The sequence below is a fragment of the Pyrus communis genome, chromosome 2, assembly GCF_041283825.1.
Source record: "Pyrus communis isolate YQ-2024b chromosome 2, ASM4128382v1, whole genome shotgun sequence".
Lineage (NCBI taxonomy): Eukaryota > Viridiplantae > Streptophyta > Magnoliopsida > Rosales > Rosaceae > Pyrus > Pyrus communis.
In genome coordinates, this window is record NC_142566.1 from 7,193,034 (window position 1) to 7,258,237 (window position 65,204).

At 38.1% G+C, this 65,204-nt stretch overlaps 4 protein-coding genes across 4 annotated transcripts; 3 read left to right on the forward strand and 1 right to left on the reverse strand.

Moving 5' to 3' along the window:
• Positions 1 to 16,756: 16,756 nt before the first annotated feature.
• LOC137746730 (NAD-dependent malic enzyme, mitochondrial) lies at positions 16,757 to 30,116 on the forward strand. The gene is made up of 19 exons (XM_068486732.2): positions 16,757 to 17,277; positions 17,840 to 17,936; positions 18,844 to 18,962; positions 19,147 to 19,314; positions 20,162 to 20,290; positions 21,038 to 21,098; positions 21,975 to 22,078; positions 22,199 to 22,282; positions 24,461 to 24,567; positions 25,060 to 25,171; positions 25,714 to 25,827; positions 26,272 to 26,337; positions 26,883 to 26,955; positions 27,060 to 27,146; positions 28,127 to 28,181; positions 28,280 to 28,351; positions 29,138 to 29,200; positions 29,326 to 29,440; positions 29,771 to 30,116. The coding sequence occupies exons 1-19, from the start codon at positions 17,086 to 17,088 to the stop codon at positions 29,843 to 29,845; spliced, it is 1,893 nt and encodes a 630-aa protein (XP_068342833.2). The 5' UTR covers positions 16,757 to 17,085; the 3' UTR covers positions 29,846 to 30,116.
• Positions 30,117 to 30,836: 720 nt separating this feature from the next.
• Positions 30,837 to 34,523, reverse strand: LOC137746729 (26S proteasome regulatory subunit 8 homolog A). Its single transcript, XM_068486731.2, has 9 exons — positions 34,222 to 34,523; positions 33,361 to 33,458; positions 32,998 to 33,222; positions 32,804 to 32,866; positions 32,533 to 32,696; positions 31,942 to 32,098; positions 31,739 to 31,837; positions 31,292 to 31,402; positions 30,837 to 31,194 (listed from the first exon to the last, which is right to left on the reverse strand). Exons 1-9 carry the CDS (start codon positions 34,415 to 34,417, stop codon positions 31,054 to 31,056), a joined length of 1,254 nt encoding a protein of 417 aa, XP_068342832.1. The 5' UTR covers positions 34,418 to 34,523; the 3' UTR covers positions 30,837 to 31,053.
• A 5,886-nt stretch (positions 34,524 to 40,409) lies between these two features.
• On the forward strand, positions 40,410 to 47,789 carry LOC137746728 (phragmoplastin DRP1E). Its single transcript, XM_068486730.2, has 15 exons — positions 40,410 to 41,037; positions 42,021 to 42,084; positions 42,204 to 42,311; positions 42,830 to 42,931; positions 43,661 to 43,711; positions 43,800 to 43,861; positions 44,355 to 44,445; positions 44,547 to 44,611; positions 44,925 to 45,119; positions 45,212 to 45,331; positions 45,419 to 45,489; positions 46,083 to 46,308; positions 46,432 to 46,482; positions 46,568 to 46,978; positions 47,442 to 47,789. The coding sequence occupies exons 1-15, from the start codon at positions 40,909 to 40,911 to the stop codon at positions 47,568 to 47,570; spliced, it is 1,875 nt and encodes a 624-aa protein (XP_068342831.2). The 5' UTR covers positions 40,410 to 40,908; the 3' UTR covers positions 47,571 to 47,789.
• An 8,207-nt stretch (positions 47,790 to 55,996) lies between these two features.
• LOC137747683 (2-deoxyglucose-6-phosphatase) lies at positions 55,997 to 59,667 on the forward strand. The gene is made up of 5 exons (XM_068487839.2): positions 55,997 to 56,182; positions 58,183 to 58,297; positions 58,382 to 58,536; positions 58,924 to 59,185; positions 59,286 to 59,667. The coding sequence occupies exons 1-5, from the start codon at positions 56,139 to 56,141 to the stop codon at positions 59,511 to 59,513; spliced, it is 804 nt and encodes a 267-aa protein (XP_068343940.1). The 5' UTR covers positions 55,997 to 56,138; the 3' UTR covers positions 59,514 to 59,667.
• The last annotated feature ends 5,537 nt before the right edge of the window (positions 59,668 to 65,204 follow it).

Consider the following 65,204-nt stretch of genomic DNA (forward strand, 5'->3'; position numbering starts at 1 on the left):
TTAAAGTGCGTGAAGCATAATAAATAACATGTGGCTGTTTATTTTTCCTTTGACCCAAAACAGCCCCAAGTGCATAATCCGATGCATCACACATCAATTCAAAGGGAATGGACCAATCCGGGGGAGTTATGATGGGTGCCGTGGTGAGTAAGTCTTTTAGATGCTTGAATGCCTTCTCACACGCCTCGTTGAACTCAAAAGACACATCCTTTTGGAGTAGGCGGCATAGGGGTTGTGCAATCTTGGAAAAGTCCTTGATAAATCGTCGATAGAATCCTGCATGGCCAAGAAAAGAACGGACCCCTCTAACCGACGCAGGAGAGGGTAAGTGACGTACAAGATCTATTTTAGACTTATCAACTTCAATTCCTTTTTCAGAGATGATATGACCCAAAACTATACCTTGTTTAACCATAAAATGACATTTTTCCCAATTCAAAACAAGGTTAGTTTCCATGCATCTTTTCAAGATTAAAGTGAGATTATGCAAACAAGCATCAAATGAGTCTCCAAACACACTAAAATCGTCCATAAATACTTCAATTATCTTTTCAACATAATCAGAGAAGATACTTACCATGCATCGTTGGAAAGTGGCCGGTGCATTGCATAAACCAAATGGCATACGACGATATGCAAAAGTACCAAATGGACAAGTAAAGGTGGTCTTTTCTTGATCATCCGGCGTTATGACAATTTGATTATAACCCGAATAACCATCAAGAAAGCAATAAAAAGAATGACCGGCTAACCTTTCAAGCATTTGATCAATGAATGGCAAAGGGAAGTGATCTTTCCTTGTTGCGGCATTTAGCTTTCTATAGTCAATGCACACCCTCCAACCGGTTTGAATGCGTGTAGGCACAAGTTCATCTTCTTCATTCTTCACCACAGTCACTCCGGATTTCTTTGGCACAACTTGAACCGGTGAAACCCAACGGCTATCCGAGATAGGATAGATCACCCCACAATCTAGAAGCTTGATAATCTCCTTTTTCACAACTTCCATCATTGGAGGGTTGAGCCGGCGTTGAGCCTCTCTGGTTGGTTTAGCCCCCTCCTCTAAAAGTATGCGATGCATGCAAGTTGTAGGACTAATACCCTTTATGTCGGCCAAGGTCCATCCTATGGCCGTCTTGTGTTCTTTCAACACCCGAATCAATTTCTCCTCCTCCATTGCTGTGAGGGATAAGGAAACTATGACAGGCAACGTCTCATTGTCTCCCAAATAGACATACTTCAAATGATCCGGCAATGGTTTAAGCTCAAGAATGGGTGCCTGAATCACTGAAGGTAACAACTTGTTAGTCGAAACAGGAATTGGACTCGGTTTTGGAGGCTTACCAAAGTGTTGTGGCAATGACTCAAGTGCAGCAACCATCTCGGCCTCATCTTCACTTCTAGGCACGGCAAAACCAAATTTTTGCCCAATTCCTTGTGCAATTGTTGTTTCAAGTGTATCCCTCTCCAAAGAATCGAGAAATTCCTGCGCCAAATCATCAATTATATCAATAGAAAAGCAAGAATGATCGTCCTTAGGAAATTTAATACTTTCAGAAAGATTGAAATCAATGACTTCCCCATCAAATTCCATCGTTAAAGTTCCTTTAAACACATCTATCTTGGTGCGGGCTGTTTTCATGAAGGGCCTCCCTAATAGAATCGGTAATGGGGTGGAATGGGGTGAATCCTCCATGTCAAGCACGTAGAAATCCGCTGGAAAAATCAAGTTATCAACCTGTACCAAAACATCTTCCAAAACACCCTTTGGATATGCATTAGAACGATCGGCTAATTGAATTATCACACCATCATTTTTAAGCTCACCTAAGTTCATAGATGCATAAATAGAGTATGGCATAACATTAATCGAAGCCCCTAAGTCTAACATGCATTGTTCAAACTTAGTATTACCAATAACGCACGGAATTGTAAAACTACCCGGATCTTTGCATTTAGGGGGTAATTTCCTTTGCAACACAGCAGAGACATTTTCACTTACCTGGACCACCTCCTTGTTTGAAATCCTCTTCCTCGTTGTGCAAAGCTCTTTTAAGAACTTGGCATACTTAGGGACTTGCTTGATTGCATCAAGGAGCGGAATGTTAACTTGAACTTTCCTAAAGGTTTCCAAAATGTCCTTTTCACTCTCCTCCTTCTTTGATTGCCTAAACCTGCTAGGAAAGGGCACGTTTAGTGGAATAGAACTTGACAAAGTCGAATTTGGACTTACCTTAGGCATATTGGACGGTTTTGGCACAATAGGGGGCTGCGGCAAAGATTCTTTCACCCTTGCCGTGGCCTTTATTCCTTGTTCCTCCTCTTCTTGCAGCAACACGTCATCTTCTTGGCTTGTTTTGGACGTGCTTGGGGTGGTTTCGACCTCCTTACCACTTCTCAACATGATTGCCTTGGCAGATTCGAATCCTCCCCTTGGATTGACAATGGTTGAGCTAGGGAGCTTGCCTTTGTCTCGGAATTGTCCTACAAATTCCGCAATCTGCCCAATTTGTTTCTCCAAGTGATCCACCCTTTTGTCTTGGTTTTGCATGGCTTTGGTTTGATCCTCTTGCCCCTGAGACAAATTGGTAAGTAATTTAAGAAGTGTTTCATTTCCCAACGACGTACCTTGATTGTTTTGGGCAGGTTGTGCTTGGTTTGGATTGGGGCCGAATGGCTTGGTGTAGAACCCCGGGGGTTGTTGTCTAAAGCCTCCTTGTTGTTGAGGTTGTTGAGGTTCCCTCCACTTGAAGTTTGGATGGTCTCTCCAACCCGGATTGTATGTGTTGGAATATGGATCATTCCTTGGTTGATTGTGGCTCGGAAATCCAATGGCATTTGCACTCTCCCATCCCCCATTCTCAATCAATTGAGGGCATTTTTCCGAAGGGTGTCCTTGGATAGAACATACACCACATACAATCGGTCCTTGTATCTTCATTCCTTCGGCCATCTGAGACACAATAGAAGTAAGATTAGCTATCTGAGATTGAATATCGGATTGAGAACTTACCTCATTCAAGTGTTGCCGTGGGGGGTCCCTTTGCCCAAGTCCTTCATATTGTTGTGCATTTAGAGCACGGTTTGCAATTAGGGTCTTGGCCGACATAGGAGTTTTGTCCACCAATGCACCTCCCGCCGAAGCATCGAGCATTTGCCTTTCAATGGGAAGAAGGCCCTCATAGAAATATTGAAGGAGAAGCTCCTCCTTCATTTGATGTTGAGGACATGATGCAACAAGGGCTTTAAAACGCTCGTAGTATGCCGGAAAAGATTCTCCTTGACTTTGTTGGATTCCGCTAATTTTCTTCCTCAAGAGGATGACTCTTGAAGTAGGGAAGAACTTCTCCAAGAACGCTCTCTTCATGCTCTCCCAAGAAGTAACGGTCCCGGGTGCCAATTCATAAAGCCAATCCTTAGCTTTTTCCACAAGAGAGAATGGAAAAGCTTTCATCATTAGAATGTTCCCATCGACATTTATGGGTGTCATGCTCGAACAAACAACCTCGAACTCCTTGAGATGCTTGTTGGGATCTTCCATGGAAAGCCCATGGTATTTCGGAATGTGGTGCAACAAGCTTGACTTCAACTCGAATTCATCGGTCTTGCCTTGGGCAGCCGCGGGGTATTGAATGCATAATGGTGCGGCATTGGCCAACCCCGAGGCCGAAAGCTCTTTAATGGTCCGATTGTCCGCTGCCATAACTTCTTCTTCCACACTTTCAAACTCAGATTCGGCCTCTGAACTTGAACTAGGTTCACTAGGTTCACTAGGTTCGGGATGCCTCCTCTTTCTTCTCAAATCACGTTCAAAATCGTCGTTAAAGTCCAAGATATGTGCATGCACAGTTTGAGAACTCCGCGTCATGCACTAGTACCTAAACCAAGAAAACAAAACAAAATAAGAAAACTAGGTAAATTACACTAAAAACATACGGCAAAAACACAAGGGATTAGCAATTTTGCTAATCCCCGGCAACGGCGCCAAAATTTGATGCGAAAATAGTTAAACACACAAATTAAACCCTATGGATGACAATTGTAGTAAATGAGCAAATAGGGATCGTTCTAGACCGGGGATTAACTAGGGATGCTAATCAATGTGAAATTGACTCAAAAACGTAAGAACACAATATAAAACACTTACTAGACTCAAAGAATGCAAAACTAAACTTTAAAACACTAAAACAAACCAAAAGACTCAAACATCACCCAAAACACTCAAAACTGCCTTAAAAACACTTTCTGGGCAGTTTTGGACACTTTGGTGAATTTGGACGAATTTGTGTAACAAATTGAATCAAAACACTTAAAAACACAAACTAAGACACTTTCTAACTAAGTTGGACACTAAAGTAAAGGGGGATTAAGGTTTTGACGAAATTAAATTAAATAAAACAAGTTAATAAACTAGGCAGATTGTATAAACGGATTTGAGAAACAAGATGATGGATGGATTAGTTAGAGGTCCATTCTCCACACATGACACATTTATATATGAATTGATTCTCCAATTGCTTTTCATTATCTATGATGCTCAACACCCCAAGTTAACCGTGATGCACTAATTAACTCTCAAATTTTCCTTATGTTATTGAATTGGATGATGCATGCGACAATTCAAATCATTCTCCAATGGTTCTCAACATGAATGCATAGAAGAGATACAATGAGAGATCATTATGCTCTATGAGAAATATAAGTGTTGACGAGGCAATTGTAACTATGAATGCATGATACTTTTGCCGAGAATTCAATTAACGCGGTTGTGACTAGCAACCTTCACTACTCATGTTTATAAACTTGTGACGATTAGGTGAAACTCGTTTATAAACTAGCATCGAGTTTATGCATGAAGACTAAGTATGCATCCCTAATCAACATACAAAAACAAGTTTTTAATAAACATGATAATTGAATTACAATCACAACTTAACAAATCACAATTGGAAGAAATCAATTCATATTTCAAACATGTTCATGGCTTCAAACTTTCCCCTAACTAATTAGGGGTTTAGCCACTCATGATTACAACAAACTTAGAGAGTAATAACAAAGTAAACATTGAAAACAAGAATCGAAGTACACCTAAAAATTCCAACAACTCAATCTTGAATTGTATGAACGTTTAGGCCTCTTCTCCTCTAGTTGCTGCGGCACAAGGGGTTTTGGTGAGTTTTGGGGGTTATGGATGATGTAGAATGATGTGTTTAGGGTAGGGATGGATGTAGGGGAAGGCAAGGAGTGTTTTTGGGCAGAAAATATGAAGAATGGTGGAGTATGGCTGTGTTAGAGAGAGGGAATGAATTTCTGGCGTGAATGAATGTGAATATGAGATGGTTTTCTGAATATGGAAGAGTGAGTGATTTGTGGCTGCAATGGGTGCTTATTTATAGGTGAAAAAGAGGGAATATGACAGCTAGGAACTTGGTGGAAAGCTGAAAATGCATGTGCAATGTTTTGGGAGAAAATGGGAGTGCATGTGGCTGCAATGGATTAAAGGGTGAATGCATGTGCAATGATGAAGTGGGATGGCTGAAATTGTAAGGGGAATGCATGTGGGTGAATGTGTGGCTGCATGGTTGAATGATTAAAGGGTGCATGTGGCTGAATTGGTGGTGCAAAGAGAATGAATAATGAAATGGGAAAGCATGTGCAAGGTTTTGGTGTGAATGATTGAATGTGCATGTGGCTGATATGGATTAGGAATCCTTCAATTTCGTCCATTCCTTTTGCTCCAAACATAAGCTATCCATTCCAAGTCCAATTTTGCTCCAAAATGCTCCAAAATGCATCTTTTTGCTTCCTTAGCCATATGAACCTAAAAACACACGAAAATGGCTTAAACTACTAAAACAACTATGAATTAACAATATAAATGCACGAAAACAAGCTAAGTAAGTCGCCTAAATATGCTCCTATCAATGACCCGGAAGAACGTGCGACCTTGCAAAGATATTTGTTTACAGAATTTGAGATAAATGACCTTGGATCCTTGAAATATTTTTTGGGGATTGAGGTATCGAGAAGCAGTTTGGGAATTAAGTATATTATTGATTTGTTGCATGACACCGGCATGTCAACTTGTCAACCATTTGCTACACCATTAGAGGAAGGATTAAAGCTTAGTGTTGATCCTAATTAAGTATCAGTTGACAAAAGGAGATACCAAAGGTTAGTAGGTCGTTTAATGTACTTGGCACACACAAGACCCAACCTTGCTTATGCCTTAAGTGTAGTAAATCAATACATGCATGATCCCGGAGAACAACATATGAATGTAGTGATGAGAATTTTGAGATATTTCAAAGGAAGTCCCAGCAAAGGAATTTTGTTTAAAAGGAATAATCATCTTAGAGTTAAAGGTTATACTGATGCAGATTGGGCAGGTTCGGTTGATGATAGGCGCTCAACATCAGGTTACTTTACATTCGTTAGGGGTAACTTGGTTACATGGAGAAGTAAGAAACAGAATGTGGTTGCCCGTTCCAGTGCAGAAGCTAAATATAGAGGTATGGCTTTAGGGATTTGTGAAATTATGTGGCTTAGGCTCCTGCTTCGCGATTTGGGTGTACTACATGATAAGCTCATGAAATTATTTTGTGATAATAAAGTTGCCCGTGACATTGCACATAATCTGGTACAACATGATAGAACAAAGCACGTTGAAGTTGATCGGTTCTTCATCAAAGAAAAATTAGAAGAAAAAATAATTGAGCTACCGACAATAAGAACAGAGGATCAATTGGTAGATATCATCACGAAAGCTGTTTCAAGTCATAAGTTTTCATGTTTCCTAATTGATATCAATTCCGTGTAATCTCCTGTAATCTCGTGTAATTAGTTTTCTTCCTATTACATTAGGGTTGTACACCTTGTATAAATACCTCTCATTGAGAAAAATAAAATTATTATTCAAAGCATTCTTTTCTATTAGTAAAAACATTATTTATTTTTTTACTAAATATCCTTTAATACAATTAGGTGGCATTAGCCCCTACTACACTTCTCCAAGAACTCTTTTTTAGGATTTTGGCATGCCCGTATAAACAAATTTGGGATACTTGCCCCAAAAACCAAAGGAGGCGGAAGACTACTTTCTCACTATGGCAACAACTAGAATCATAGCCTGTACAAAGATAACATTGCTGGCAGACAAAAGTCTTCTCAAAATCAATATTAAGAGTGAGTATAAATTTCCTTCGATGGTAATATTTCCATCATGAAGAAGTTTGGAGGAGACCGAATTACATACGGAGATTTCTCTCTCAAGTGACTACCCTACAAGCTATTGAAGAAGAATACTCCCTGACACACCCCAACCCAGAATGTCCACTGGGACTCTGAATCAAGTTGTGATGGCCGATACCTGGAAGGTGAAAAAACCGTAAAGTGTAGTGATGTGGAACTTATGAATAAATTTAAACCTAAAGATGCCTAAATACAAGAGTGCGTTGTGAGCTCAGCTACTAAAACCTGGAGGGGTGAAAAATAAGGATGAGTGGGTTTGAAAATAAAATTTTATAAAAAAACTTTTCTGAAAACATTGTAACCCCTCGCCGTAAAACAAGTATAGTTTCCAAAATATACTTACTACGTATAGTATAAAAATATTTACCGTAGCCTGCAAAATCTCAAGAATTCATTACAACACAATATCTCAGCAGTAATATAAGTAAAATCAGGTGTTCAATCAATCTATACTAGCACACAAGTTGGAGTCGCCTAATGCGACATGTACGACTGAATTGATGCTCATCAATCTATACTAGCACACGAGTTGGAGTCGCTTAATGCGACCTGTATGACAGGACTAGGTGTAATAATATATGCTCTAGTGTTACAATCACGTGAAGACTAGAGCTATTCGCTGTCACATACGAGTCGGAATTGCCTATTGCAATCTGTATGACAAGACTAGCACCTACTTGGATTCAAGGCGAGCGTGCGGTGCTGATGTGAACAACACATGAAAAACTAGCCTGGCCCTGGGTTGAGCACTAACACCTAGGTGTAGCAATGATAAGTAGACTATATGAATGTAAGCATGCCATCTGAATCTATCAAGTTGAATCATGAGTTGATTATTTAAGTACTTGACATGAAATAGGCTAATTAATGTGACCAGAACATTGTATTAGGGAATGATCGTATTACATTGTAATTACTTCGGAATATGTTCTCTTTAATAGTACATTGACTAGAGAACCATGACATGTGACTAGGTATTTTTCAAAGTCTATGAGATCCTCAAAGACAATCATTGTTGTCTTCATAAAGAGGTGGATTAAAAGATGAGTTTTAAATTTGGTTGTGGGACCATGATCTTCTAGGACCATGACATATGGCACCTAATGTAGCAAGAAGAACTAGAATGTCTGTAGCCGATGAGGCATATCTTGACAGCCTTAGTCTAACGAGCTAGGCTTAACCCCTTGAAAGATATTACTTGTCTCTCAAGTAGGAAACCCTAATTAAAGTCGCATTAGGATATCTTAGGGATTAGGTAATATAATCATAATCTCAGGAAGATTGGATATCTTATCCTAAATTCTCTCATAGATAGTCTCTCGATTTAATTAGGATTACTTTTCTTACGAGTACTCTCAAGATTACGGTAAATATCCTAGCCTAGTAAATATGTAGCGAAGTCTTTTATGATCAAAGAGGTTATTGGGATTTCTTAATCAATCAAAATTGAAGATACATTTCTCTCATATTCTCTTTACGCCTAACAGATGCTTATCTTGCATATACGCTACCGTCTATCTGTAGACACATCCATGAAGAACTCATCTCCTTAATCCCATTTCATAGGCTATTCATTAAGGATGGTTCACGATATATTGCACATCACACCATTCTTTTTTAAAACTACACATGTGGTTTGATTATTCTTCCCAGATATATATCGGCAGCCTGAACGGGATGTAACTACACAGCCCAATCAACCACATTCTCCCCTCGTCGGGGATCATAGGTAGTTTCGACTGGATTTCGCCTTCGTCCACATGTGTGCAAATTTGGTTCCAACCTCGGCAAAAGAATTAGAAGATTCTAATTCATCTCTCAACCTCATCAATGAGTACCTAAAAGATCACATATCTTATTCTAGGTTTAAGATAATGGAAATAATTAAATCGATTAATTAGTATTATCATATGACAAGCTTGCGACAATTTTAAGGAAAAAAAATGTTACTTTACACATGCTCGAACTAAAATAGCCATACCAATAATACTATGCACGTCATTTGTTGAATAAATGTTGCCAAAATTTATTTCAACTTACTTTCACGTATAAGAAATATATTAAATTAATTTACAAACATGTATATTGTTGGTATATAAGTAGCATGTATCCCTGCAACACAATTTTAATATGCTAGTTACACAATATTAGTAGTAATATTGAGAAATTACATAAGAGAACCAGTTATATCTCCTGCAGTCAAAAGTAGCTAGGTGAAGCAATATTCGAATTCTTATGTCCCTTTCCTACTAGCAATAATTAGGTTGCAGTCAAAGTTGTTTCTGAATATTTAGTTACTTATTTCAGTACGAAAACTTGTTAATACTACCAAAATAAAGAATTGAAGAACAAATAGTCAAAATTAGTCTCTTTCAAAAGCTAGTTAAAGAGCACCGTTCATCATGTGAGAGGCGCTACCGTTGCTTGACAATGGACACCCCAAAATACCTCTCACGTTGGTCTTTAGCATGTGCTTTCCCCCCTTTTTTGTACAGTAAGATGATGATTTTATCTACGTTGGCTACACATCAGTCATCCTTTAATGGTTTGCTTTAAGTCGGTATTTTAGATTTTTTTCTTTTGTTTGAGAAAGGTGGAAAAGCCAGGGGCTTCCATTTTCTTCCAGATTCCTGTACACGTTGGTCATCATGGGACGAGTGTCACTTTACTTGCCTCTTCTTCTACTTTTGCTTCTCTTTTGTTTTCTTTCTCATAAAACTCATCATGCTCTCCTGTTCTCTTTTAGAGAATTAAACCATCTATGCCGTTCTTGCTCAAAAACCTCGACCCATTGTATTTCCATTGGCATTTCAGGTTTGCATGCACAAATTTATTTCGTATTTGAACAAAATTTTAAACCAAGAAAGTGTTGGGACTGACAATCTCACTTTGAATTAGCATGTTCTATAGCTCCGTTTGATTTGGATCAAGAATTCAATTGGATTTCTGGTGTGGGATTTGTTTGATTGTTTTTTCTTGAATTATTCTGCTCAAAATTAGTTGTGTTTTGGAAATTCTATGAACATAATTGACATAGATTTGTGAATTTTTGTGGGTTCAGCTAGGATCCCTTTTTTGAATTATGGAAGGGTTCACCTACTCCTTTTTTTTTTCTTTTTTTTTTCTTTTTCTTGTTCTTTCTTTAATTTGATAGTTAAAGGGACTTGGTGCACCAAATAAGTGGGTGAGGCTTCCTATGCACTTTTGCATGATGGAAAATATTTGCATATGAGGTGTGTTACTCATATCCTTAATTTGGTTGTCAATGATGATATAAAATTGTTGAATATGGAAATACAAAGCACTCATAATGTGGTTTAGGTATGTATGATCTTTCCCTTAAAGGTTGGAGAACTTTAAAAGGTGGATGTCCCTACGAGGTGAAATTCCACATTTTTATGTTGGAATCGACTTTGAAGTTAAAGAAGGCTTTTGATAGATTGAAAGTAAATGATTGTCATTATCTGTCATACTTTGTTGAAGACAATCATGGTAATATAAGGGATGGGCCACCTTTGCTGGATGATTGAAGTGAGGTAGAGATATTTGCAACCTTTTTGAGACTTTTTTATGAAGTCACTTTAAAAATATGTTGTTCTAATACTCCAACCATACATACTACTTTTGGTGATTTGTTTAAGATCAAAAGTCTTTTGCATAAAAACAAAGATAATCCATTTTTGTCTATGATCTTCATGTTGATGCAAGAAAAATATGACAAATATTGGGGTTCAATTGACAATATGAATCAATATCTTTTTGTTGCACTTATGCTTGATCCTTACTATAAATTGGATAAGGTTGTTGATTATTTTGAGATACTAAATTGGTGAGGACAAAGAAAAAGTTGAAGATGCCACAAATGCGGTGAAGGATTTGTTGATTGATCACAAATGCGGTGAAGGATTTTGTGGAGCAAAAAATAATCAAAAGGTGACACGTGGATTTTTTGGTAAAAATGACAATTACCCTCGAGGCACACCAGGTTTCCTACGCGTGAGCAGCGGGCAAACATCCCTCAACCAAGCCAAAAGTGCCCAAAATAGGTAACAAATTCAAAATTATTTCATCCATCCTCATCTTATATTCCCTACAAGGTATTTACTCCATAACCTTCAAAACATTCCATATAAATTGAGTTAATTGGCCAATTAATGGATTTATTACCTAATTAATCCATTAATTGCCAAATAACTCACCCATTACACCCCAAAAAACACCCAAAGGCCGGCCACTCCCTCTCTTAAAGAGGGTCGGCCATACTCTGTAAATTGGACCCCATTTTCTCTAAAAAGCCAAGTTACAAACTCTTGCAAAACTCCCAAAAACCCTCCAAACACTTTTCTCTCTAAATTCTAACTTTGGCATCGGAGGTTCTTTGGCCAAAGCCCCCCCCATTCATCGTGGGCGCATGAGACTCTTGGCCTTGACCTAAGATGTTATTTGTTTTATAGGTGCAATTTTGTACAAGAACAAGGAGGAAGAAATTTGCATCCACAAATTGGTGCTTTCACTAAGAGTTGAGTCCCATACTCGTAGAAGACTCTCGCATCCAAGGTTTTTTTCTATTTTCTTGTCTATTTGTAGATTTTTCGTACGTTTTTATTACTAGAATTTTTTATTTGCAAAAATTCTTTGATAAAACATAAAAGAGAAGTACAATGGCTAGAAATTTAGAAAATTCAACAAGTGAAAATTCCAATATTTAAGAGATTGGATTGTGGCGATCCACGAGGCTAAATGTGATAATAAGTGGAGCGGCACCACCACCACGAGTTCTACCACAGGAACCACTGCGGTGGCCATCTGCGGCGAGGCCCATGGTGTCACCACCATGACCTGAGCCGTGCCATCTAAGCAAGCCTAAGCCGTGTCATCCAAGGCCCACGACACCAAAACCACAGCCCAAGCCATGCCACTCGAAGCCCAACACGAGCCTAATGCGTTGCCAAGCTGAGCCCTAGCTTTGCATCCACATGAACTACACGCTGAGCATCTCACTCCCGTGGCCCAGCCTGCTCCCGTGGCCCAGTCTGTTCCTGTGGCCCAGCTTACTCCCGTCGAGCAGCCCACTCCCGTGGTCCAACCTATTCCCGAGGCCTAGTCTGCTCTCGTGACATTCTAAGCAGCCCAAATCGACCCAATACTATTTCAACCATCTGGAGATTAAGCCGGGGGCATTTTCACCATGTTTCTTCACGGATTTGACATTTTCAAATTCAAATTTCATGCCCGTAGCCTACCACACTTCCACTGCTTAAGGAGGCATATTTCTTCTAAGCTCCTCCAATCTAAATGGCGAACAACATTTGTCTCGACAAGTCATAGAGTTGACGAGCGCTCTTGCACAACAGACAACCTTGGTGAATCAACTCTTACAACGCATTGAGATCCAATGTGCCCCGAATGAGGTGTCCTAAAAAAGGACAAGGGTAGATGAACCTCTCCACCAGTGTCCCGGCAAGCAGCCACTTGACCAGTCATGAACTGCGTGTTCTAACATAGTACACTCCTGACCATACCCCCGAGATAGCGTATACTCTCATCTTAGCACGTGGAGGAGCGTGCACTCTCAGTTAGGCCCACGGACAAACATACACTCACGGTTGGGGCCACACTCCGATTATCAACATGAGCAACCTTCCAGGAGAAATGTTCATTCGCGGCAAGGCCCGCAAGGAGCATCCTCCACCTCAAATCGAAGTACAGAGGACGAAAATAAGCAGTTACTCAATCCGGTTCAAGTTCAACCAGCAGCCTGCGAGTTACCCGCTTGCCTGCTAGGAACATACCACACCCACCGCAGTCGTAACATAGACGAGCCGAACATATGGAAGAACAGCCTAGACTAACAGGTTATGATCGGGGGCAGCCGAGAGCTCTGCCACCCCAACAAAGGAAAATTCAGGAAGAAGTAGAAAGGCTCATGACCGAGCGATTGCGCAATTTCCCGCGTAACAAAGCTATTAACAAGGCGCTCTAATGAGACATAACCAATATAAGCGAGTCATCTTTCAATGACAAGATCGAGCAGGCGGGACTACCCCATATAGATTGCTGGATATAAAGACTACTTATGTTCTAACAATTGTAGCAACTCAGCCTAATGGCACGTCGGGGGCAAACGAGTATCAGAAGGACACACCAGCCAATTACCAAGAACCAGGGGCAGGCTAAGGATTATTTCAGTTGTCCCGACAGTCCAGCTTTCCTCAGCTACACTCACGACAATGATTTCCATGCTCTCCAGTGCGAGAAGGTAAACCAATTTCCTGACACCCAAAATGGTCTGCTTTCCAACGCGAGAGGATAAACTAATTGCTCTCCAGTGCGAGAGAATAAACCAATTCCCTGACACCCATATGGGTTTGCTCTCTAGTGCTAGAGGATAAACTAATTACTCTCCAGTATGAGAGGATAAACTAATTGCTCTTCAGTGTGAGAGGGTAAACTAATTCCCCGACACCCATATGAGTCTGCTCTCCAGTGCGAGAGGGCAAACTAATTGCCCGATACCCATCTGGGTAAGCTCTCCAGTGCGAGAAAGCCACATGGCTCAAAGGATCGAATGCTTGAAAATCAAATAGGAAGCAAAATAGTCAAGGGGCAACAACTACTTTTTGCACTGAACAATTCGCTCATCCAACACTTTATCTTCAGCAGCTCCGATCTTAGTAGTTCCATCTTTTACTGCTCCATCTATGGTAGCTGAGAAATCAAACTCAAGCAGTTTCCTCATTTTCAACAAACAACCCAAACCATAACCTATGCCACTCCATTTCCTCAGCCCATGCCGAGCTAATCATTGGCTTCAATCAAGCCAAACAGCACAAGCAATGGCCCCTGCCACACCACCTCCTTGGCCTATGTTAAGTCGACTTCTGGCATCTGTCAGCCGACGTGCCGCACCACCCCGACGGCTGCACCGTGACAACACTATCCAAGAAGAAGACAAGGAAAATTAAATTTTTTACATCGGTGCGCGCGCGGAGACGAAGCAAGCAACAAAAGATGATCTTTTGCACGGGCAAGATGTAGAAGATTGTTAGAGGAGGGGGAACAAATATCCTCTAAGCTTTCTCTTTCTTGTAGGGTAGAATAAATCGCTCTCCAATAGACTTTGAGAGGAATTTATTTCCCTTTCCTAGAATGATCTAATTCCATATTAAAGAGGGAATCTACATCAAAATAGGAAGCAGTCCTAAGTTTCCTAGAGCAAGATCTCTACACCTGATGCCATTTCCTACGAGCAGCCCAGCATATGTGGGGGCATTTGTGGAGACAAAAATAATCAAGAGGCGACACGTGGATTTTTGGGTAAAAGGACAAAATTACCCTCGAGGCACACCAGGTTTCCTATGCGCGAGCAACGGGCAAGCATCCCTTAACCAAGCCAAAAGTGCCCAAAATAGGTAACAAATTCAAAATTATTTCATCCATCCTCATCTTATATTCCCTACAAGGTATTTACTCCATAACCTTCAAAACATTCCATATAATTGCCAAATAACTCACCCATTGCACCCCAAAAACACCCAAAGACCGGCCACTCCCTCTCCCAAAGAGGGCCAACCATGCTTTATAAATTGGACCCCATTTTCTCTAAAAAGCTAAGTTACATACTCTTGCAAAACTCCCAAAAACCCTCCAAACACTTTTCTCTCTAAATTCTAATTTTGGCATCGGAGGTTCTTCGGCCAAAGCCCACCCCCCCCCCCCCAATTCATCGTGGGCGCGTGAGGCTCTTGGCCTTGACTTAAGGTGTTATTTGTTTTGTAGATGCAATTTTGTCCAAGAACAAGGAGGAAGAAATTTGCATCCACAGATTTGTTGATTAATCTTTAAAAGATTCATAAAGAGGTGTCTTTTGGTACACAACAAAGTACAAGTAGGGTGGTAGTTCTCAAATGACGAGTGGAGGTACTTCATCAAGCATGATAGAAACCGAAAGAAAGTTGAAAGAAAAGATTGAAATGAGAAAAGCAAAAGAGAGCCCGGATTGTGCACAATAATGTGGATACCTATCTTTCTGATCCTTTGATATATATTGAATTGGTGGAGGGTGAATTGGGTTTCTAAGTATCCTATTTTAGCACGTGTTGCAAGAGAATTTTAGCACAAGTGGATTTATAATTAATCCATATCGTCGTTATTTGAGTCCAAAAATGGTGGAGGCTTTGATTTGTACCAAAATTGGCTAGGTCTATCCATGTTGCATTACTTCATAGGCAATCATTGAGGAGATAGAGATTTTATTTATTGCATTTGGTTTTGTTAGATTATTTTAAGTTAATTTTAATTACATGTTCATTCTTTTTTTATTTTAAGGTGCTATGTTGCCCCTAGGCCGTCTAAACATTAGGAAACAAACTCTCATTCAAACTTGAGAGTTGAGCTTGAGGACTTGAAGAGGTGTGGAAGATATGAAACTTTGCATGTTTATTTTAATTTGGACTTTTAAGAAGACTTGAACTTTGATTTTTTTTGTTCAAGTTGGACTTTTGAAAGACTTGAACCTTTGATGTTTATTTTAAGTTTTGGACTTTGGAAGACTTGATTCTAGTTAACGTTGAATGTTTGAACTTTGATTTTAATGTCTTTGGTTCTAGGTGGAATGCTTGTTTTATTGTTGTTACTTTGAAGTTTTCTTCAAAAAAGAAAAAAAAAAAAAGAACCAAACTGGAACTGAACTGATAAAAAACCAAACCAAAAGCAAACCGACGAAAAACAGAATCGAATTACTGTTCGGTTCGGTTTCAGTTTTGGCAAAAAAGGGAACCGAATTGTACCAAACCCACCTCTACATAGTTCCACCAAGCCTAACTTCCTTTCCCTCTCTTCCCCCACATGCCTCACTTACGAGATTTCTTGCAAAATGTTCATAAGAGAAAGAAAGCTTACTCATTGTATAAAGTAGACAGGATTAAGAAGTTAAAGATGACTACCAGCATATCAGCTCCTCCTCCACCGTCGCATAGAAATACAAGAGAGAAAAATGGGACGAGCAAAGATGTACGAAAGGTGATGGGAAGGAAGTGAAACAAATGTACATGAAAAAGAAAACTAAAACTGAAAACAAAAATTAATTTTCAGTAGATTTTATCTTATACTTTTATTTCCTACTTTCTCCTTCATTTACCTTCCTTTCTTCTTTCACCCTTCCCCCTTCTTCATTTGTCGTACTTCAATATACATTTTCTCCATCTGGATAAAAATATAAAAAAAATTCAAAATTCACAATTCAAAATAAAAAAATAAAAATAATTTTCAAGCGTAGCCTTTCTTTATTTTTTTGAACAAACGATATTTTTACACTAAAAGGTGGAGAGTGGGTTGAACCTCACAATGAGCTAGCAATAATGTGATTAAAATTCGCCTTTAACAAATATCGAACCTAAAATTTCTCAATGAAAATGAATACTACTAAATTGTAATATTAAGAAACATATCAAGCGTGGCCTCAACTACTAAGTTTTAGAATGGGGCCGCACGAGCCAATGCTGATATGGGCTTTTACCATTGTCCGTTGCTAAAACAGGCATCGCGAAAACAAACGGACCCGGCGCGGAAAATGTTTGTGTCGGTCCCCGCGTATTTAGCGATGACGGGCCCCGCCCAATAGCTTTGACTGTCAACGAAGAAATCGCGATCTCTCTTTTCAATTGGGGTGGAAAGGCAGCCAATGCCATTTGACAAAACAGAATAATAAAATTCAAGTCTCCACCGCCAATCATCCAATCACGGATTCTTCCTCTTCCCACTTCACTCCTCTCTCTCTCTCTAGTTTCTCTCTCGACAGGCAGGAGCTGCGACTACTCCGGTGCGGTCGGAGAAATGTCGAACTTCAACTCGCCGATCAGGCTGTCGTCGTCCGTCGTCAGACACCTGAAGCAGTACAGAGTGAGGAGAATGGGCAGCAATCCGCTGCTCCCGCACTCCAGATCCTTCACCACAACCGAGGGCCACCGCCCAATCATTGTCCACAAGCGCAGCCTCGACATTCTACACGACCCCTGGTTCAATAAAGTAACACCCAAATCCAAATCCCTCGTTGTTTTTTTTTTTTTTTTTTTTTTTTTTTTTTTGTTTTTTGCGTAATTTTGATTTTTTAATTAATTACAGTTTATATGATCTGATCAATTAGTGGCTGGGATTTGGTTATGTGCGGCACCGGCACATTTGGTAAATTGGATTGTTATTATGTGTGTTGGGCTAAAATGTAAGAGATTAATTATCGAAATTGTTGTTGGTTAAGCAAACTATTGAACTAACATCATGTTCATTACTGAATAATCCGAAATTCGAGTGTAGTTTAAGCAATGTGCCTAATTATTTGAATGAGTTTTTGTTATAGCGGTACAATCTTTCTGTTTAATCTAAATTCGACTGACGAGATTTATTAGAATTTGAATGAGTGTTGAATATTGGCGGTGCTAAACCATGGCATTGTGTGATACTACATATTGCATATGAATACTGATGGTGTTTATCATCTTCGTGTTTTCGATATTTGGTTAATTTGATTTTAAAGTTGCAAATAGTTGATCTTTGCTTTTGCTTTTTTGCCTTTAAATGATTGTCAAATTAGGGGACGTCATTTTCCTTTACAGAACGAGATCGTCTTGATCTTCGGGGACTTCTCCCTCCGAACGTTATGTCTACCGAGCAGCAAATTGAACGCTTTAGTAAGTCTGTTCTTACTTTCTTTTTGGTTCTTTTTCCTTTTGTAGAGACAAAGTTAATACTGTTCCCATTTAAGGTTAAGAAATAAATCTTAAACGTAAAATAGTTATATATACACAAAGACAACTTATGTAAAAACTGTCAATGAGGGCTTTCAGTTACTTTGGATATATGACTAATTCAAATAATTTTTAGAAGATGGAGGAACTGCATATCTAAACCTCAACGAATGATGAAAATTACTGAATGTAATAGAGTTGTAGTGTATAGTTAAAGAAGAAAATGTGTAGCAAGTTACGTAACATTTTAGTTCCTGTTCGACTATCTCTACTAATACGTTATTTTATAGTTTCAATTCTTAATTTCATCGGTGTATAAACCTTGATATGTTGAGAGTTTAATTGTTTTTGTTGTTTAAGTCAAAGGCACGTCCTGACTGATACTCTTTTTAAAGGACCATTTTTAACTAACTGGTTTCTCAAATATGCTGGGAGTAGATAGCCAGCATATAAATAAATAGGGGAATATGTTAGGGGCAAGGAATAGTTTTCAAAATTTCCTGCATCTTTGTATGTGATATAGATTGGACAATTGTGTCCTCAGGCCACTTTTTAGTGGCTTAGGTTGGGGACTAAGGGGAAGACCGTATTTGTTTGTTACGGTCTCTGAATCAGGTCTCTTTCTCCCCCCTTGCTTCTTCTACGTTTTAAGTTTTTGAAGTTATTCCCAAGTGTGTTAGATTTCTTAATAGTTTACTAGAGCAGCAAGAGTTTTGCATATTCGTGGATTTTCATGGTGTTTAAGCATTGTGCTTTCTCTTGAGGTTATAGATGTTCAACCCCATTTTGTTACCAGATAAACTAACTGAAATGTTTTTATTAATACCTATTGGAATTTGTTAATTGACAGTGGTTGACCTGAAAAGACTTGAACATCAAGCAAGAGATGGACCGTCTGATCCAAATGCTCTGGCAAAGTGGCGGATACTTAACCGGTTGCATGACAGAAATGAGACAATGTATTATAAAGTGAGTTAACTTCAGCATTCATCTACTTAATGTCGAGGTGTATAATACTTTAAAATTGATGTGTACCATTTATCTTCATTAGGTGATATTTAAAAAATAACATGTTTCAAAATTTTAATGCGTAAGTTGAAATGTTACATTTTTTGATGGATCATGTTTTATTTAAAATTGTAACTGTGAACAGGTTTTGATTGCCAACATTGAGGAGTATGCACCTATAGTCTACACTCCTACTGTGGGTCTTGTATGCCAGAATTACAGTGGTCTGTTTAGAAGGCCGAGGGGAATGTACTTCAGTGCAGAAGATCGTGGAGAAATGATGTCCATGGTTTATAATTGGCCAGCTGATCAGGTCTTTATACTTATTAAGGGCGCCCTCATTGTATGCCATATTTTGTATGAGCTATCATCACTTTGTAGATTGGTCTTTGTTTTCTCAGGCTTTCATATGTTTGGTCTTCATTTTCTTTTTTTTTTTTGTTAATATAATATTCTCTGTTTCATCCTATAGAAAAATTATATACATAAATCTTGATTGCTAATTAGTCGCATTGAATCATTGGTAATGACTTGAAGAGTTATTAAGTTGCCCAAAATTTAGTCTTGGCTTTTGGTATTTCATAATGTTAATTTACTGAGTCTTATTTTACTTAGTTCCAACTTTCAGATGTCTTTGTTTCATTATTGTCTGTCAATATGCCAGTTCTTGATGCTTGTTTTTCTATCTTCCTTGCATTTTACATGGCCATATGATGTAAGACACCAGCAGGTTTGTAACGTTTGCTAGCTACTTGTTTGGAAGTTATGGTTTTTTAATTTTTAAATGAGTGATACAAGCCAGGACTTATAAATGCGCAAAATGGTAGAAGTACAGATATGGGACTTCAGAGTGAGAGACGTGGGTTCATAGTTAACCAGTTTAACTAAGTAGATTATATTTATTGAGGTTCATGTGCGTCTAAAACTAGGAGGAGAAAAGGTTTTAAGTATTAATAGAAGGTCAATTGTTAAAGATAGTAAAACAGAAACAGAGGCTAAATTTATTCACCCTTCTTCTCATTTTAACATTTTCCTTGGAGTATGAGTTTTGAATGTGACCATCAGTCTTGGTATTTCAGAAATAACAAAGCCTAATTCTTTACCGAAATAAGAAATGGTTCAACATAATTCATGTGATCAATCGTGGAAATCATTTGCAGGTTGATATGATTGTTGTTACCGATGGGGGCAGAATATTGGGTCTTGGAGACCTTGGAGTCCAGGGAATTGGAATTGCAATTGGGAAGCTGGATTTATATGTTGCTGCTGCTGGAATAAACCCTCAAAGAGTAATGTCATGCTCATTTGTTTTCTTTTGGTTACGGTTCATCACCAAATTAGATAACTGTGATGTGTTTGTCGCAACATATACATCCATAAAATGCAGCAACAGTGTTTACTCCTCGTATGATTGCAAGTGATGATTGCAAGTGATGATTGTCAAATTTATGTCGGTGACCCCATTTAAATTACATTGATCCTTATATGTTAAATTCTTTTGATAAATGATATTTGAGTTTATGTATCATTCTTTTTTATGGTATCCCTACTGGCTTAAAGGGCCCAGGATGACAATTTTCCATCCATTTCTATTTCCTTTTAGCTGTAAACTTTTTTCTTGTATTGTATATATAAAATACACCAACTGCTAGAGGGTTCTTAATGTAATAGTGGGGAATCAGTGATACTTTCATCTTCAAAGATTGCGAACCGCTAGATCTTGTTGGGTGTTTTCCATTGATGTTGACCTGGTGAACCTTCCTCTTGATTTGTGTTGTGCATCATTTTGCACATACTCTCCTTGTGGTCACATGTGAAAGTTATTTTGATGTAATACTGGGGAATTAGTGATACTTTCGTCTTCCAAGATTGTGAACCACTAGATCTTGTTGGGTGTTTTCCATTGGTGTCGACTTGGTGAACCTTCATCTTGATTTGTACTGTGCATCATTTTGTACATACTCTCCTCGTGGTCGCATGCGGAAAGTTGTTTTGAAAAATTTCCTTCTTATTGTTCTTCATCCCTTATACTGTAGGTACTTCCTGTCATGATTGATGTGGGAACTAACAATGAAAAGCTGCTCAAAGACCCGTTGTGTAAGTATTTCGTCATCCAATCTTGGTCAATCTAGTATGGTATAAGAAGCTGCTGTTATGATTCTTTGCATTGTAAATATGGTGCTAGTACAATAAATAATATTTATGTGAATTGAATTGGCGCTCTAAAGAATTGGGTAACAATTACTTCAGAAAACAAATATTCTGTTTTGAAGTCAATCAAAATATGGTTCTGGTACACGATGACGGAATATGCATGGAAGTTTTGTGATTGTTCTTTTGGTGTTCCATCATCCTTTAAGACATGCAATTTAAGATGTTCATATATATTAATGAGTGAGCACATGGCAAGTGTGTTGTAAATACAGGATTTGTAAAAGTGGTGGAGTACAAGAAGTGTGGTGATTCTTAACACTGTAAAACAAGAGGCAATTTCATTGTGAGAAAAAGAGAACATATAAACATTAAGGCAGCATGCAAAATTTTTTTGTATAACGTTGAATTAGATGCCCAAAACTCCTGTTCTGTTTTTCCGGTTGAATATATATATATATTTTTTTACCATTACCGTGTCCTAGATGTAGAAGTAGAAAAGGAAAAACAAAAGTACAAAGGTAAGTGACACTAGTGTCATTGTTGTCTAATAAAAAATTCAGTCAATATTTTTACAGTAATTGGGACAGGTCGTAGCCAAATGATAAAACATATATTCAACAACTATAACAAGTACTTCTAATATTTTATGGTTCAATTATTCTTTTTTATGTCTAGCTTTCACTTTTCAGATCATTAATATTCACTGTGGCATCAGTAGCATTTGTATTGCTTTCTGAGTTCTTTCCTTATGTATAAGTATTCTTTGACAGTTGATTTTATATCCATAGCAATCAACAACCATCCATTCTTTATTCTTAGATTTGGGATTGCAAAGACATCGTCTTGATGGTGATGAGTATCTTGCTGTTGTTGATGAATTCATGGAAGCTGTGTTTACTCGTTGGCCAAATGTGATTGTGCAGGTAATTTGAAGTGTCATTCTTGTTTACATAGTTACACGAAGCTGGAATGCTAATGTGCACCACTTTTCTCAAAAAAAAAAAAAAAAAAAAAAAAAACACTTACACAACTTTTCTGTACAGTTTGAAGACTTCCAAAGCAAGTGGGCCTTTAAGTTGTTACAGCGTTACAGAAATACCTATAGAATGTTTAATGATGATGTTCAGGTATTTGACTTCTTCCTTTCTTGAGGTAGCATCTGATCATTTTTAGTGGATGGCTGTGTCATCGTTTTATATCAATCAGGGTAAATTTAAACTCATTGCTCACCTTTTGAGTAAAGTCCTCTATTTACACTTTCAAATTAAAGTATAGTTCGTAGGCCCAGTTTTATAGCTTTAATTGAAGGTCTCTTTCTAGTTCAAAAGTCCAATCCTATCTTCTTAGCTTGCAAAAGAAAAAGAAACAAAACTATACTAACCTTTCCATCGGAAAAAAAAAAAAAAATAGAAATCTACTTTGAGACACACACTATTCATCCTTACATTTTTCGCTAGCTCTGGGGTTGGCGACCGTGTCGTGTTTGCCGCATTTGTGTCGTTTTCATGACACGATCATGTCAAACCCATTCAAATGAACAGGTAATATGACCCGACTTGTTAAAGAAAATATATTTTACTTCAATAAATAATCTATTGAAATATGTCAAACTGAATTACTGAACATGCAATATCTACATACCACATTGTCACATAAAATTAAAGAAATTACCTTAATTTGGAAGGATTCGTGGTCAAATATGAATGTTAGCTGGGAATCTCGATTCGCAACCTTGCAGTTGGGTTATGGGGAAAGTAGTTGGTTGTGATTCATCACTAGTTGTGGTGGTGCATGGTAGTGGTGGCTTGGACGGTGAGATGAGACAAGCCCGTGGTCGTGGTAGGGGCTTGGACGGCGAGATGAGACAGAGAGATGGCGATGGGAGAGAGAGAGAGTGAGCGTTGAGACAGAGAGAAGACAAACCGAGTAGAGTTGATACTGGGAGCCTGCGGGAGAGAGAGGGTGAGAGTATAAGAATCCAACAGTAAGGATGTAATCTCACTTATGTTAGATTGAATCCTATGGCTATTGTAGTAGGTTTTCTTTAGTAGTTAAAAAATTACGATAATAACATTTTTCTTAACGGGTTGAAATGATTTACCCACTGGTAACCCGTTTCGACCTGTTATCTTAACAAGTTCCTAACGGGTGACACGATAACAACCCAATTAGTTAACTCATTGACCTGAAATTGTTATTTTCGTGTCGTTTCGTTTTAGGTTAACGAGTCATGGAAGAAATTGCTTGGTGTAGGTGAAAGTCAAAAGAATGGTGTCTTTACATGATATCCTTGATTTACAACAAAAATTATACATCTTCACTGTACATCTTTATTCAGATGTTTGGGTAATATTGAACGTTTGTCAGCCATTTAGTTACTTTCAGAATATAGGTACAGTGAAGATGTATCATTAGCAGTATGTCAACTACCCAGAAATTTATCATTGCTATTTGGGCAAAATTACAGATTCGGATATACTTGTATACTAGGCTGTCAATTTTGTCTTAGTGTAATAAACAGGAAATGAAAATATATCGCCTGTATATGTTGTTGTATACCCATTTACTACTGATTTGTATATGTTGCTGCAGTATATGTATATGTGTGTGTATATATATATATAATATATATGTATGTATATACTACTTATATATATAATATATATATATATATGTGTATATGTAGATGCATAGATGTATATGTGTGGGCTTATAAGAATGTAAATATAATTTTTGTCCTTATTACCTTTACTCCAACACCAATTGAGGGATCCCTCAAATACGGTTTTCTGAGGAACACCCTTTTAGGGCCCACTCTTCATTGTATTTCAGTGGTTAAACCCATTTAATTTTGAAGTACTCCCTCAAAGATCCTTGCAAAAAAAGCACTCAAATCTGAAGTCATTTAACCAATCGATTAAATGGTTGTTACTTTAGTCTTTCTTGGAATACTGTGTTCGTCTACTTTCTTCGCTATAATAGGATGTCTTAATAGCTTCTTATTTGCCTCCACTTTTCCAAGGATAATTTTTTAACGATGAATTTAAATTTTTAAATATAGACGGTTCTTATGTTTAAATGATGCATGTGAAGGAGGGTGTTGGTTTGATGTTCAGTGTTGCATGATTTACTAACTGCTTAAGCATTTGTAAGACATGGGCAATTATATATATTGACCTGTTTTAAATTTGTCTTAATTCTATATCTGGACCAGGCTTTTGAAACTGGGATATATGGATTGGACATATAACTTATCTTTCCATTCTGGTTTATTTTCATCTAATTTCATGTCAATCTTCTTACAGGGAACAGCCGGAGTTGCAATAGCTGGACTTTTAGGAGCTGTAAGAGCACAAGGAAGGCCAATGATTGACTTCCCTAAACAAAAAATTGTTGTTGCTGGTGCTGGAAGGTTAGTACTTAAAGATACTCAATTCTTTAAAGCATATACTTCTGAGCAGTGAAAGACATGAATACAAGGAGTGTGGATGTTTTGATAGAGTGGTAATGAAAACCGGATAGAGCATTAATTTATTTTATTGATTTAATGGCTGGTAAGATGTTAGTGGTCCTTTGAATATGGTTGTACCTCCAACAACTATAAACAATATTTGCTTGCCTGTCAGTTTATTCTATTTCGACGTGGGACTTAGAGAGGGCCTGTTTTCTTAGTGCTATAGTTTCTGTTCTGTTGGACTTTACTTGGAGAGATATTCTCTTGCGGAGTGGAGTACAGTCTCTGATTTACATTGTCAAATAAACATGCAACACTGCCAACTGTTGTTTTGGGAGGCTTCTATTTGGCCTTGAATTTATGCATCTTTATACCGCAAAATAAGGCTAAAGAAATTACAGTGACAATGAATTATCAAGGCTTCTTTGCTTATTCTTTGCATTTTTACAGTGCAGGAATAGGGGTTCTTAATGCAGCACGGAAAACAATGGCAAGGATGTTAGGAAACAATGAAGATGCATTTCAGAGTGCAGGCAGGCAATTCTGGTTGGTTGATGCCATGGTGAGCGAGCAGTCACACAATGCCTTAGAAGCTAGAACCATAAAAAACTCTTTCGGCTTAAGGATAAAAAATTAAAAAAAAATGTTTTTGCTTTTATCACTAGGGAATATCCTTAATCATTCAGTTTTTTGGTTTCAATGGAGTTCATTATAGAACTCCACTCAATAGCGAGCCTCGATGGAAATGCCCTGATTTTTCATTTCCACATATTCTTCCCCATCACGCTGTTGAAGCAGTTTCTTCCTATTAGCAGAACTGTTGAAATATCTGCTGAGCAAACCAAATTGGCTATTTTATATAATGAGGCATTAGTACAGTATGTGATACTAAAATGCAAGCTACGATGACTCCTGTTTGTAGCTTCTTTGTTTCATCAGATAACCTTGTGGTGACTATAGAGTTCTTCCCTATATGTGTACTCGATATCCAGATCGATGAATTTGAAAGTGGATGCAGTTAAACATTGCCTGTTCTAGTTGCTTCACCATTAGCCAGACAAGATAATTAAGTTGAAAAAATTATGTTGGTTGTCATGTATGCAGGGTCTAATCACAGAGGAACGTGAAGATATTGATCCAGATGCCCGTCCATTTGCGAGGAAAGTCAAAGAAATTCATCGTCAGGGGTTAAGGGAAGGTGCAAGTCTTGTGGAAGTGGTTAGTCTATTTTTCACACTTCAGACATTATAAATTGATCTTCTTAAGATTTTTCCATGTTTAGAGAATTAAAATATAGTACAGGAATCTGGATATGACCTATTGCTTTAAAAAAATATTGTGTACACATCTTGCAAGAATTGCATTACTGAATTTGTAATTAACTTTATCTATTTTTTACAATTAATTATACAACAATACTGGTTTACCTAAGAGTTATTTATGCACTGTGTTAGTGATTTAAGCTGAACCTAGCGATACATAAAAGAATAATTAGCATTATAATCCCTATATAATAATACGGTTTTATTGAATGTTCTAAGTTCTATACTATACACATGTTATGGGAAGATAGTTATATTATTTGTTATATTGTCTAATACCTTATACTGTAGGCACTGTCATTTTTTAAATACTCATAACCACGTTATCTTTGCTAATCAGGTTAAACAAGTTAAGCCTGATGTGCTTCTTGGACTTTCTGCAGTCGGGGGATTGTTCTCAAAAGAGGTATTTAGAATGCATTATGCCCATGAAAAGTTTTTCGTTAAAATCTTGGAGTATTAGCATTTTCTTTTTTCATGCTTTTGGGATCATTTTGTATCTTGAGTAGTAGTTTTGCACTTCAGAAATGATAATGATAAAAATTTAGCACATGGGTGTCCGGTAGCGCTTTTATCAAGAACGAAATGCTTAATTTTTCTAAATTAAGAAGGTTTAATTATCTCATTATAGCTTGCAAAATAAAATTTTTGTTTTGCCTCATGGTCATGTACAAATTCTGTTATTTTCAACCTATTTTGTAAGATGCAAATGCAAAATTCGTGGGGGTGGTCTAACCATGAACCGTGAACTACAAAAGTACTAATGAACTGTCTCAGTTCTTTTGTGTTAACTGATTCACTGCATCTTTATCGGCCAAGTTTGTCATGTGATGAAGGATCATTTGTACCATGTTTGTTAGCTTGTCTTTTATTCCTTTCTAGAATTTGTATTGTGCTACGCCTGGCAGTTTTGTTCTTTCAAAGTTGATGCCAAGCAGATGTAAATTTTAGGTATTAGAGGCCCTTAGAGGTTCAACTTCAACTAGACCAGCCATCTTTGCAATGTCAAATCCAACAACAAATGGTATGCCTTTTTTTTTCTTTTCGGGTCTGGGATTGGGGGAGAAAAGGGTATGGAAATTCAGCTTGGTTTGTAGTGTTGAGCTACATTGTTTTGTTTTGGAACAGCCGAGTGCACTCCTGAAGAAGCATTCTCTATCGTGGGTGACAATATTGTTTTTGCCAGTGGAAGTCCATTCAAAGATGTGGATCTTGGTATGTATCAAGAAACATTTTTTTTTTTCCTCATGCGTCTTTTCTTACTGTATGAATAAGCATAATTCTGGACTTCTTATCAAGTGTAACTGGTAACCGTTAACTGATAAGTATATTAAGTACTACATTACTGATGCTTTTTTTATCTATGACGAATTCGGGGCACAAATGGTTGTTAAAGGCAGAATTATCCTTGTACCTCATTCCTTTAATCGGTCAAATATGGGGCCATTAAGTTTCACTCCTTTTCTGCTTGTTTCCTTTCCTTATTTGGAGTGAACCTTCTTTCTTTTGGTTTGCTCATGTACATTTTGGGATGATTACACGATATTTTGAGGATTCAAATACAGCTAATTAAATAAATGAAAACAGTATTTTACAAGCATTTACAAGGACTTCTTGGGAAAAATCAGGCTTAAGGAAGACTTATTGGTAGTGGAAGGCAAAGTCTTCAAGATATTGTGTGGCCAAGGACCAAGGCAGGGAGACAAGTTCATGATTAAACCGGTCTGAGACTGGAAACCTTTTATGCTCAAATGAGATGGATCTCACACCCCCTTGATGCTCAGAATGAAAGATTTGACTTTTTATTGCAAAACTTAGACCTGAATCTGAGTATACGATGCATCATCTTAGATAGGTGACGGGTCAGAGAATTACCGAAATAAAATAACATAACTCTGACTTCATGCAACATACACACCAAGGCCAACAGTTGCTTGATTCTGATCCTGTTTGTGGCTCTTGGAGCACATGCCTACCAAATGAGAACTGAAAACCATTTTTTCAGCCCTAGAAAAGATTTGTCAGCTTCGTTTAAATTTTATGATAGCTAGTAATATTCCAGATCTACGAATCATTTCTCTGCGTTCTTATATGTAAAAAGAATCACTACCAGAAATCTGAATCATTTCTCTGTATTCTTATTTTGATACATCTACACTACCGGAAGCTCTTACCTGAAGTTCTATATTTTATAGGAAATGGCACTATTGGGCACTGCAACCAGGGAAACAACATGTACCTCTTTCCTGGGTTAGTTGTCCACTTTCCCTCTTCTGGAGTAATCCATATCCAACTTAAAATTTTCAGTCCTTACGTTTCATGATATAAATTCTACTTTGTTCATGCAGTATTGGACTTGGTACTCTATTATCTGGCTCCAGAGTCGTCTCTGATGGCATGCTACAGGCCGCAGCTGAGTGGTATTTCTCATCTACTTTATGAATCAGCTTTTACTGGATGTACATTTCGACAGTCTAGCTTGGCTTGAAAAGAATTTCACAATCTATGCATTTTATAAAATTAACCTTGCATCATCTGTTATAATCAATAAGATTTATGTTGCTTGACGCATAAAAAATGCGGTAAATAGTGTTAATTAATCAATTGAAGAGGATCCGTTCCTCTTCTCCCAAGTATAAACTCTCCCTTAGATCGAAGTCAACTGTAATTGGACATGTGGGAAAGATAGTTAAGGATAACTCTCTTGTTAAGCACGTAATGCCAAGTATAAGGTTGTAACTGTGTCCAACGCAAGTGGAGAGATAATGAGAAAGTATTCCAGAGAAGAAGATATCGAAGTCCACTGTAATTGGACATGGGGGAAAGATTGTTAAGGATAACTCTCTCGTTGAGCACATAATGCCAAGTATAAGGTAGTGACTGTACGCAACACAAGTGGAGAGATATTGAGAAAGTATTCCAGAGAAGTTTGTCAGAATTATTATGCTCCCCTTATTTGTGACTTGTTATTTTGTCCATCGAGGATATTTTTTGAAACTTTAGTGTGGAAAATTCTTCTTATTTGTTGTAGACTTTGGTTATGGTACAAATTTCTATTCCTGTTATATGATTATACGTACAGGTTTTTTCTTGAAATGCTATATGTGTGTGTGTGTGTGTGCATATGAAAAATTCAACTTTCTAGAGTATTTTCCAGAGTATGCTTTAGGTTGTTGTGAGTTCTAACATTTGATTCAAAACAACAGCCTAGCAGCATATATGTCAGATGAGGACGTTCTTAAGGGGATTATCTACCCTTCTATATCTAGGTATAGTATCAATGGACTTAATTGCTTCCTTTTGTGTCATTTCCCCTGTTTTTATCTTTATTTGATGTTAAAGGATTTATACCCAAGCTCTTATGCATATCTATACACCGGATTCATATTTGCAGCATACGAGATATCACAAAAGAGGTGGCTGCAGCTGTGATAAAGGAAGCCATAGAGGAGGATCTAGCAGAAGGGTACCGTGAAATGGATGGTCGAGAGCTCCAGAAACTTAGTCTGGTATATCTGTTTTACACTTCTTTTGCTATTTCGGATGATAAGATACTTGAGAGTCTTTGTCTTATAATTCTATTCGAAGTACAAACCGACTTTGCTCATGAATCTAAATTTATGATGTCGTATGAATATTGATGAAGGCTGTTATTTTATATCTCTATCCCGGTATTAATCAGTTTCCAGCCTTAATGGATAAGATGGTATGAATTTCATGATTCTCAAAACATTATCGATAGTCGAGATCAAACATAGTAATTGAAGTTTCATTCACATATTATTTCAATTTTTAGTTGTTGAACTTGTAACGGCCACTTGTATGATTATGGATTGTAGGAAGAAATCAAAGAATATGTGCAGAACAACATGTGGAGTCCAGAATACCCGACACTAGTTTACAAAGACGAATGACCGTCACCCACAGACGAGAAGTGTTGTATGTATCGATTCTTTTGGTCAAAACGTACGTGTTTTGTCACATTCCTCTTCAATTGTGAGCATGTATCCTGTAAGTTTTTACAATATCTTAGCGGTTCTTGTGACATATATATCTCCAACTTAAAAAGTAAAGTTGCAGATTTTTGTCTTGTAATTTGTATCATAAACGATTCAAACTACATGGATCGAAATTGTAGATCGAGTTCTTCCATACTTTGAATGTATTACATACATTGTGCGTTTAGTAAGATCCACACCTCTGTCATGAACGACAGAAGAGAAGGCCAAGGGGATACTTTTGACAGGATTGGCACGTAACACATGATAAATGCCCAATGTATACGTCTCATCTGTTTGGTTCATAAGAATATTGTCAGGCCCAAAGGGATACTTTGACAGGAGTTTCCGCATGCCGTATGAAGCAAAACGTACTTAAAAGACCTCCATCGCGGTCATGGATGATAAAACCACTGCATTGGTGGTTTCAATCCTGTGATAGGTGCCATAATCTGGGAACATTGTACCCATCTCTCGACCTTGTCCAGCAATACCCCCATGTATCTGCAGCTCGTAGACAAACAACGTTTGATATCCACTGTTTGGTACACTGATGTCCATGTTTACGCACAAAACAAGTCTCTTTGTGAACTTGTACTCTGTTCCTAAGTTAACGTACCAAATTGGCAATTGGTAAAATGTACGATTAGTTCGAAGTTTTGAGTCCACATTTACCAAGTTCATAACTTCAGATTAGATTAGATTAAAATAGAATATCGCGAACCTGGGCAAAGATTTTCTGTTACAAAATTAGGACTTTCAACATAATTTTCTTAGGAGTCACTCCTCCATTAACAATAATGTGGCATCCGTTTTTCATAAGAATGTCATTTGTTACTTTAACCGACCCTTCATTAGTTCAACACATACATATTGCCAGTCTAATTTGATGCATTAACACTAGAAGGAAGCATAAAAATAATTTGGAATTGAAGAGTAAGTAATTTAACATAAGAGGCAAACACTTGAGAGTTCGCTAGTAAAAACCTCTGGTTTAAACCCCCCACCAGGCAGTAAAATGTACGCAAGTAGAAGCCAGGCAAGATGCCCATGTCTGCATGTATATCCTCATAAACATCGTCTTTCGTGCCTACATTGCTCAAACAACACCATGATAACGTAATTTACTTCCACAACTTGCGCAACGACATGTTCTTCTCATTCTCCTTCTTCATTACCTTGGCCACTGCCATCTCAAAGTCTTCTTGCGTTACGTGAACCCTTCTCTCCCTCAATGCAAACATTCCAGCTTCTGTGCAAACGGCCTGCACAATGGAAAAATAAATCGAGAATAAAGATTTGATACAGCACACAAAACCTCGCTCAGTGATAAACCCTGAGGGGAAAAAAAAAAGAAAGTACCTTCAGTTCTGCACCAGATGCACCATTCATCTTCTCTGCAATCTTCTTCAGGTCAATTCCACGCATCAAATTCATTCTTCTTGAATGAATTTTCAAGATGTCCCAACGAGACTGCAATTTGTGAAATGCATTGGTAAGTAATGTATTCAAGTCATGTCTGATAAACTAGGCAATGACAACAATCGAAAGTACAATAGGACTAGAAGGCAAACATGCAAGTATTGCAATTTTTTTTTAATGCAAAACCTCCAACTTCTGTGGCTTTTTCTTTTCTTATCTGACTTATTCTTATCTATTCTGATCGGAAAGCAACTGCACTCTACTAAAGCATTTACTGCTGACCAACCTCCATAGTATACAGACAATCAATAGAATAAATGCTGACTTATGACAACGTCAAACAACCTACTGCAAAGCATCGATTCTATTATAGTGACCGGCGTGTACCTCTTCACTAGGATTTGGAAACTCAATCTTCCTGTCAATTCGTCCAGGCCTAAGGAGAGCTTGATCCAGAATATCAATACGATTTGTAGCCATTAAAACCTGTCAAGGATGCAATTGAAAGAAGACCAGTGGTCAGATGAAAATTAACACAAAGAAACATTATACTGTGTTTCTAACCGGTGAATCCACATTCTGATCAGTACCTTGATCTTGTTTGATGCCTCAAACCCATCAAGCTGGTTGAGAAGCTCTAGCATAGTCCGCTGCACTTCACTGTCCCCATTGCCACTACCAGATTCCATACGAGCAGATCCGATACTGTCGATTTCATCCATAAAAATGATAGATGGCGCATGTTCCCTGAAATAAAAACCAAATTAACACAAGTTAAGCAAACAAATGAGTGCAAATCAGATTAGCAACTGTAAGTGAGTGCATCCCATAATCATTTTCAATCCATTTGGACTGGCAGGCTTGACAAGATCATTGAATGATTACAGATTCATCCAAAACCTAGTTCATTGCAGCAATATACTTGAAAGTTCAGGGAGAACCTAAAAAGATACTGTTCCTTTCGTTCTTCAAAGTGCCATAGACCAGAGAAACATATATGCCCCAGATGACTCCATACTACTAATACAGCCAACAGCCAACATTACAATTATGAATATTTAGCCTGCTCTAGCTTAGGATAGCCGTCCACCGCATAAAGCAGCAAAATTTTAAATCAAGGCAACAAAAGTAATAGAAACAGAGATCTATAACCAATCTTGATGAGAAAGATCAAAACCAACCTGGCCATGACAAAAAGTTCTCTGACCATTCTAGATCCTTCCCCAATGTACTTCTGGACCAGCTCCGAACCAGAAACCCTGATGAATGTACAGTCGGTGTGATGGGCCACAGCCCTAGCCAAAAGTGTTTTCCCAGTGCCAGGTGGTCCATAAAGCAGCACACCCTGTTGTATTGAAGTGTTAGTTTCAAGGAAGAAATGTAAGTTGTAACAGTTAGCGCCTATCTAGTAAGCAAATAAGGAAATGTGATAACTTGGCAAAATAGTATTACCTTTGGCTGAGCTATACCAAGACTCTCGAACAGTTCAGGATGCTTAATTGGAAGCTCAATGACCTGGAGATGGAAAGATTTTTAAACATCATTTGCAACACATGTAAAGAAAGTGTATATGTATTATCAAATAAAACAAGCCCAAAACACGAAAATGCAGGGGAAAAAAAGGGTAGACATGTACAAAAGCAAACCTCCTTTATTTCTTTGATTTGCTGATCCAGACCACCAATCATATCATAAGTAGAATCAGGAACTTTTTCAACTTTCATAAGGTTGACCAAAGGATCAACTTTGCTTGGCAAGACCAAGTGCAGCACGTAGCTGTCATTACGGAGAGCAACCCTTGTTGATGGTGTGATCTTTGTGATATCAATGTTTTTATCAATATCAACGACATATTTCCCTTCTGGATGAACCTGGAAAACAAAAGAAACAAAGTATGTAAAAAAGGTATCAAACAATTTAGTTAGCATAATTAATGAATACATTGAATAGTCTTTTAATTAAGTCAAGTTGCATAATTTTCAACTTGATCTTAAAGATTTCCTACTTACCTTAACCAAAACCTTGTTCTTTCCCATTACTTTAACAACTTCACCAACATACGATCCGGGCTCCTGAAGCAGCTGCAGTTCTTCCCTGAGCATTCTCACTGTTCAAGTTGCAAATTTAAATAAGTCTAATTGATCAACTGAAAACTCCAACTTGACTTGCGACCATGTTTAAAGGATGAAGAAAAATAAATTAGGAAGAAAAAAAGGCAACAAGAAATCCAAGTAAGCAAAAACACCGATTAATTGACATTGTGATCGGTATTAGATAATACAAACTGCGTACTTGCTCAAGTCCATAACAGACAGACACTGTTGTTAGAAAAATTTGAAATAGACCTTGACTATCACCCACTTTCCAATGCTGAAATCAGATGATTTCATATTATCCCCTCTGTTATTATAGTTAAGTATCTTCCTACTCCAGTTTACCGGTATACATCTCAGTTATAATTACACTAAGACAACAAAGAAAAATAATCCGAGCATACGCGTCTTCACCCCTCGACGAAACACTCAAAAGAGAGTGAGCAAGCACATTTCCTATATTCATGAAACCGCGTACCATGTTCCAGTTTTCAATCTAAGATATTTTCAGACAGAAGAATTCAACAACCTAGTTTATAAAAGACCAAAACTTTCCTAGTATTATCTCGAATTTCCTACCGAAATTATCAATCATCGTCCTCTTCAACATTTAATTTCCTAGATATCAGTAAACCAAACCAAAAAAAATCAAATCTTGACCTTAATTTCCCCAAACACAAACCGCAATGCACGACCTAAAATCCACAACAGACCAAACAAAACTGAAAATTTTGAAGAATCAGAAATTAGGGTTTTGGATTTAGGGGAAAATCGAACCTCGGGAATTGAGCTCGTTGCGCTGAGCTTCGAGGCGATTGAGGTTGTGAGTCTTCTGGCGGACCTGGAGCTGAAGCTCGTGGATGTGCTGGAGGTAGTACTGCCTCAGTCCCTCGCCTTGCTTGGAGGCCTTGGCGGAGCACGTCTCCTCCAGCGCGGCGTCCGGGTGCTTGATCTCGACTCCGACGGCAGCCATTGCGATTCTTTAGGTGGGATTGGTGCAGTGGTTGGTGTCGGTGCGTGGCGTACTGAATCTGAGAAAGTCGGGAGAAACCGAGAATAAAAGGTTGTATTCGTGTTGTACAAGAATTCTGAATTCCTGTGTATTGGGCTTTATTTTAGTTGGGCTTTCAGTTGGGCTAAGAGCTGCAAATTATTTGGGGGCCCATGCTGTTAATTTGATATTTTTCTTTTAAATTTTGGTAAAATGGGCTAGGGTTTAGGGGGTGTTTGTTATCAATGACTTTTATTTTAATAGAATACGATAGCTTTATTTCATCATCTCAAGTAGATAACATATCTTGGTTGACTACACCCCAATAGTATATGGGGGTTCCTTATACAAAACTACTATAGTCACTACTTAAACTCATCTTAGCGAGGTGATGTGCCATTCCATTACAAGAATGAGGAACATACGAGATTGTACATCCACGAAACTGGGATACCAACTCTATAACATTAGCTATAATAAAGCCAAGGCTGGAGAAATCGGTTGACCTACCATTGTAATCATTTACTACTTCGAGTCAATCAATCTCCACCTACACATGGTGGCAACCCACCCATTCTAGCAAGCAATATACCCTCCTGCAATGCCATAAGCTCCACCTGTTTTGCATAAATGACACCTTGAAAACACCATGAACCGACTGCCTTGAAAGCTCCTCCCGCACCTCATATCACCCCCCCCCCCCGACACCTCTTACACCCACATCCACCTTTGCAGCAGTGTCAACATTCAGTTTAAACCAACCATCACTAAGAGCCAATCATCATCGTTGCTACTTAGGCAATTTAGAATGAAGGGGTTAAGTATTAGCTAGGCGAAACTCCTGCCTCCACGCAAAAGTCCGTTGTACCAACACTGAATGATCCCTCTCACACCAAAGTGTTGTGATCTGTCCACAACGCCCACAAAAGCATCAACATAGCATCAAACTCCACCTATTTAAACTCCAAAACATAGGTTAGCCACTCCTTCACTAATTCATGGTACGTAAATCCATCTCCAACGCCCAAAAGAGTAGCAGCTTATACCGCTCGAGCAAAATTGCACTCTCTCAGAACATGGTTGCTTGTCTTAAGAGCATCATCACTCGAGGACATAAGGTCTCCATTCACACTCATTTTTTAATCAAATTGGCTCTAGTATGGAGGATTTCAATACACATTCTTCATCCACCTACCTTAACGTTTGTAGAACACGAGCCTTCCAAATAGCTTGCCACAAACCTCGATACGCACCCCCTACTAGACGATGACGAGGCCTGAAGAGCTGTTGGTACACAGCAAGTTCATGCCACCTTATAGACACCTTTTCACCAAAAACACTTCCTTCTTGTCAAAGTACCACATCAACTGATTAGGCTACCTACGAAAACTTAGCGGAATGAAGCATTTTAATCGGACTTCCTCTGCAGTAAAAAGGTAAAGCAACATCTCAATCTGTAAGCTTCTAGTATCTTGCATAATCAACTCAGTAAAAGTATTAGGCTTTGGAATCCAACGATCTTTCCATACTTGAATGGACTCACTATCGACCAATAGTCCAACGTGTACCACCTTTAAGCATGAAACATGCCTTCAAGATACTTTTTTATGAGTACAATGCCGAAGAAGAGGCATCAACATTCTAAAAAGAACCATCAAGGAAGTATTTTGCTTTCAAAACATAAGCAACAAGTGACGTTTGTTGCTGCACAATGCACCAACCCTATTTCACCAAAAGTGCGAGATTAACGTGTAAAGATTGCGAAAACCCAGTCCCCATCTTCCTTCGGCTTACACATTCTATCTCAAGACATCTAATGTATCTTACAGGCTTTGATGTCACTACTCCACAAAAAACATGCCATTAATTGTTGAAGTTCCTCGCAAAATGATTTCGGAAGTAAGAACATGACTGGCATACGCTAGTAATGGCTTAGTTAACAACCTTCATTAGCAACTCTCTGCCCCCACTGCTAAGAAGCTTACCTTTCCACCCATTAAGCCTTTGGTAACTTTTTCTTTGATGAACGAGGACGTTTATTTCTTGTCCATCCCCATAAAAGTAGGGAGACCCAAGTATTGATCATGTCACTCGACTCGTTGCACCCCCAGAAATGAGGCACGTTGGTCCTATAAAGTCGACGCCACATTGGCACTAAAAGCAACATAACTCTTAAGAAAATTGATCTCCTGTCCCAAAGCTTGAGAGTATATGTCTAAAACATGTTGGATCACCCCGCAATCCTTAACCGATGCTCGCGATAAAAAAAGAAACTGTCATCTGTGAACAACAAATAATGCAGACATGGTGCATAGTAGCGATATGAATCCCATGCAATACTGCCTCCCTTTCTTTCCTCCTAATTAACGCTGATAAGCCTTCCACACAAAGAAGAAAAAGATATGGCAAGAGGGGGTCGCCTTGTCTCAACCCCCTTGGAGGCATAAGATAACATTTCACCTCGCTATTCACCAGAAAAGTATACGTGACCATTAACACACAGGTCATAATGAGTCAAACCCATGCATTTGCAAACCCAAACTGTAGCAGAACAACCTCAAAAAAAACCCCACTTCACTCAACCATACGCCTTATTAAGATCCAACTTTGGAGCTAAGTAACCATCATTGCCATTCCTCTTATTATGTAAGAAGTGCCCCACCTTGGCTGCTAGTAGTGAGTTGTCAAAAATTAACCTACTAGGAACAAAAACACTCTGAAAAGGCGAAATTACAGAGGCAATCAAAGGCTTCAAACGATTCGCTATCACCTTAGCATATATTTTGAATAAAACATTACACAAACCGATCAGACGTAACTGAATCATATCTTGGGGTTCTTTCACGTTTGGAATCACAACAACATGTGTAAAACACACCTCTTTTGACTCAAAGAACGAACACACTGCTTCAACAACATCCTCACCAACAATATGCCAGAATTTTGGTAGAATAATGGGGACATTCCATCTGGCCTCGGGGACTTTAAGGGGTGTATTTGGAAGATAACAAGCCTTACTTCCTCCACAATAAATGGTGCAAGTAGCTCCTCATTCATTGCACTCGTCACATAAGGGATAACAACATTGAACACGATTTGGAGTGCATTTGGCAGTATACCCTGTGATGCAAAGATATTAGAGAAATAACTAAGCACAATATTTTCTATACATTTGCGGAGACTCGTGCCACGTCCCTACCTTGTCCCTTAGGCCCTTTATAAAATTCTTCCTCCGCCTATTGGAAGCTTTCTTATGGAACCACTTCGTATTGCAATCTTCTTCCTGTAACCATGTCGTATGTGATTGCTGCCTCCAGTAGATTTCTTCACTTGAAAATAGCATATCTAACCCTTCTATTAAAATTTTTCTTTATACTAAAACATCTTCCATGAAGGGCTGTTTAAAAAGAACTCACAGTTTGTCTCTAGCAATCCTTGTCTCATTTTCTGTATTGCCCAAAGAACTACACTGCCAGTCAAGTAACACAACTATAATTGCCTTGATTTTAAAGCAAACTTGGAAAAGCTTGACACCTCGAATGGCCCGACTCCATCCTTTCTTCACCATCTCTTCATACCCTTCATTTTTCAACCACATCTCCTCAAAACGGAAACGCATAGGCTTTTTACGAACCGTTTTAAGTGAAGCTCGGATTTCTAATAACAAAGGAAGATGGTCTGATTACAAAGGATTCAAGTGCACCACTCATGTCCAAGTAAAAAGGTCCCGCCAATCCCGAGTAGCAAAACCTCTATCCAAACGACATTTCACACCATCCTCACTATTTTGACGCTATATATACATACTTATATCCTACAAACCCAAGGTCCACCAGGTTGCAAGAGTTCATTGCCTCTCAAAACAAATCCATCTACCTTTCCGCTCGAAGGTTCCCTCCTATCTGCTCATACAAGTTGAGCATTTCGTTAAAGTCCCCCGCACATAGCCAAGGAAGAGAACTGTTTCCACTTAAGCTCGACATCAGCGCCTAGGTCTTGTATCTCTCCCTCGTAACCGGACATCCATAAATGCCAGTAAGATGCCATGGAGTACCATTTGGGTTGAGCACTTCGTTATCAATGACTTTTAGTATCAATATTCTCTAGGTCATGTATCAATTTATAGAGATTTATGATGTTATTGGTGGAATATGTTTTGGGTATTTTGAATTGCAAATTATATTAAGTGGCTGTATTCAATTGCGAGTTTAAAAGATTTTAGAAGAGTTTACAAATTTAAGGGTATTAAATCAAAATTTTAATGAATTTATGGAAGTTCATGGGTATTTAATAAAAAAATTATTTCATAAACTTCAAAGGAATCTGGTGTATTTAATTAGGATTTTAAAGTAGTCCATAAAACTCCATGTGTATTAAATTAGGAATTGATTTTAAAGTATTTTAAAAAGTTAAGGATTTTGATGGGCTTAGAAGGATTTTATATGGTATTTTAGGCTCTAGGAAATCAGGCATCTCCCCCTAAGATTTCATAAAACCCCATTGGGTAGGCATTCAACCCATTATGCTACTATTTTATACTCATATTTCCTTTCATTTGCACGATTAAACATCCAGTCGTCTGTCCCTTCTTTATCTCCTTAAGGTTTCTCTAAGAAAGCCTAACATTGATTGGCAAACTTCACCACATTTGCATAAAGCTGCCAGATAATTTTTCTTTATTGAGCTTCAGAGTGATGGGCAAAAAGTAATAAAACCTAATAATGCATTAAAAAAAAAAAAATTCAAAGTTGAAATTTTGATGGTCCAAAAAAATTGAACCAAAACCTATGTGGGCTGGAAAAACAAGAAAATGTGGGACCAAAAAGGCCCAAGCCCAAATCTGGGCTAGGTTGGTGCACGGGCCGAAGCTGGACAGAAGACTGCAAGCTTTCTGGGCTTTTCCAAAAGTAGGCCTACACAGGGTAATCAGCAGAAGGCTTACTAAATGTGATATTGTGCTCTGGTGTGTAGGGACACCACAACCTTTGTGGGTTCTTGTCATACGTTCCGAGAGTGAGCCAAGCCCAGATGGGCTGGGTGTGCAGACTGAAGGGTCGAAGCCCAAAGTGGGCTAAGGTTGGACCAAAAATAGGACACCTCAGCGTCGCTGGGTTTGGTCAATGGTGCAAGAAAACTAGTGTCACCACTTCAGGCGATCGTATCCTGGGTCGGGGACGGTTAGTGCAAGCCTAAGGTTTGATGGTGAACCAATTTTGGTGACGAAGGGGATCCTCGACGTCGGTGAGTGTGAGAACCAAGAGGATTCTACTTGAATCCCTCGAAAATTTAACAAAATTCTTCTGGAGTTTCGAAGAACATCGTCGAGAGAGGATGAAATCATTCCCAAAGAAATATGACTTCAACCTTAAGGTTGTGATTAGCCAGAAAACGACGAGTCGTGCTTGGTTACAGGCCGAGGGTTTCTGGGTTTAGGGTTGGCGCCAAATGCCGCTGTATTTGTTCTTGGTGGGAGTTGTTGGCTCCTGAGCTTGCGGCTGAAAGTGGCTCAGCTACGTAGGCTGCTAGTGGCTAAAGCCTCATCAGGTTTAAAAATCTTAATTTTTGTTTTTTCTTTTCTTTATTCACAAATCAATTCACATAATTGTATAATTATGAATATAATGCATAAACAATTTATCTAGAATCTAAAATTTGTGAACGTAAAGTTGGACATGCATTATGGTAAGGTTCATGCAATCAAGGCTGAACAAATATCGAAATGAAAAACCGTTGTTTTAGAAGAACCTGATTAGTGATGATATTGGTGAATTGGTTTGTAATAGAAAAGTTCCTGTCAAATTCCATAACACAATGGAGGAGCGTGCTGATAACTAGCCTATTTAATTGGAAGGGAATAGACGGGTGCGGCAAGAGAGAGAATGGAGAAATTATATAGGGATTTCTTGTGTGTTGTTATTCATTCGACACACAATGTATTTATTTATAGTAGAAAATGAGGAGATGATTAACTTATCCTCCAAGTAAATACTATCCTATAAAAAAAGAATAACTAGAAACCAAATCTATACAGAATTTACACAATCAGAATCCAAGATTATCTATAACATAAAAGGTACACAAAAATTCACAAAATTTTGTCTCCCTGCCATAACCCGAACATAAATGTCCTATTCTTCCAGAATGAAAGACTATTCAAATTTCAAAATTTGAAACGCGTTGCTGTTTAGCGAAGGCCCATCTCCTCAGCGGGGCCCGCCAGTTTTCCAAACGGTGCTCATTCGATTCAACCCCGAAATTCAACCTCGTCGACTTTGGCGGTTGTCCTGAAAACAGAGAGAGAAAATAAAACAGAAGCGAGGGAGAAAAACTGTGTCATATTTTCACCTTTCGAGAAGCGTTCAAAGACGAAGACTTCCCAAGTCAAGTTCTGCTGCTCTGCTGATCTTCCCATTTCTTAAGGAGGAAGCGAATTCAGGGTTTCAAATCAATAGAGAGAGCTGAGATTGACGACGATGGAGAGCTTGATAGGGCTGGTGAATCGCATCCAGAGGGCGTGTACTGTGCTGGGTGACTACGGAGGCGGCGATAGTGCTTTTTCCTTGTGGGAAGCTCTGCCCTCTGTCGCCGTCGTCGGCGGCCAGGTCTGCCTCTCCCATAACCGCTTTTAACTGATTATTTCTCGTTTTCCTGGCCTCTCCCATAACCGCCTTTAACTGATTATTTTTCGTTTTCGTATGAATCTGTCGTTTAAAGGGGTTTTTAGGGAGAAATTTTGAGAAAAGTGTGCAACTTTTTAGGTAGAGATTAATGGAAAGTTACTTGCACTAGATAAAGAGCAAATTTTTGGTTAAGAAGCTACGATGCACAGACACGGCACATCGGCCGCGTATCGCGTGTCAGATACGCAAATGGACACGATACGCTTCTGGTACGGTCGGATACGCGTTGGATACGTATCTGGATCAACAGATACGGCGTTTGACAGATGGATACGGGTATCCGACGGTTTAGATACAGGTATCCGACTGTCTAGATACGGATATCTGCACCATGACGCAATCTGGTGGAAGGACACCTCGCAAAGAAGATGACGCAATTTGATGGAGGAAGGCGTCGCACGGAGACGACCCGATCTAGTGGAGGAGGCTTCGCAAAGAAGATGACTGCTAGGTCAATATGCCGTTTGTTTGTTTATGTAGTAAAAAAACGACACCACATTATTATTATTATTTTATTATTTTAGGGTTTAAATGAGACTAAAGCCCAAAACTACATAGCCCACCGAATTTACACCACTACCATCCTTTCTTTTTAAGAGTTTGAATAATATAAATTAAATTTTGAGTAATTATTTTTTTTATTGTTATTTAAAATATATATGTATTATATAAATTACCGTATCCATGCCGTATCGTGTCTTAGTTTTTAGAAATTTGATGTATCCCCGTGTCGTACCGTGTCGTATCCTCGTGTTCGTGTCCGTGTCCATTCATCGTAGTTAAGAAGTAAAAGTAAAGCTGGACTTTTAATTGGATTTTTATTTTCAACATGTATGCATATTTTTTTGGAGCTGATTCTTCTTCCCCTTTTTTTTCTTTGAACATTTGGGTATTTGTGAGAACAGAGTTCCGGGAAGTCTTCGGTTTTGGAGAGCATTGTTGGGCGTGACTTTCTTCCCAGAGGATCTGGTTAGTTATAAACTTTGAGTGTATTTGGAAATGTTTAATTTTAGCTTACTTGGCATTCGATTACTATGCCGGTGTTGTTTTTGGTTACCATGGCGGTGTTGATTTTCTTATGATTTCAGGGATTGTCACGAGGCGACCTTTGGTGTTGCAGCTCCACAAGACAGATGAAGGAACCCAGGAGTACGCTGAGTTCCTTCACCTTTCCAAGAGAAGGTTCACTGATTTTGGTATGTGAATTATCTCCCTTTTATGTATGCTTCACATTTGTTTAGATTTGAAGGTAGGTAGGTAGACTAGATATATCACTTAATTAACAATGAAAAGTTGATAAGTTTAGCTCGTAAACAATAGATTGTGTACAACTGCATAGTTTTTCAATTGATCACCTTACTTGTAGTAGAGCTGGAAATTTGACGTCGAGTCAGCGAGTATACTGTATGGAGTTGGACCACCTACTGAAATTTCTTGAACACCTCTAGTGATACATTTATTTGAGTTTAGGTAGAAGCAACCTGGCAATGTGATTGCCATGGGATAAGGCTTTGTTGTTGTTACTTGTTTTCTGATTTGTCTTGTTTTTAGGATTAAAATTAACTTGTGCACTTGCTCTTAATATGCACCTTAGCATCTTGACTTAACAGTTGCTACATTTACTTAGAGATATTAGATTTTCCTTATGAAATTGTCTATTGTTTGCTGATAGGAACTGACACCCAAAACTTTTATGCTGTCGTCTCTTTTGCAGCCTTGGTTCGAAAGGAAATTCAGGACGAAACTGATAGAATAACAGGAAGGTCAAAGCAGATATCTCCTGTTCCTATCCATCTCAGCATCTACTCCCCGAATGGTATGTTGCAAATACCGATCTTTTGTTTGTTTATTTATTATCTAAAGTTTGGATTCGCCAATTGGAAATTTGTTGTCCAATAACGAGCCGTAAATTTTTAAAGCTTGCACAATTTAATGTTGCTCTTTTGTGTGGGTGCCTTTTGCGGGTTAATGTGTTACCATTTATCATCTTTGTTATTCTGCATAGTTGTGGTTATAACTGTAATTTGCTCGGATGTTTATTTCACATATCCACTTCTGCTATCCCGACTCTTTAGGCCACGTTTGTATTACAGGAATCTACAATGGGAAGGAGTTGTATTTCTTTTCCATTCCATCTCTTAAAGGAATTGAATTGGTATTTCCAGTAAGTGTTTGAAACAATTGTAGGATCGAAGGCTAGGAATGAAATAAGATTCAACGCATTTCCGATAATGCTCTTTTTGTTCTAAGCATTGAAAATATCATACGAACACACTTTTTTCTCCCTCTGTTCACAAAAAGATATAACATAGAAAAAAGAAGTAATATCTAAAAGAACCATTGATGAACGTTAGAATACAAAGCTAGCTCCAAAACAAGCCATAGCCAATAATAATCGCTTTTATATAAAGCTAGAACACACTTTTTTCCTTGTCTCGCTTTTATTTTTCACTTTTCCAGAGAGAGGAATGTTGGAGTTTTGTTTACATTATCAATTTTTGTGTTCGCTTCCATACACTAATTCTTGATCTCCTTCGTTTCGCAGTTGTCAACTTAACCCTAATTGACTTACCTGGTTTGACGAAAGTTGCTGTTGGTATGTTATATTTCCAATGATAATTGATGTGATTTGCGTGATGCAAATTTATTTATCAGATGCCAACAATGACGGTTGTTCTTTTCAGAGGGCCAGCCTCAAAGTATTGTTGAAGATATTGAAAACATGGTTCGATCTTATGTTGAGAAGGTAATGAATCATTACGAGATCACATATATAATTTTCACGGGATTTTTGAAGTCGCTGACTTGTCATTATGCACGGCAATATTGATGTAGTATGGTGTGGTTGATATTATTGTTCACTGTATAACTTCAGTCTGTGAGTGGAATTAGATTTGGTAGAGCAAGTAGTTGAAGATTCCTGGCCTTTTTCACTTCCATATAGCCTTGTCAAAAGCTCTACTTTTAGTGTTTCAGTTCTATAAAATCATTCTGTCACTGCTTTATTTATACATGTGGTGTTATTTTCACTTCTCGTGCCCTCAGGAGTGAGATCCGGTTTTGCAGGAATGTCAGAGGTTGCTCGTTGACTGACCTCTTGCATTCCCGCAACATAGGTCCTACTCCTGGAGTTTTTATGTGATTTCTCTACATCCATTAAAAGTCGATAATCATTTCTTTTTTCCTATGAACGTCAATAGTGTTCTAAATTCTAATTGATGTGTTTGTGCTTATTGTAGCCTAATAGCGTTATACTAGCAATATCTCCAGCCAACCAAGATATAGCCACATCAGATGCTATCAAACTTTCTAGGGAAGTGGATCCAACAGGTATGCTCTATTTATTCGAGCGTAACCATTTCTGCCTTTTGGCTTGTGCAGTTGTCCTATTGCTCTATTTTGTCTTCTCTTATATCATTTTCTTTACGCAGGTGAACGGACATTTGGGGTGTTGACAAAGCTTGATTTGATGGACAAAGGAACTAACGCATTGGATGTATGATTTCTTCCTTTCTTCCTTCCTTTCTTTCTTTCATTCTTCCTTCCTACACAGCTAACTGTTATGTGAATGACTTTTTAACAAGTAAGTTACATTAATACTTTCCAATAGTTGAGATCAGGCTTTTAGCAAGTTGCATTTACGTTTAAACTGTAGAAGTTTTCAGTCATGCTATAGTTATGTGTTCGTATTTAATGGAAGTGATCCTTCAAGCCCTACTGTGGTTTTCTTTACATTTTCCTATGCTCTGTGCCTGAAAGAAAGAAATATGTTCAAATATAGTTTACATTTCTTATGTCTGTCCACATAGGTTATTGAAGGAAGATCTTATCGCCTGCAACATCCTTGGGTTGGAGTTGTGAACCGTTCACAAGCAGATATTAATAAAAATACAGACATGGTTCTTGCGAGGCGTAAGGAGCGCGAATACTTTGAAACCAGTCCCGACTATGGGCACTTAGCTAATAGAATGGGTTCTGAGTATCTTGCAAAACTTCTCTCAAAGGTTTGACTCAGTTGAATGTATTTGAGTATGAATATTATTATTGCAATTGAATATAATTGGGTATCATTTTGATGGGTTGATATTGTTTGTAGCATTTGGAGGATGCGATTAGGGCTCGAATACCAACCATCTTGTCTATGATTAACAAAAGCATTGATGAACTTGAATCTGAGATGGACCATCTTGGTAGGCCTGTTGCCGTTGATGCTGGGGTAAGCTGTCTTTACCTGTGACACTTGACAATAAATTAAATGATCTTTGAGCAATCATGAGTTCGTGACCAAGAGTTTGTATTTTAGGCCCAATTGTACACTATACTGGAACTCTGCCGTGCATTTGACAGGATTTTCAAGGAGCATCTAGATGGAGGGTAAGATCTACTTATTTAACCTTCGTCCCTCCAATGTTTACCTTTTTAAGGTAGTGAGGATTATTCATGTATTGTTTTCCCTTTAGTTCTTAAATCCTTAGCAAAATTGGCATAAGCTGACCTTGTTTGAGATATGATTGATGAGTATGATTGTAAACTCCATGTGGGTATTCTGTATTCAATACAGTATGCTGGACAGCCCATGCAGGTGATCTAAATATAATGTATTATGCTTAGTTAGCATTAAATTGTTTGGCTGGTTCTAGTATTTAATACGAAACAACCTTGGACTGTCATGGTTTGAAATTTGTAAGTAGTTAGTAATTGGGTAACTTAGGTTTTGGCTTTGGGTTGGTTTTAGTAGGTTTTATCCCATCCCTTCTCTGCTGGATCTGGATAACTCTGGTGGTTACATGTGCTGGTACTTGGTTGCCAGCTGAATAGTTTCATCTGTGTAATGCTCTGCTTCTTAGGCATTTATGATATTAAAGTTGTATGTAGTATCATCAGATTTGTTGATTTCTTTTGACCAAAATAATTCCCTGCGCTACTATGGTTTGTTGATATCTTTGTTCTTCATTTTGTCATATTAGACGGGCCGGAGGTGATCGGATTTATGGTGTCTTTGATAACCAACTGCCTGCTGCATTGAAGAAGCTTCCATTTGATCGGCATCTTTCTATGCAGAATGTAAGGAAAGTGGTTTCAGAGGCTGATGGTTATCAGCCACACTTGATTGCTCCGGAGCAAGGTTACCGCCGCCTAATTGAAGGGTCACTGAGGTATTTTAGAGGGCCAGCCGAAGCTTCCGTGGATGCTGTAAGTTATCCTTTTTTCTTTACTCTCTACATTTGAGGTTGTGAGTGTTCTTAAAGTTCGTCTAGTCGTAGAGAACTTTTGATCAGTCTTTTATCACTTACTGGCTGAAAATCCACACTGTAGGTTCACTTTGTCTTAAAAGAACTTGTGAGGAAGTCATTAGCAGAAACTCAGGTGAGCGGAGTTTATTGTTAGTTATAAATTTTAACTAGTGTTCTTTTAGTGAGAAAGGGGATTGATATTGATGTTCGTAACTCAGGAATTGAAGCGCTTTCCTAGTCTGCAAGCTGAAATAGCTGCTGCATGTAATGAAGCCTTGGATAGGTTCCGTGATGAAAGTAAGAAGACAACTCTTCGATTAGTGGACATGGAATCTGCATATTTGACTGTGGAGTTCTTTCGGAGACTTCCCCAGGAAATAGAGAACACAGGAAACCCAGGAAGGCCTGGTACAACACCAGCGGGAAAGCCTGGTACAACACCTGCCCCTGCCGTGGACCGCTACTCAGAGGGCCACTTTCAGAGGATAGGATCGAACGTATCCTCTTATGTGAGAATGGTGTCTGAGACACTGAGGAACACAATCCCCAAGGCTGTTGTTCATTGTCAAGTCAGAGAGGCTAAAATGTCGTTGCTGAATCACTTCTACATACAAATAGGGAAGAGAGAGGTACTCTCTCTCTCTCTCTCTCTCTCTCTCTCTCTCTCTCTAAAATGCACAGGAACACTTTTTGATGCTCATTGACTTATCAGAGTTGTTAAGTAGGATAATACTCCTCAAAATCATGATTAAAACATATTAGAAAAATTTGAAAGTTTCAAGTGTCGTAGTTGGTGAGAAGCTGATTATGGGTCTTTGACTGTCATCAGTGCATTGCTTGGAGCTGTTGTGTCATCTTTACAAGCTTTGTTTTGGTTACTATTTTATGTGATTATGCCTTTCAGTTTCCAAATGCGGTGTTAATTTTGGTGGTGAAAGCTTATGCTCTGAAGTCCGAACATCTCTAGTTCAGTGGTTAATGATAATGTGAAACACAAAATAACCAACAAAACTAAGGATGATTTTTGTTTGGGACGCGAATAACTACTACCGCTTCTGTTTTTAATTACTGTTTCTTTGGTTTGTGTTTCAGGCTAAGCAGCTTTCCCAGCTGCTTGACGAAGATCCGGCCTTGATGGAAAGGAGGCAAGAGTGTGCTAAAAGGCTTGAATTGTACAAGTCAGCTAGGGATGAGATTGATTCTGTAGCATGGGTCCGCTGAGATGGATTATTATTCTGAGACGTTGTAGTTACTGCTGCTACGGATACATGAACACGATCGAATTTGTTGAATTGTTGGACAACAGAGATGTTGTCCTCTCTATTTTTCTTCTGTTTTTCGATTGTTATTCTTTTAGGTGTTGACCCAAATTCTCATGGTTTGGGAAATTCTAGTATTTTTTTTTATTATATATGTATAGTATATCTGATTGATCTCGCATTACTTGTTTTTGTCTCGCAAATCATTTTCTTCATCCCCTAATTTTAATCGATTTTTGGACCAATATGTCAATGATTAGATTGTGATCACATTCTTCCCTTGCAAGGTAACGATCCTGTTTTGTCCTTAATTCAAATGAACTTGGAGCCACAGCAGGGTTTATCGTTTGCCGCATCATTTGTGACTTAAATTTGGTGCGCAAAGTTAGTGTTCCTAACATTATTTAGGGTGCTTTTCTCTTAGTACGACCATAGTGTGTGAAGCCCTAGGGCTTTCTGGCTCACAAGCCCAAGGCCTAGTCCACGAGGCAACCCTAACCAACGTAGGCCACACCTTGCTTGTTTTGGATGACCACAAAGCGTTCACACCTTGCTTGTAACTTGACAAGGCATGAGGATTGAGCACACCCAAGCTTAGCTAGAAAGATCATTGCTTGGTACACCACTTATAATCAAGGTTCTAAAATACATTAGGTATTAGTTGGGCAATGGGCTAGGGTCTACCACCTTGGCGGCTAGGGGGCCTTAGCGGATTTAAGTAAATTTATTATATATCGTGTTGATGCACAAAATCGGCGAGGACTTTGGTACAACATAAAGTGTCAAGTTTGTGACCTTTGCTAAGTTGCTCTGGTCATTAGTGTGGATAAATATGTAAATGAATAGAGACAAAGAAGCAAACAACACAAGATGTACGTGGTTCACTCAGATTGGCTACGTCCACGGAGTAGAGGAGTTCTCATTAGTTGTGAAGGGTTTACACAAATACATAGGTTCAAGCTCTCTTTTTGTGAGTTCTAGTGAATAGTTTAGTACAAATGACATTAGGGATTATTGTGGGAGAATGATCCCTTTTTATAGAAGAGAGTTTCTAGCTTTGTTCTAACATTGACACGTGTCGTGTTGTGATTGGCCTCTGATATCGACACGTGTTGCGCTGTGATTGGCCTTTGATACCGACATGTGTCGTGTTGTGATTGGTCTCCTGGTTGGAGGAAAATCTTGTGGGTCCTTGACAGTATGCTGTTGACCGGTGCTCAGTAGTTTCGAGATTGGTCAAGTATTATACAAACAGTGCTCCCCTAAGTTCCCGAGTGAGGGAAACTCCTCGGTTGGGGGACTTGCAAGATCCAAGCCATTGAGTAATCACGAAACTTCCAAGTACTGAAGTGTGGTGTCGCCTTCACTTGCCTTCTCTATCCTGTAAGTAGATGTGGCATCTTCTCTTGGAAGTACTTTTCCTTCATCCAGGAGTGGTATCTTTGGTTGGCGTTGAAGCACAAGGTAATGTATCATTTTCATTTGAAGCTTACTTGTAGTTTCGGGTTTGGTCAAGTGCGATACAAACATGATATTGACCGACGCCCCCGTGTCTACCAGGATTCGTCGTACATCAAAGTTGGCTATGTGAGCCTCCACAATCAGTTAGGCTTTTGATACTTGCCTCCCTTGATGTCTTCCACGTGAAACACTTGGTGGCCAGGCTTCAACGTTCGTTCATTGTTTTTCATGGCCCTGTTGGAAGATTCAGATATGGGTGTGCCACCGCTTATGGAATATATCACATTCACTTGGCGTTGGTTGCGGCTATCGCTTGGAGGGTGAAGAAGGAACTGGTCAATTTTTCCTTCACGTGCCAAAGCTTCAATATGATCACAGAGGGTGATAACCACAAAACATGCCTGTGTTCTTCGTGGACTTGAAATTTGGCTCCCTCGGCCTTGACTTTGGTATTAAGTGAGCTGTACTGGGGTAAATGGCCGTGCATGTGGCGTTCAAAGGTGTGTATGTCTCATACCTCGGGGTAGGACCATTCTTGACATGTGTTTGGCCCACTGCATTGACCGCCTGGGGGCGGGTATTATCGTGGTGATACCTTTGGTTATCGCAATAGTGCCCCTTACTCTTTTTATTAAAATAAGACTGGTGAGGATGAAAGTCTTTCCTCTTGCCCTGAGAATGATACGCCTGTTGACTTGGCGAGGTATTAGGTAGGGCAGAGGGAAGCGTCGTTGCTGTTTGGAAGGTTGAGGTCTTCTCATTCAGTTGGATTTGGCTTCTACTCCCCATTTGCTGATAAGGGATGGCTGTAGGGGGTTTTCCTTGATATGTCGTTGCCTCGGCGGAGGCATGGTTATAAGCATGTGCCATTACCTCAGAGTAAGTCTTACAAGTGTTAGCATTGATCATGTACTTGAAGAAACAGTCGCGTAGGCCTGCCATGAAGGCTTTAAGGGCGGTCTTGTCGTCTGCCTCAGCGCAGCAAGAATACTCATGGCTGAAACGGCCGGCATACTTTTGTAATGACTCATCTGGCTTCTGGCAAATAGTGTACAAGTCATCTGCGGAATGCAAGCGATCTATCTGGAAGATGTGTTAAGAGACAAATAGTTTCCTCAGTTCCTCAAATGAGTCTACTGTCTCAGGTGGAAGACGACAATACCAATTCAGAGCTCCGCCAGAGAGGGTAGAGGGGAAGAGAAGACATCGTTCTTCGTCAGTGTGCATCCGGTATGCCATGGTGGACTCAAAAAGGTTAAGGTGTTCAATCGGGTCCTCCCTTCCAGTGTAGAGTTGTAAGTCAAGCTTCTGCTTTGTCTTTGCTTGGAGGAGGGTGTCGAGGATCCTCCTTGTAAGAAGGCCAGACCTAGGTTGGTTCCAGTCAGGTATTTCGGCCTGACGTTCGGCCTTCAACTTGTTTACTTCCTCAAGGAGTTGTAGGACAAGGGGGTCCTGAGTGGAGTCACGTATTGCTGAATCCTTCTTCCGTAAGTCAACATCTCCTCTTGGAAGTAGGAAAGCTTGGTCAAGGGCATGAGATTTTTCTTTGGACTTACCGTACTGACTTCCAAGGCGAGCCTGTCGAAACGCCCCCGAGTCCTCTATACCTTCATATTCCTCTAGGACATGTCGCTCATTCCCTAGATTGGCAATTGGCTTGGGGCATGGGAGAGAACCGAACCTTTTAGAAACCCTTGGATCATTGACCTTCGAGCTTATGTGGATGAGGTTCTCTCAACGTTGCCTCAGGAAGTCCCGACAGTCGCGATAAACGGCTTTTGATCCTTCTACTCCTTCTGCAAGAAGTTGCCTTCCTTTACTTCTCCTGCTTCGGGTCAAAGCAGCTGGGTCGAGAGAGGTCTCATGTTGATCAACACCTTGATGAGTAACTTGCTCCCCATTAAGGATATCCATGTTGAAGGCAGGTGATCCTCCGTGTTGAGGGGCACCTAGGTGGTGGTTGACTTCCCCGGGGGCGATGATCTAGGAGGATCTCATTCTTTATTGCTATCTTGTTGTTCTGAGCCTCTAGCTCATCGACTTTAGTCTGAAGAGCAAACCTCTTTCGTTCATTCTTTCATTGCTTTGCACTAAGTGCGAGAGGGGTGTCGTTTTGCGTGCTGTGGCTCCCTTCACTCCCCATGTTGGAGAGGGGTGCCTGGTCGAAAGAAAGTGTCCGAATGGTGGAAATCAGCTTGACAAAGCTGGAGAGAGTAGGAATAAGTGCGGTTCCCACAGACGGCGCCAAATGTTGATGCACAAAATCGGCGAGAACTTTGGTACAACAGAAAGTATTAAGTTTGTGACATTCGCTAGGTTGCTCTGGTCATTAGTGTGGATAAGTATGTAAATGAATAGAGACAGGGAAGCAAACAACACAAGATGTACGTGGTTCACCCAGATTGGCTACGTCCACGGAGTAGAGGAGTTCTCATTAGTTGTGAAGGGTTTACATAAATACATAGGTTCAAGCTCTCTTTTTGTGAGTTCTAGTGAATATTTAGTACAAATGACATTAGGGATTATTGTGGGAGAATGATCCTCTTTTATAGAAGAGAGTTTCTAGCTTTGTTTTGACATTGACACGTGTCGTGTTGTGATTGGCATCTGATATCGACACGTGTTGCGCTGTGTTTGGCCTCTGATATCGACATGTGTCGTGTTGTGATTGGCCTCCTGGTTGGAGGAAAAGTCTTGTGGGTCCTTGACGGTATGCTGTTGACCGGTGCTCAGTAGTTTTGGGATTGGTCAAGTATGGTACAAACATATTGTATAATTACGTCTTTGCTTATACTAAAAATTACATAATTGTATTGAGATACATAAATTGCAAAATAGAATGGCTTATAGATTATTAAGTGTTATAACATAATGAAAACATGGGAAACAAGCATATAAGGTGTGTTCTCTAGGTATTCATCAATTCTTTTACAAATTATTGAAAAAAAATGAAATGTAATTATTTTTTGTCTAAGTGAGACTCTTGGGCTAGGTGGGCGCTTAGACGGTCTAGGCGTCATTTCTTAATTTTCAAATGCTTAGGGATTAATCAGGACGGTGGTCAGCCACCTAGTGCCTAGGCGGGACCTAGACAGTGCTAGGCGGCGCTAGGCTAGAATTTTTAGAACAGTGTTATAATTATCTATAGAGATAAATTGCTGCATATTGCATAATTTTATCATATCAAGAGCTAATCTTGCTTTTATTTTTTTTTTGTTTTTGATTTTGTTGAAGGCAACCCTTATGGAAGGGAGCAATACTATCTATATTGTATTGTATGATAAACCACAGTTCCATTCTGTTACTGTAACTGCAACTACGAAGTCCATATCGTAGAAGAACTTCTCATCAGATATGAAGTCTGCTTCTAGTTCTATAGAATTCTAGCATATTTATAATTGAATTGTAAATCCTACTCTTGTATTGATTAGTTGTGTTCTCCTATGAATATTAATGAAATCCCGTTCACTCATTATTGAGTTGAGTTCTACAAATATAGTCTTCTATCTTTCATGGTATCACGAGCCCGAGTCTAACGACAAAGGTTCACATTTCAAATAATTTTATTTTTTTCTCAGACATGGCGTCCTCCTCTGCTATTGCTACTACCGCTCATTCGGTAACTAATTTTCTCACAATCAAGCTCAACCGCAACAACTACCCTCTCTGGCGTGTTCAGTTTCTCCCTCTTCTTCGAAGTCGCAATTTGCTCTCCTATGTCATTAGAGATTCTCCATGCCCTGCTGCGTTTCTGCTTGATGACAATAGCAAACTCACCAATAAGGTTAATCCATTATATAATGAATGCATACAAATTGATCAGATGATTCTTTCTTAGATTACCAGCTCTTTTACTCTTAAGGTTTTGGTTAGCATTGTTAACAAAATCGATTCGGCATCTGTTTGGTTGTCTATTCAAGAACATTATGCGTTTACATCTCAAAATTGTATTATTCAAATGCATAATGAGCTCATGAATACTTCTCGCGGTGATCTCTCTTTTGTCTGTTATCTTGACAAAGTCAATGCCCTTGCTGACAATCTCGCTCTCTTTAGGGGTCATGTTTCAGATTTTTTATTTGGTTGCTATTATCATGAGCAAGGTTAGTCCCCATTATGAGACTGCAGTTACTTCTGCCTAAGCCCATGACACTCTTATCACCTACAACGCTTTGGAAGCTTTATTTTCCTTCAGATGTCGGCACCTCTGCCTTTGCTGCTGTGTGTAGTGGTTGCGGTGGCGGCTATGCACGCGGTGGTGGTTTTCTCGTAGTTCAAACAATTATTTTCCGCAGCCTTCTTCGTCTACAGCCCCTTCCCTTGGGCCGTCCTCTTCTAATGACATTCTTAGACCTCCTTCTGGTTCCCATCACTTCTTCAGTTCACCGTAGACCTCCTTCTTCTTTGGCCGCATTCAATGTCAGATTTGCAAACGCTATGGTCACTCGGTTATTGATTGCTTCAATCTTCTCAACATGCCGTATGAAGGTAGGGTTCCTTCATCTGTCTTCAGGCTTATGTGGTTATCCCTTCTTCTTGTGCGTTTGCAGCTGCACCATCTGTGCAATAGTGGCTTTTCGACTTTGGAGCCAACTCTCACATAACCAATGATGTTGGTTAATTACATAATCCTCGTGAGGTCTACATAATGGTCCAAGTTTACGAATTTCTCAAATTGGTGACTTCTTTCTTCTTCGCACCAAATATGCTTTTTTTCGTTTGCCTAATACAACATATTGTCCTCAAGCCTCCACTAACATAATTTCTTTAAACTATTTTTTTGATGATAATAATTGGCTCTTCACCTTACATCACGGAAGAGGATGACCCTTTTACAAGGCCAGAGTGACAATGGACTCTATCTCTATCGTTCTTCTCCTTAAACTAAGGGTTTTTTTTTGCTTTGTTAGATGAACATGTAACTCATGCTTTATGGCATTCTAGGTTAGGCCATCCTTCGTTTTCAATTTTAAAACATTTAATTCTACGAATAAATTGTCAATTACAGGCACGTTTTCTAGTAAAATTTGTCAATTGTCCCTTAGGAAAAAGTCATAAGTTACTATTTTCTTTATCTACATCAATGTCTTCATCTCCTTTGGAATTAATTCATTCTGACGTTTGGTCTTCACCAAATCTTTTTGTTTATAGTTTTAAGTATTATGTGATATTTGTGGATGATTTTTCCTTTATGCTTGGTTATATCCTTTACGATTAAAATATGATTTTTTCTCTACCTTTGCTACTTTTAAAAACTTAGTTGAAAATATATTCAATTCTAAGATTAAGGCCTTCCAAACCGATAGTGGGGAATTTGTTAATCGTATTTTTAAAACTTTTTAGATGAACATGACATTTTGCATCGTCTCACATGTCCTCATCACCCTGAATAGAATGGTTTGGCCAAACAAGGATTCTACTTGCTTCACAACAATAGCTAGACTATGAATCACATAAATATCTCCCATTGGACAGAAAAGGGATTTCATAAGTGTGATTCACTTCAGATCGTGGTAGCTCTCCAACAGCAATTCACCAATTTGGCTCCCATTGGACACATTGGGGAGGACGCAAAGGTTCTGCTCTTTGTGATCACTGGAGTTTCGATTACCATACTCACCATTAAGAAAACTGTGTTGCCCACCACCTTGCTCGTAATGCTCTTTTTGTTTTTAATCTGAGGCGGTAATTGTGGTTTGCTACGACCTTTCCTATCAAAGGCTAGCGTACTTACTGCTCTTTTGGAGGATCGAAGGTTTTCTTGGTTTGAGCAACCTTCTGATGACATCATTTATGATCTATCGTTGGAGGAGTGTAAGGGCAGTTGGGTTACTTTATTTAAGCTCCTTGAGTGGTGTAATGTTGTTGGTTCTTCTATCAATAAAACTCTTTATCTTTTCTCTCAAAGAAAGAAAAATATCATACAAATGTATTTATCCATTATAAATCTTGTTTCTCTTAAATAGAATTCTTTTGGCACCTAGTATTTTATTTCTTACATGGCATACTTGAGAAGTTAGAAACATTTTGACTTCAACAAGAAGGTGTTCATGTTGATGAAATATTACATACCCGTAAGCTCAAAGACGAGCCATCAACTCTAAAATTTAAAACATTATCCCAAACAACTTTAGAGAAATATTTTAGTTCATCTTAAACTTTTATTTCTAATATTGCGTATTTGTGTATTCATTGACAATTATAACAATGTGGAGGTGTGTTTCCTTAAAATACGACCAAGAAAAATTATTACTTAATACAATGTGGAGTTTATTCCTATAGTTAATTGGTCCTAAGTTGGGACCAAAAATTTTTATTACGTTAAAAAGATTATTATTTTATAGAGTATTACTTTAAAGAAGTTTTACCGTAGTTAGATTTTGTTGTCAATATTCTTACTCTTCTAATATTTGTCTTTTGTTGTATAATTAAAATCTAAGGGAGGGGTTAATTATGTAGGTTTAGTTAATTCTGGACCTCGATTATCGATCTTTTCCCATTCCGTGGTGTTCTGTCACTTTGTTTTTTCAGTGAGTGGAATATTCTTTGGTTGCACTGATTGATTCTTGAAGGTGATTTTCAAAATATTTTATAAATATGTTTGAGGTTACGTGGAAGCAACCATTAGACTTCCTTAGCGAATACTAGCGCCATCCATTTACTATTGTGAAGTGAAAAAAATTATAATAAGCGAAATTAATAATGCTATGTGACCGTCTAAAAGATTACTGGAGAATGAAAAGGGGATATGGAAGGGACATGGAACATGGCACACACATGTCCACTGAAATCCACCTGGTTTTGGACTCAACTTAAATTTACAATCGTAATTAAAATTTTCATTCACTCACGTCAATTGATATTTTTGGTATTTTATTTTGACCTAAGAAAGTATATCCTCATAGGAAACGTCCAGCTGCATATCACACACTCTTTTCTGACCACTTATAAAAGATGATAGAATTTGCAGAAAACTATATCAGCCAAAAGCTCATCACATAAGGAATTAACTCAGCTTCTGAAAATACCTTCCTTTCTTGTATCCAGTTTTAACACCAGCAGCAGCAGGATGTCAAATATTTCATCAAATTCTCTCCCAGCTGTTGATGACAGGTTTGCTTTTCTTTTCTTGCACATGAAGCTTCTCGTTTCAACCTCCTTCTTCCTTCTGTTTCAGTACTACTACATGTTTTAGAAATTTTGTGTTTAAAGATGAGTATTGAGTTATTTGTTTGAGTGTGTATTGCTTTTGTTTAATTACAAACGTTAAGGCGGTTGGCCAGGGTGGTGGGTTTGTCTCTTTGCTTTCTATTTTGAATCATTTTTTTATTCGTAGATTATGGTAGTTTAGAATGTTGTATAGTCAAACAAAAATATTGCATGGTGATGGTGTCACTCCCTTTGCTTTCTATAACTTTTTCGGTCTTTCATTCAGTATGTACACGCTCGTTATATTCAAAATATATATTCTTTTTATTGTGTATATAAATTTTAAATAAGGCCGATAACGAATAAAGTCCGTAGATTACGAGTAAAAAAAAATACTATTACACCATAATGTTAAATAATTTATATTAAGTATTGCAATGTAACACAGTTGGCTTTTCCCACATCAAGATGATGATTGCTGGATGCGCCTCAACCGTGCATACATTATCCTTAAGCAAAACAGTTTATTCACATAAGGAAGATAATGCATCTCTCTCTCCCACCAAGATAGGCTTTTATGTTACGTATATCATTTTGCTTCCAGGCCTCGTAACACATGTACACTAATATTAATAGAAATGATAAAATATATGTTTAATCATTATCATGCATGTTGTTTTGATTTAATTCATTCAATATTATAGTTAAAACAAAAAGAGGTGTGTAAAATATTAGAAATAGGATATTCAAATGGGATTTCATTACAACTTACATGTATCTAATACAATCATCATTTTTTACTGTCGGATAATAATTAATTATATTAAGTACATATATTCACTTGAATTATTTTGACAGCTAAAATTAAATACATGTAAGTTTGTAAAAAAATAAGCTCCCTAAACAATAACTCATCTTTTTGTGCATTATTTTTGTATTTCATGAACCTAATGTTTTTTCACATGTGATTTTTCTTAACACAATACATTTTTCCAGAATATCACGTGTATTTTGTTAAAGTTCTTAACAACAACCAAACTTTTGAATAACTACATGTGAGATTCTTGAAAAAGCACAAATTTTGTCGCATTCAGAGAAATATAGTTTATATTTAGTGTTTTTTTCTTTTCTCAATTATTATATTTAGTGCTTTGACAATTGCAAGCTGTAGTTAGTAAAATATGAAATGTTGTAGTGCGTGTATAATTGTGCAGCCTTGTTGTAATAACACTTTGAAAAATTCGGCCAATTTTTTTAATTAAATTTCTTTTTTATTTTTCAATAATACTTGTATAATATATTTACTTATTGTAATTAAAGTTTTTAAACGTGTAATTAATGAATCATTAAGACGTTTCGAAAAGCAAAAGTCTATTTTAAAAATATGTACATACATATATAATACGCATATTAAAGAAACAAGTGCATTCCATAAAATCTTTGAAATATTTGCATGACGAATTGACGATGACTTGGGTTATGTGTCATTTGGCTCCTAATATCCTTAAGCACTTTTCCAAATTAAATTTGAAAGAGTAGTCCTATATTTACCATCTACTTGTATCAGCATTTGTATCATTTCTCTGATAAAGTTAAGATCCGTCAACACATGTGATTTCCTTCTCTATTAGAGAGATGCATACAAATAGATGATAATAATAACAATTTTGAATTTGATATCAAATGTATTAGCAACAATGACATGGTTTGTGATAAATCATGATCTTTCTTAACACTCTAATATTTCTTTAATATTTCCTTAATTAAGATGATTGCCATTTCTCAAAAAAATAAAATTAAGATGATTGCGCACAAGGGAGTTGATGAAATGCCTCAAAGAACTTGCATGGTTTCTGTATATTTGTCCAGACAAGCATCTTGTTTTCTTTTTCTTTGTGTTCAAATTTTTTTGTTGCTCTTCTGCTGGCCCTAATCATCCTCATCCTCCGATTTCGTAATGGCAGCAAATCCTCCCTGGCTTTTCTCGCTCCTCTTGAAGCAATTCTGTTTGATATCGATGGAACATTGTGTGATTCAGATCCCCTCCATTATCACGCTTTCCGCGAAATGCTTCAAGAAGTAGACATCTCGCTTTCTTTCTCTCTCACGCACACATACACGCATACGTAGCATATGAGACTCACAAATATTTGTGTACCGCAGGTAGGCTATAATGGAGGGGTTCCTATCTCTGAGGAATTCTACAGTGAACATATTAGTGGAAAGAATAATGAGTATCTTTGCGGTACCATCTTTCCCGATTGGGAAATCAAAAGAGCAAGAAAATTCTTGGAAGATAAGGAAGCCTTTTTCCGAAGGTAAAACTATATCAAACTGTCTTTGATCACACAATTAATGTTCTTTTTCTGGTATATAAAATGATTTGGCATATTTATGTATGGATATTGGATGAAGTTTGTACTTGTGTCCTGAATGACAGGACTTCTATAGCTAAAGTTGTATCAACTACCACCTCTATTGATTTGTAAAGGATTCTGATCTTGTTACATATATAGCATGTCGCGATACCTGTCTACATTCTGGATTTGACAGTTTCCTAGCATAACATGTCAGACTCCGGTAACTAAAAGAAGATTTCTATAAAGACACACTCGATCTTAAGCGTCCAAGTTTTACTTCTATCCATTATGTTTTCCGTTATCTAAGGAGAACCTTTCTGATCCTAACTTACGAGACACATGCAGATTGGCATCTGAAGAATTGGAACCTGTCAAGGGCCTTGACAAGTTGTGCAAATGGATTGAAAAGCAAGGCTTGAGACGGGCTGCGGTGACAAATTCTCCACGAGCAAGTGGGGAGCTAATGATATCATCATTAGGGCTCACAGACTTCTTTGAAATTCTTGTTATTGGAAATGAATGTGATCGAGCAAAACCATTTCCAGACCCTTATTTGAAGGCTCTTGAAACACTTAAAGTGTCACATGAGCATACTTTTATCTTTGAGGTTTGGCACTTTGGCTCTCAAAATTATATGCATTGCATTAACCATAACATTCTCTGAATGGAATTCTGATATCATCTTTGTTTTGTTTTTGGTTATTAAGGATTCCGTTTCAGGAACAACAGCTGGAGTGGCCGCTGGAATGCCAGTTGTTGGTATATCTACAAGGAATCCTGGGACGTCATTGATTAACGCTGGAGTCTCCTTTGTTATTAAAGATTTTGAGGACCCGAAATTGTGGGAAGCACTGGAAAAGTTGGAGAAGAAGCCAGAGGCAACGGCAGAGGCAATAACAGTTGCAATTGCAACTCCAACTCCCAGTAATATATAACCTTATATATTGTGATTCTGTTCTGATACGCTATTCAGGCATTCGAACATCTCAATCTTGTTGTATACGAGTAAAAGATTATTAGCAAGCACAGTTGTCAAATGACTCTTCTTTTGACAACTCGTGAATAAAAGCAACGTGATAGTATTTCTTCTTTTTTTCATTTCACCTTTTTATCTACCAGTTGATGGTGCTTTGATGACATATTAATTGCATAATATTGAGGGCGGCATAATGACTTAGGATTAGACAGGTTGAGGGTTCTATTTGAACTTGAACTTGAAACTGTTATCACGAGGGTGGATTCGGTCATTCGGTTGGAAAAATATTGTGTTTGATTGCAACACCAGTCGAAAACTGATGCTCCAACTCTCATTTCAAAAACGTCAATTGACACAAGGACCAAAGGATGTGGTCTGGAAACTTGATTCTCTCTTGAGCAAAGGTACACTTCTCTTTTTCTTCACGAGCAGCAATTGGTTGGAGCTTGCAAGAAGTTTCTTTTTGTTGCCAAACTGGCTAAGTCTTCCTCTTCTCAAGAATCTCAAGAATTTCATAGTACATCTAGAGTAAGAACTTCCAGTCCGTCACATTGCTTACCATCGTGGTGCGGCTTCTCTAGAGGTAGTATGACATTCTTGAGAAGAAGAAGACTCTGCCAGTTTGGCACCAAAAAGAAACCAATCTTTGATTTTGGTTGGTGAGACTGGTAGTGGTAAAACAACCCAAACTCCTAAATTTGTTCTATAAAGTATTCCAAGAATCTACAAGACAACCAGTTGTTTGTGAAGAAAGAGAAGTGGTCGTTTGCTCAAGTGTGAATCAAGTTTCTAGGGCACATCATTAAGCGTGGTGGCATCTGAACGGACCTAGAGAAGATGAGGAGCATTCAAGATTGGCAGTCGCCCAAGAACATGAAAGAACATGAAAAAACTTAAGTCACATCCATCTTCAAATTCACATAAGACGCCTCCCTCTCTCTCCCTTTTGTTTATTACCTTTTAAATATCTATACTTCTATACTAACCTTCCCTGTAGACTTGTTAAACATGTCGTATTTGTTGAGTTCGTGTCATATCCGTTATCTCAACGGGTCATGTGGTGTTGTTATCTTAATCGGTGATCTGATAACAATCCGATTCGCTAATGGATTCTATAATTGCGTATCAAGTTAAAGGGTTATGTGAAAAATTGTCATGTCTAATGTCTAGATAGAACAAATGATATATTATTGGGTTCTTAATGGGTCATCCAATATCAACCTAACTTATTAACGGATTCTTAATGGGTCACCCAATATCGACCTAACTTATTAACGGGTTCTTATTGGATCACCCAATAATGGTTTGACTCGTTAACCAATTGACCCGAAACTTAATTTGTGTATTTCTTTGTGTCGGGTTAATAGGGTTGTGCAAGAAATTCCAGACCTACTTCCTTATCAACCAAAACGTCTTTAAAATATTAAACTTCACCCTTATTCACATACCTAGCGCGCATGCAATGCTAATGTAAATTTATATATACATAGATGGAGACACACACTTTTGACACAAAGTTTCATTTTGTAGGGCCCACTGTGTAAAGTATTTTAACTTCAAGGTAAAGAAGGCAAGACGAGGACTATGAGTATTAAGCTGGACTTGGAAAAAGCCTATGACCTTTTAAATTGGGATTACATAAGGTATGTTTTAATTCGCTTTGGTTTTAATGAGAAGTGAATCAACTTAATAATGGAATGCATTACATCAACTTCTTTCTCCATTTTAATTAATGGATCTCCGCATGGTTATTTCTATCCTAGATGTGGTGTACGACAGGGTGACCCCTTATCACCTTACATTTTCATTTTATGTACGGAACCGCTTATTAGATATTTTAATCGTTTGGCTTCTACTCCTAAATCCCATGTGGGAATCCTATCATCCCCTGGGGGATTTAGAATTTCAAACCTAGTATTTGCAGATGATTATCTACTTTTTGCCCGAGCTACCCCTAAAGGGGCTAGAAATGTCCTCCAAATCCTTGAGATGTTTGCATCGACTACAGGTCAACAGGTAAATTTTCATAAATCTTCTATTTATTTCTCAAATAATACTATCAACCAGGACAGGAACAATATTGTGAATATCTTGAGCATTCAATATAAAACCACTATTGGGAAGTACTTAGGGATCCATAATATAGTTTCTAGAAGGATCCGATTAATGAGGTAGAATTAATTAAATGGGTGAAGAAAAAGCTTGCCGATTAGAAAGGGCAAACCCTTTCCAAGGTCGGGAGACTAACTCTTATTAATTCTAATCTCACCGGGATGCCGAATAATGTAATGTCTTGCTTTAAGTGCCCCGAATGGGTAACAACTAAAATTGATAAAGAATGGAGAGATTTCTTTTGGGGGATAAATACTAAACTCAGACCAATGGTCTAGAAGAAGGTTTGTTCTTCGAAGAATCAGGGTGGTTTAGGAATCAAACAGATTGATCATTTTAATAATGCTTGTTTAGCCAAATTAGGTTGGAAAGTTTTAACCAATAAAGATATTGGTGGGCTGAAATAGTCAAACGTAAATACTTACGTAAGTTCGATTTTTTAAATTCAAAGATTAAACAAAACTACTCACTTGCTCGGAAAGACATTCTTTCTTATAGAAACATCATCCATGAGGGAATGAGATGGATTATGGGTAATGGTGAAGACATTCTCTTTTGGACCCATCAATGGGTTTTTCCTTAACCCCCTTTTTCATTTAATTCCCGTGAATGATAGAAATAATATTGATTGGAATCTTAAAGTAAGAAACTTTATAGTTCAGAATAGTGGGGATAACCTTAAATTAGCTACTGTAGTTGATGGTGACATCACTAGAAAAATTTGTAGTATTCCCCTCCCTCTACAAAAGTCGAAGGGCAAGTTAATTTGGGGTTTAACCAATAATGGGAAACTTTCTATTAAGTCTGCTACCTGGCTACAAAATCGGAACAATCACTCTAGTAATCGCCTTACCTTGTTAAAGAAAATGTGAAAGCTAACTAGTCCTCCTAAGGTTAAAATATTTGCTTGGCTTATGATTTTGCAAACCAAAAAACGCTTAAATCGTTTTGTTAAAAATATTGATAAATTATGTTCGTTATGTAATACAACCAAAGAAGATCAATGTCAACTCTTTTGTAATTGTGTTTTTGCTACTAAAGTTTGGAGCTCAACTTTTGGTATTTTTAATAATGGTAACATTAGTACAAATGATAACTTTTTTGATTGGTTGGAATCCTTAAGTTTTAATGACAAAGATAGCCTTTCTGATCTTGGTAAAGTAATTCACTGCTGGCAAATTTGGACAGAAAAAAATAACTTAGTGTTTAGAAGTGTGCCACCGGTCCCGATGTGTTGTGTTCCATCGCTGGTATTGTTGGTTCGATTTTTCTCAAGGCTAATGGGAAGTATGACCCCAAGGAGGCTTTACCTATCTCTTCCTTTATTAAATGACATCCTCCTGACTAGCATGATGATTAAACTCAATTTGATGGTTCGGTTTCGAACAATCGTGTTGTTGTTGCCTTTGTGCTCCGTAACAGTAATTCACAAGTGATTGGGGCAGGGGCTCTTAGGGCTGGTTTGGTATTGTTGTGCTTTAAAAAAAAGCTGCTTCTGCTGTGCTGTGAGAATAAGCAGCTGTGAAATAAAGCAGTAGTGAAATAAAGTAGCAGAGTGTTTGGTAAACTTTTTTGTAAAAATGCTTTTGAAAAAAAAGAAGCAGTATTATAGTGTTTGATAAACTTTTATGTAAAACAGATGTGAAAAAAAGCCGGTTTTTCAAAGCTGAGTTTTGCAGCTTCTTGTTTTTGGCTTTTTTTCACCCAAAACTGTGAAAAAAAAAAACTGAAGCTGAATGTTTACCAAACACAAAAACAGCTCCTAGCTTTTTTTTTATACCAGCATTTTTCAAAATCACCTCAGTACCAAACTAGGCCTTAATCTTGACGGCGTTACTATTTCAGTAGCAGAAGCAATGGGGTTGCGAGAAGGGCTCCAGTGTGCTAGGCACAAGGGTTTCACTAAAGTGATGGTGGAGAGGGACTCTAAGCTCATCATTGAAGCTATGCAGGGTCATTGGGGAATTCCTTGGAGAGTCAGCTCTATCATCAATGATATTCGTATCCTGGCTCAGTCTTTTAGTCAAGTTGACTGGAAGCACATTTTCAGGGAGGCAAACTTTATTGCGGATGCTTTAGCTCACATTGGTCTGTCACTCTAGAATCCTCATTATTGGGATTTCTATTTACCTGATGTTGCTCTTCCTACCTTTAATTTTAATTGTATTGAAAATTATTGTACTAGAGGTTTCGTGCTTTAATGAATTTCTTTGCATCAAAAAAAAAAAAAAAAAAAAACAATAGTTCATGCATAAAATATTCTTCCTCTGGTATTATTGTATATGGGAATCTTCCCAACTTTACTTAGGTTTGTTTATATATGTTGTGTTTCATAAATTAACAGAATAACAACAATAAAAAATAACTTCATTATTTTCTAAAAATAATAATGCGCCGTGATTAAGATATTGGAGAAAATTATATTTATAAAAGTATTATTACTTTAATGTAGGAAAAATTTTGCACTATCCATCTTTGCTATGAAATGGGACTTTGATTTCAACTTATTTACTATTTCGTGATTTCTAAGGTACGAGCAGCATTTTACGGATCGTGCGTGCAGACATAATGTAGTCCATTCGATGAAAACTGAACTGTAGAAAACAATTTCCATTGGAATGAGCTTAGGATGAAACCAGATCATAAATGGTCCGTCATTTAATTAAAATAGTACCCGGTATGAATTCAAAATTTTTGGGATTTAAACCATACCCCCGACATTAACACTTTATGTCTTAAATAAGTCTTGTCCTCATACAAAAATGCTCCATCTCCAGCGTTTGCTCAAACATCGTTGTCGTCGAAAACATCTTTCCTGTTTGAAAACTTGCTTCATGTTCCAAACCCAGTTATAGTTGGTTTGTGGTTGTGTTGTTTGGCCTCACATAATTTCCAGACAGTAGTGAAGAAAATCAAGAGACTTTGGTTGGACAATGTGCAATGGGTTCCAAAGAAAGGACATGCAGGAACCCTAGAATTTCAAATTTGGTGAGTTTTGAAAAGGGAACCCTAGAATTTCATTTAGTTATTTATGTTAAGCATTATAAATTAAGTTTGGTGTAAGATTAATTATGCATGTTTGTGGATCTAATTAGGTGGAATTTGTTGATATATGTCAATTTTTTTTACAAATTAGGGTGAGTTGTGAACTTATGAAGTTATGTTGACGGGTTGTGTAGATGTTGGGGCGTTATTTGTTCTTTTGGTAAAGTTGTAGTTTGAGTAGGGATTGAATTTTGCATCAGAATTACTGTTAACTTTATAGTGGTAGGGATTGATTTTTGTATCTAAATTATTGCTAATTTTTTGGGGGGAATTGAAATTGTTTAAGTAATGATGCTCTGTTAATAGCAGATGTAAGGTTATGAAGCTTTGGTGACAGGTCATCGTTAGGTGATGGCCATTGATTGTTGATGTGTGTATTGTTATGTGCATATGATATGGCAACCTAGGGTATTCAACTAGCAACGAGAGAAGAAGTGTATAGGGGAAGGGTTAACAACCTATCCCAAGGTCCCCATGTGTTAGGATTGATTAA

Bases quoted from the DNA above. Each gene is read 5' to 3' on its own strand.
- LOC137746730 (XM_068486732.2), top strand. From the start codon at position 17,086: ATGTCGAACTTCAACTCGCCGATCAGGCTGTCGTCGTCCGTCGTCAGA. The intron at 18,963-19,146 runs GTGAGTTAACTT...AACTGTGAACAG, and splicing joins ATGAGACAATGTATTATAAA to GTTTTGATTGCCAACATTGA. The intron at 26,338-26,882 runs GTATTTAGAATG...TGTAAATTTTAG, and splicing joins GGGGATTGTTCTCAAAAGAG to GTATTAGAGGCCCTTAGAGG.
- LOC137746728 (XM_068486730.2), top strand. From the start codon at position 40,909: ATGGAGAGCTTGATAGGGCTGGTGAATCGCATCCAGAGGGCGTGTACT. The intron at 42,085-42,203 runs GTTAGTTATAAA...TTATGATTTCAG, and splicing joins CTTTCTTCCCAGAGGATCTG to GGATTGTCACGAGGCGACCT. The intron at 45,332-45,418 runs GTAAGCTGTCTT...TTTGTATTTTAG, and splicing joins CTGTTGCCGTTGATGCTGGG to GCCCAATTGTACACTATACT.
- LOC137746729 (XM_068486731.2), bottom strand. From the start codon at position 34,417: ATGGCTGCCGTCGGAGTCGAGATCAAGCACCCGGACGCCGCGCTGGAG. The intron at 33,223-33,360 runs GTAAGTAGGAAA...TTTGTTTTCCAG, and splicing joins AGAACAAGGTTTTGGTTAAG to GTTCATCCAGAAGGGAAATA. The intron at 31,195-31,291 runs GTACTTTCTTTT...TCCATTGTGCAG, and splicing joins CATCTGGTGCAGAACTGAAG to GCCGTTTGCACAGAAGCTGG.
- LOC137747683 (XM_068487839.2), top strand. From the start codon at position 56,139: ATGTCAAATATTTCATCAAATTCTCTCCCAGCTGTTGATGACAG. The intron at 58,537-58,923 runs GTAAAACTATAT...AGACACATGCAG, and splicing joins AAGGAAGCCTTTTTCCGAAG to ATTGGCATCTGAAGAATTGG. The intron at 59,186-59,285 runs GTTTGGCACTTT...TTGGTTATTAAG, and splicing joins AGCATACTTTTATCTTTGAG to GATTCCGTTTCAGGAACAAC.